Genomic DNA, 60,948 nt, shown 5'->3' on the forward strand with positions numbered 1-60,948 from the left:
CACAAAGCACCAAGCTGACCTCCCTGTGCGACGCAGCTTCTTCCCACTAGCTATTGATTTTACTTTTTTTTTTTTTAAATAAATTTATTAATTTTGGCTGTGTTGGGTCTTCGTTTCTGTGCGAGGGCTTTCTCTAGTTGCGGCGAGCAGGGGCCACTCTTCATCGCGGTGCGCGGGCCTCTCACTGTCACGGCCTTCTCTTGTTGCGGAGCACAGGCTCCAGACGCGCAGGCTCAGCAGTTGTGGCTCACGGGCCTAGTTGCTCCGTGGCATGTGGGATCTTCCCAGACCAGGGCTCGAACCCGTGTTCCCTGCATTGGCAGGCAGATTCTCAACCACTGCGCCACCAGGGAAGCCCTGATTTTACTTTTGTTAGTGTGCATATGTCAATGCTACTCTCTCACTTCCTCCCAGCTTACCCTTCCCCCTCCCCGTGTCCTCAAGTCCATTCTCTACCTCTGCATCTTTATTCTTGTCCTGCCCTTAGCTTCATCAGAACCATTTTTTTTTTTTTAGATTCCATACATATGTGTTAGCATACGGTCTTTGTTTTTTCTCTTTCTGATGGTAAGTCTGTGTGTAACTTTATAAGAAATTGCTAAACTGTCTCCCAAAGTGGCTACACCATTTTGCATTCCCACCAGCAAGTATGAGATCACCAGCATTTGGTACTGCCAATATTTTGGATCTTAACCATTCTAATAAATGTGTAGTAGCTCCTCACTGAGTAGCTCCTCATTATTTGTCATTAGGGAAGTAATTTTCACTTCCCTAATGACAAATAATGTTGAGTATCTTTTCACATGGTTATTTGGCATCCATAAATCTTCTTTGAAGTGTCTATTCAGATCTTTGTCCATTTTTTTAATCAGTTGGTTGTTTTCTTATTGTTGAGCTTTAAAAATTTGTTATATAGTCGGGATATATGTTCTTTATCAGATATGTGATTTGCAAACATTTTCTCCCAGGTATAACCTGGCTTTTCACTGTCTTAACAGTATCTCTTGTAGAGCAAAAGTTTTTAATTTTGGTAAAGTCCAATTTATCAATTTTATCTTTCATAGATTGTGAAAGGACCATCTCCAAGAAGGAAGTGAGTTCTTATAACCAAGTATAACACAGAAGCCAGGTAATTCTGAGAATATGATCAAAGTATCTTATTTTTTGTCAATAAGAAGGAAAAAAGTAATTCCAAACTCTGGCGGGGTGGGGTAGGGCTCTATAAGAAAATCATTATCCACTTATAAATAAAATTAAAATATTACATATTTTTTAAATATATGGAGTAAAAAACATATGGAGAAGAAAATATAACCCATTTGACTTTGGTCCTAAAAACCTATTGCTAAGGTTATGATTCTGGACCCCAAAATAAAGAAATATAATCACAATGTACTATTTGTTTCTGCACTGTGATCATAATAAGTTAAACAGTTAAATGTTGTTTATTAACTTTTAGAATAAATTCAAAGCATGGAAGAGTTAATTATGATTACAGAATAATTATGATAACACTAATAGCAATCATTCATATAGTACTTAGTATGTACCAGGCCTTGTTTTAAATCCTTTACATACAATAAGTCACTTAATTATGACAATAATCCTGTGAAATAAGTACCATTATTATCCCCATTTTACAGTTGAGGAAAGTGAGGCACAGAGAGATTAAATAACTTGCCAACTTCACAAAGTTAGCATGTGGTAGAGCTTGGATTTGAATCCAGTCAACCTGGCTCCAATGTCTACATTCTTAACCACAATGTTATATTGCCTTCTTTAAATAGAATATAAATATTATCAACTTTGATAATTTTAAAATAAATAAATATTTGACAGAAGTTAAAAGACAGGACTTCCCTGGTGGCACAGTGGTTAAGAATACACCTGCCAATGCGGGGGACACGGGTTCGAGCCCTGGTCCAGGAAGATCCCACATGCCGTGGAGCAACTAAGCCGTTGCACCACAACTACTGAGCCTATGCTCTAGAGCCCGGGAGCCACAACTACTGAGCCCGCGTGCCACAACTACTGAAGCCCGTGCACCTAGAGCCCGTGCTCTGCAACAGAAGAAGCCACTGCAATGAAGCCCACACACGACAACAAAGAATATCCCCCACTTGCCACAACTAGAGAAAGCCCGTGCGCAGCAACAAAGACCCAATGCAGCCAAAAATAAATAAATAAATAAAATTTTAAAAATAAATAAAATAAAAGACAAGAAAAAAGGTAAAAGAGTTGAAGTAAAGGATATGAGTCATAATATCCTCACTTTATAAAAAGGGAAATAAGAGATACTGCTCAAAATTAATGGAACATGAAATAGGGGCTTAGTTATACTGGAGTTGCAAAAATAGAGGAAATAACATCAACAATATATAACCATATAAAATCTGAAGGAGAGTAGAGTAGCACAAGAATAGTATAAATGAACTAAAGCCTCATCTTTCTTTTTTTTTTCCAGCTGTGCCGCACAGCTTCTGGAATCTAGTTCCCAGACCAGGGATCAAACCCAGGCCCCCTGAAGTGGAAGCAGGAGAATCCTAACCACTGGACCACCAGGGAATTCCATAAAGCCTCATCTTTAATGGCAGGTCATCAATGGTATTGCCTTAGATGATAAATCAAGAAATAGTGGTATATTATTTTAAATTATAGAGGCACCTATTAGAAGACAAAAAGAAATAATTAAAATTGGCTTGCAGTATTTCAGACAGGCTAGTATAGTACAGCAGTTAAAAATAAAAGCTCTGGATCAAAACTTCCTGGGATCAAACCCTATTCCTCCACTTAGTATTAATAGTGCTATTAAAGAAAGTTACTTGGTCTTCTTTTCCTCAAGTTCCTTATCTAAAAATGGCTATATGCTGAAAATAGCTAATTTACATGATGTTATGAAGATCAAGAGAGTTAATACAGGTACAGCATTAGAACTAACTGGCCCATAGTAGGTAAACTCTAAATAAATGTTAGCTATCAGCTATGAATTAGAGAGAACACACACGAGCGCGCACACACACACACGCACACACACACACACACACACAAAATAAGTTTACATTTAGTTCCTGACTTAGCCAAGGATCCAAATCCTTGTAGTATATCTCAGCATAGCTTCCACTGGCCTCTAAAGTCATGCACTACCAGTGAAAGGACAAGGTAGGGTCTTGCAATATTTGGCAAGATCAATTCTTATGGTTTCACTTCTCTTTTATGCTTAGGGCTTACATTACCATTTTGGTAAAAACAAGCTCTAAGAATTTATGCCCTTTAACGGGAAAAAATTATAAACATCTGGGCTCCTGCTGGTTCTTGAGCCAAACTCATTGCTAATAAGGCCACAACTTTTTATCTAATGGGAGAAGGCAGAATCAATGTCCAGATGTTCCTGAACAGCCTTGCTTCCTCCAGGTTTCCAGTGTTTGTAAAGACTGTTTCTCCACAAATATACCCTGAGGAGTAGAACTGGGGTTCTGATCACTGCAGAAGACATTAAAAATCATGGTCCCTGCCACAGATTTCATTACGTCATTAGGGAAAAAAAGGACACATATAAAAATATGTTGAACTTCACAATACAGACAAGGTAAGGGGGGAGTGGAATAAAGACGCAGACTTTTCACAAAATGAAAAAAGTGGTGTTTGAAAAAGAAATACATCATTCAGTGGTGATAAGATAAAGATGCTTGGGGCTTCCCTGGTGGCACAGTGGTTGAGAGTCCGCCTGCCGATGCAGGGGACACGGGTTCGTGCCCCGGTCCGGGAAGATCCCACATGCCACGGAGCGGCTGGGCCCGTGAGCCATGGCCGCTGAGCCTGTGCGTCCGGAGCCTGTGCTCCGCAACGGGAGAGGCCACAACAGTGAGAGGCCCGCATACCAAAAAAAAAAAAAAAAGATAAAGATGCTTGGAAAAAACTAGATTTCAGTTGGGTAGAAAGAAGAAAGCATTCTAAGGAAAAGGAAAAGGATGAGCAAAACTAGGAAGGCAGCAATGCAAAAGGAGAACTTAGGAAACATAAGTATCCAATGTGACTGACATTAAGAGATTTGTACAAGACTACACTGTGAAAGGCCATGGAGAACCTGGAGCCTTTCAAGGTATGTACTAAGCAGAGATATGGGGTAAGGTGTTTCAAATAGTTTAATCTTTTCTTTCTACATTCATTCTCCCGATGACTCAGTCTCATAGTTTTAGACACTATCTCAATACTGGTGACTCCCAGATCTCGTTCCTGAACTTCAGTCTAATATACCCACATGAACCTAGACAATCTTGCTCTGCTTGGATGTCAAGCAGGAATCACAAACTTAGCATGTCCAAAGCTTAACTCCTAACAAACCCACTACCAAACCTGCTCCTCTCAGAGGCACCTCTATCTCAGTTGGCAAACCCATTCTTCAGCTGTTCAGGCCAAAGACCTTCAGATAATCCATGACTCTTCATTTCCCCTCATGCTTCACATCCAACCCATCAGAAAATTCTGTTGGCTCTACTTCAACTACATCTCAAACCAGAATACCTCTCACTACTCCCAATGCTATCACTGAGGTCTGAGCCACTATTATCTCTGACCAAGATTTGTGTCAAAGCTCGTAACTGATCTTCCTGCTTCCTCTCTCTTCTCAATTATAGTTACCATAATGATTCCATTAACAAGAAGGATCATGTCACTTGTAAGTTCAAAATCCTCCCAAGGCTAAACATTTCATTCAGAGAAAAAAACCACACTCCTCATCGTGTCCTACAAGGCACTACTCAATCTGTATTTTCCCACTCTATACCTCTCCTCCTAATACACACCCTTGCTTCCTACTACCCATCTTTCAGCTCACTCTATTGCTCTCCAATACTCAAACATGCCAGGTACGCTTGCACTCGAGGTCCTTTGCACTTGCCGCTCCCTTTGCCTGGAACCTTATTTCCCCAGATATTTGCTGCCTTCCCCATTCACTTCCTTTAGTCTTTACTCAAGTGCCACCTTTGCAAAAGGGCCTTCCTGGCCACCTTATCCAAAATATCAATCTTTCACCCTCGATACTCCCTATCTCCCCCCTTCATTTATCTTTTTCTCCTTTTCAGTTATCATCATCTAAGACATTATGTATTTTCCTACTTTGTCATTGTTCTACCTCACTAGAATATAAGCTACCAGTCATAAGTTTTTGTTTGATTGTTGATTACTATATGATTACTATACCCTTAGCAGCTAAAAGTCCTTGGCACAAAATAATCACTCAATAAATATTTGTTAAATGAATGAAAGAACATAGCAATGCTGTACAAAATACATTAGAAGAAGAAGAAATTATAACTAGAATACCATATTCTCAAAAACATTTATTGAGTACCAACTATGATGTAAGGCTTCTGGGGAGTACAAAGATGAAAAAGACAATGGTGAGACATAGTTAACTATAATCCAAAATAGATATTCACAACTTTCACATGAGAGTTACAGAAAAAAGTGGTATAAGGGACTCAAGAGAAAAACTCTATTGGCACGGGACTACTGCAGTAACCTAGGCATCAGCTGATCAGGCCCTATACTGGATAGAGTGCAATAAGAATGCAAAGGGTCATATGTGACAATGATCATAATAACAGACAAAAATAGTTGGTAGGATCTAGTGACTAGCTGAATTCGGAGAGAAAGAGCAAACCACTGCTAAACGTCAAGCTTAGGTAATGACAAAAATAGTAGTGCTATTAAAAAAAAAGAGAAAAGAGGAGGAGGTTTAAAGTGGATGAAAAAATGTTAAGTCCAACATTAGACATGTTTGTTTGAAGTAACACCAGATCACATAAGAGAAAATTTCAGGACAGTTCTAGACTGAGAACTATGACTCAAGGTTAAGAATATAGTCGATCCTTGGACAACACGGGGTTAGAGGTGCCAATCCTCCACCCAATCAAAAACTCATGTATAACTTTATAGTCAGCCCTCTGTATCCACGGTTTTGCACCTGTGGATTCAACCAGCCACAAACTGTGTAGTACTATTTAAAAACCCACATATAAGTGGACCCACACAGTTTGAACACATATTGTTCAAGTGTCAACTATATAGACTTAGGAGTTATTTTCTCACAGAGAGATAACCGAACTGACAAAGGTGAGATTTCTAAGCAAAAAACTAAAGGCAAAAACCATGAGAAATAGATAACCTACAGGGCAGGGGAAGGAAGAGGTACAACTGAACATAACAAAGAAAAAGAAGTTAGAGAGGAAGAAATAAAACAATGACACCTCAAAAGATATATATATAGCTATTAAAAATTTCTCCAGGCTTTAAAAAAATAACCAAGCTACCATCCACTTTTATATTTAGTAATTTTGCAAATATGCTCATTTAGGTACTCAAAATATCTGATAAAATCAAAGCAATAATTCAGCTCAATCTGGACTTAGAATTGTCAGACTGGTGAAATTAGGCATTTTCGTGGTAATCTCTGAAACAAAAAGCAGCTTGTGTACTTTTGCACATTTAATGGATTGGAGTGTGGATGTAAGATAAAGAAAATGACACAACAAGACTCTGTCACCCAGGATACCACATAATGGCAAATTGCTCAGCCTTCTTTTTAAATGTAACTCAACCCTGGTCAGCATCTGGCCCAGTTCCACATATATAAGGAGTATTCAATATGTATTCATTTATAATGATAGCAAACAGAACAAGTAAGAAGACACAAAAATAGGTAAATTTAAAATAATTAGTTCAGGGCAGAGATGGGAAATGAGGAGTTATTTTTTAATGGGTATAAAATTTTAGTTTGAAAAAATGAAAAAGTTCTGGAGATGGATGGTGGTTAACAGTCGCACAATAATGTGAATATATTTAACGCCACTGAACTGTATGCTTAAAATGGTAAATTTTATGTTATGTATATTTTACTATAATAAAAAAAACTAGTTCAGCTCATATTTTGTTTTATAAGCTAAATGTTAATTCTTCAGGAGCAATGTTTACCTCAATATTCTTTTTAATCCCAGATCTCTAAATTAATGACTGTAATTCAGAAGGAAGAAAAGCTTTAATCTAAGATAAAACTGACAAAGGAAAATAGAGAACAAGATAAAAACAAGTTTTTTTAATTTAAAATAATTTTTATCAGATTGGATCTAGATCAAGATGGCAGACAGAATAGGAAGATCCCAAGCTCACCTCCTCCCATGGACATACATAGAACTACACATAGAACAACTATCTCTGAAAATGTCTAAAGACTAGCAGAACAGATTTTCTACAACTAAGGATATAAAGAAAAGGCCACATCAAGATGGGTAGCAGGGGCAGAGAACCCACACCCCAGTGCAGCGACCCACAACTAGGAGGGATATCACAACTGCAGGCATTCCCCCTGAGGAGTAAGGGGTCTGAGTCCCATGCCAGGCTCCCCAGCCTGGGGGACCAGAACTGGGAAGACAAGCCCCCATAACATGGATGGACCTACAGAGTATTATGCTAAGTGAAATAAGTCAGAGAAACACAAATACCACATGATTTCACTTATATATGGAATCTAAAAACAAACCAAATGAACAAAACAAAACAGAAACAGAGGCATAGATACAGAAAACAAACTGGAGGACACCAGAGGGGAAGTAGGTGGGGGTTAGGTAAAATAGGTGAAGGGGATTAAGAGGTACAGACCTCCATTTATAAAATAAATGAGTAACCAAGACGTAATGTTCAGCACAGGGAATATAGTCAATTATATTGTAATACATTTGCATGGTGACATTTGGTTAATAAACTTATAGTGGTGATCAATTCATAATGTATATAAATGTCAAATCAGTATGTTTACACTAAAAACTAAGATAATATTGTATTCAACAAAAAAATAAGTAAATATTTTAAAAGAACCAACCCAAATTACAAAAGTAGGAAAAGATAAAATGAAAAACAGTCAGTGTTAAAATTAGGGAATAAAGTCAAACACCTAACTGCAAACTTGGAGGAAATCATGAAATTCCTGACAAAGGAATTGTGTGGTAAAAGACAGAGGATCCTTTCATATCTCAATCTTGAGGAGCAAGAGCTGAAGGCAAAGTCAAAGTAGAACAGTAGAAAAAAATAGATGATTTTAATAGTTTGGCAAAACCGAAGCTACAGACAACTATGTGTAGGTAGCTATGAGCGAGTTCAGAATACATAGGGAAACAGACATACATAGTATGGAGAGCAGATTTTTTTAATTGATATTTTTTAATTGATATTTTCACCATTGTGTTTACTGTGTTCACTCAAAATTAGAGCTGGCAAGCAACTTCCATGACAGGAAGATCACCAACTGAATGGGATACTTCACTCCTCCAGTGTAGCAGAATTTTCAATGCATCTTCATGGTAGTCCTGAAATATAATGAGACCAGAGTCAAGTAAGATACTAAAGCTTCTCTTCAGATGCAGCAATTTCTACCAAAAGAATAAGTACAAATTCCCCTACCGAAGCTGTGAGTTCCAAACCCACCACCTTAGGATTCTGAGTGATTAAAACTATAAGAAAAACTAGCCTCAAATTCCCCCTTTTCATGGGCAGAACTGTTTCCCCCAAATTTCATATACTGAAATTCTAACCCCCAGTACCTCAGAATGTGACTATATATATTTGAAGACAGGAGACATTATATAGGTGATTATGGTTAAATGAGGTCATTAAGGTGGCCCCAATCCAGTATGACTGATGTCCCTATAAAAAAGAGGCAATCAGGACACAGCCACAGAGAGGAAAGACCATGTGAAGAAGGAGTGAGAAGAAGGACATCTACAATCCAAGGAGAGATGCTTCAGAAGGAATCAAGTCTGCAGACACCTTTATCTCAGACTTCTAGCTTCCAGAACTGTGAGAAAATAAATTTATATTGTTTAGGCTTTAAAAATAATTTAAAATTTAAATAATTTTTATCAATTATTCTTTTAGTTTATATTTTACTTATTTACTTATTCATATTAAATCTACAATAAATTCAGCAACAACTAAAGTATCAATAAGCCAACCATAAAGGCTAAATTAAAAAGAAATGTTTCAAACAGGCAAAATGTAAAATGTACTCACTACTACTAGTCCCATGGAAAATCAGCAACAGACATATGGGAATGAAAGGTCTTCATCATGCAGTAGCTCAAGCAGTTACCAAATAAATGCTCCAGTAACTGGTCAGCTCTCTGTGGACTTAATTTTTTTTTTTTTTTTTTTTTTTGGCTGCATTGGGTCTTCATTGCTGCGCGAGGGCTCTTCTCTAGTTGCGGCGAGTGGGGGCTACCCTTCGTTGCAGTGCGCGGGCTTCTCACTGCGGTGGCTTCTCTTGTTGTGGAGCACAGGCCCTAAGTGCATGGGCTTCAGTAGTTGTGGCATGCGGGCTCAGTAGTTGTGGCGCACGGGCTTAGTTGCTCCGCGGCTTGTGGGATCTTCCCGGACCAGGGCTCGAAGCCGTGTCCCCTGCATTGGCAGGCGGATTCTTAACCACTGCGCCACCAGGAAAGCCCTGTGGACTTAATTTTTAACTCTGCTAGGATTCTTTTCTCTCCAGATCATATTAGCACAACTCTCCTCCATTTATAATCCAAAACCCTGTTATCCCTACTGGAAATGCCACAGTGCTTTCCAACCATCCAAATCCTATGCACCCTTCAAGAAGAGCTCTCATCTCCTTTGTGAAATCCTCTTCTACTGGTCCAAAACATACTGATCTCTTCACTGCTAAATACTCATATGCTTTGTAGTCTAAATTAGTGCTTCTTGGAAATTCCCTGGTTGTCCAGTGGTTAGGACTCAGCACTGTCACTGCTGTGGCCTGGGTTCAATCCCTGGTTGGGGAACTAAGATCCCGCAAGCCACGAGGTACGGCTTAAATAAATAAATAAACAAACAAACAAGTGCTTCTTGAACTGTGGTGAGATGTCTTTTTTTTTTTAATTTTCTAATCCTTTGTAGACAGAGCCCTTTATAAAATGAAATTTAAATGAATTACCAGAATTTTTTTCAACATGTAAAATAGAAACCAAATTTTATTATAAATTTGACAGACATATAATTTCTTTGTCAAATTTCTATAAAAGTTTCTAAAGCTTATTCTCAATTTCCGTACTTATATTCCAGCATAGTGGTAACAGTTCATGCTCCAGTATCAGTCTGCAGACTGCACTTTGGTTTTTTTGTTTGTTTTTAAATTTTTATTTTATATTGGAGCATAGTTGATTAACAGTGTTGTGTTAGTTTCAGGTGTATGGCAAAGTGATTCCATTATTCTGCTCAATTTAGGTAATAACCTAAATGGGAAAAGAACAGACTGCACTTTGAATAGCACTGGTCTAAACGACTTAAAGCTTCAATCAATGAATATTTATTTAGGAAAAAAAGTGAAATTTGAATTCAGCATTTGTATCTAAGCAGGACTCAGATATGAAAGGGACAGTAACTCCAGAAAGTAGAGACTACATGTACAAAGGCACAGAGGTGAGAAATGACATGGCATGTTGATGACACAATGAACTGAACAGTTCTCACTTGAGGGGCATGTACTGTTAGAGAGGGAATTGAAAACCAGGGAGGGTTTACAGAGGGAAAGATGAGCAAGGAAAAAGCACCAAACATTTCTAAAGAAGTACCATGATAGAATCAGTTGTCTGAAAAAGTAAGCCGGTAGTAGAATCAAAGTTGGGACAGAGTGAGTGTGGACTCTACACTTACAGGGATTATCTATTATACCTTTTTACATGTCCTCCAGAGCCTGGAGAAAGTGCTCAGCACATGGTAGACAGTAAAGCATCTTCATTAAGCAGCAGGTATTAAAAAATAATTGAAATTCTGTTAGAGGTACTAACTGAAGATATTCTATATTTATTTCAACTGACTCCTAAAACTTAAACAAAAAACAATGTACAGATACTTAGGCCTGTATAACAGTGAAGAAAACTCAGCTTGGAAAGAGCTGATCATTGGCCAGCAAGAGATTTCAACAAATTTCTGAAAGACAAAAATAGAAGTGTATTGACAACTTAAACAGAACAGACTACACTAGGAGGAAGGTGCAATTGAGATGAAAGCTGATCTGCCCACTGGAACCCTAGAGGGATTCTAGGCTCAGGGATACCTGAGGAACTGTCTTAAAGGGGCATTAAGAAAGGAAGTAGCTAAGGACAGAGATGAACTGAAGATCTGAATATAGAAAAACTATACCAAGTCAAATATTCCATGTCTACCTTCCTCTTCCACCTCTGCTCACAAAGCACACAAGGAGCCTAATATTTACCCCCAGCCAAAAACAACAAGAGGGTAACTCTCCTTTGTGGCAAAAATGGCCAAATGTCGACCAAAATTCATACACTTCCTCCTATAACATAGAGTTGTCCCTAAGAAATAACTACTTAGCCAAAAACATCATTTCTTAGACCCCTCTTGTATCTAGGCACGACCATATGACTAGTTTTAGCCAATGGAATGTAAATAAAAGTAATGTGTCATTTCCCTGCCAAGGTAATTAAGAAGTGCCTTCTCTGCTCTCTTCCCCTTCCGCTAGGAGGAGACAGAGAATCACAAGGAATTTTAAGGATGGCAGAATCACAAGACAAGAAATTCAGTGCACTAAATCCCACGAAGGAAAGTTGCCTGCTGAGAGGAAGACCTTCATTGGACTAATAAAGAAGTAAAAAAAAAAATGCTATTTTGTTTAGCCATTGAAATTTTCAGGTTTACTGGTTTCAGCAAATAGCATCCTTATTAATTATAGCCCCTTTTTAAAAAGGAAATAAGAAAGAGAGGGAGGGGAAAACATCACCAGAAAAATTAACTTTAAGCTATGGTTTTAGTGACCCAGAGCCAGGCCTTCCTCTTTGTGGCATTTGGAAGACCAGCAGCCTGATAGTCGGCTATCCACCCACGCTAAAGGAAAGCCTGGCAGCTGGCATGTTCCATCACACATACATATGAAGATGAAGAACTACGTCATTGGAACAAAAGGGACATGAATGATTATCACCAAGAGATCAGATGTGGTAGATTGAATTATGCTTGTAGTACCTTATCCTATGCAGCTAACAGCAACTAGCTCATGCTTTCATCTTGAAAGTTCCTTGCCAAATACTGCAACTTAATTAAACTGTCTTCCATGTTACCACAGACAAGTTTTATCAAACATTTTGCTACTACATAACACAGCCATTTCTCCAGCCTCCTATAATAGTTTCCTTGCTAACCACCACCCAGTTCCAAAGCCAATGGACATGCATTTTTAGTTTTCATTATAGCAGCACCCCACTCCTAGGTACCCATTTTTAAATTGATCAACCTTTTCCTGCAAAACAAGCAAACACAAAAATCTCAGTAACATACGAAAAATAAGCATATATTTCTCACTTAGAAATAAGTTCTTTAGGTCAATTGGGGCATCTCTGTTTCAGGCTGTAGGTCAAGTTGACATCTTTTCTATGTTTCTCCATCTGGGGCTCTACAGTGGCCAGCAGATGCCTGGGACCTGTTTTATTATGCAAAGATTGGAAACTCCCGGAGTGCCAAGTAGAAACATTTAATACCGCTTAAGGCCTAGGCTCAAAACTGGTATACTGTCACTTCTGCCCAAGTTCTTCTGGCCAAAGCAAGTCGCAAGACCAAGGAGTAAACATCTGCTGAAAGTTACCTAATCTGTCATAATCCACTGTCTTGTACACAGAAGATTGTGACTGCTATGCAGTAAAAGCTGATTAATATAAGAACCAAGACATAAAAAAAGATTAAATTTTGCCATCTGGTACAACATGGATGGAACCTGAGGGTATTGTGCCAAGTGAACAGGTCAGTCAGAGAAAGACAAATACTGTATGATTCCACTCACATGTGGAATATTTTAAAAATAACAAACAAAACAAAAAGCACACACACATAGATACAGAGAACAGACTGGTGGTTACCAGAGGTAAGCGGTGGTGGGGAGACAAAATGGATAAAGAGGATCAAGTGTATGGTGATGGATAGAAACCAGACTTTCGGTGGTAAGCACTTTGTTGTGCATAAAGTCGACAAATTATAATGCTGCACACATGAGATTTATGTAATGTTATAAACCAATGTTACATCAATAAATACACACACACACCCCGCAAGAGAAAAACGTAAAATTACAATTAACTATCAAATATTGGTAGGAATTTGGGGGAAGGAAGGGGAAGTAACTGAATTAAATCTTCATCTTTTATAAAAGGAAGGAAATAGTGTTTAATCAATCAAGGAGTGTAGGTAAAAGCATATAATTTAAAGTTACCTAAAGAACAAACAACAAAATAGTTCAAATGTTTGTTTCTGGGGGCAGGCCTAACAATGGGAGGCAAGGAATGAAAAACTGTTGCTTTTCATCAAAAGTACTTTTGTACTACATTTTTTTGCTGCCATGTTCATGTAATACTCTAAGAAAAAAAAGTAATGAATTTCTACTAGATGCTTCTTGCTTAAAGGCTAGATTTTAGAGAGAATATTCCTGTATATAAACTGAATACCATGGGAAAAAAAACCCTGTATCCTTCAAGTGAAGGGAAATTTTGTTATATTTTCCTTGTGGGGCAAAAGCATATGAGTTCCCCCTTAATATTCAATATAAGTGAAGTAGTTCACATTCTTAGAGAATGCAGTCAGGAGCTGATAAATTTTAATATTTAGAAATTTACTTAACATCACTTTGGCTTTAAAAAATTCTTAATATGGAAAAACTTACTTATAAAACTTGAGTTATCTGCTGTTACTCACAATATAAGGAATTGATATGAATACTACCCATTGAAAAGTATATAGGTACAACAAAATGAAGGTAGAAAGCAAACACTAATATATTATTTAAACAATAATTACAGACTACAGATAGAAAATACAGGTCATTCAGGTCAACAATTCTTTCCAACCACAGCAGACATCACAAATCAAACATGGCACTCTTCCCAGCAGAACAAGAGAACAATCTCAAATTCCAAAATCCTTCCCAACACAGTACTACTTAGCCTCGAAAACTGTTTAGAGTTGGCATATCAAGTGAAACTTTCTTGCCCTAGAGCAAAGCAACACTCCAATTAATGTTTGCTGTATGAAAATATTCACTTCATTTCACCTTTTTGGCACTTAAAAGGCTTAAAAGATTTTTCCAAAGGATTAAATATTAAATTCTGCAATTAGAACATTGTGGTAATTGACCATGAAGAATATATCTCTTCATGACAGTCTCATGGCTATTCAACTAGGATAACCTGGAAGTCTGATGAGTACTCCAGGAGTAAGGGAAGCCAAACAGACTGCCTGAACACTATTCAACTATTTAAAAGATCAATTGACAGCTTAGGCCATTTTTGTTCTATACAGAGCTCTAGGCATCTCTGGATAAAAAGTTACTGAGCCATGGTATCTAGTAGATAGATTTCAGAGTGGTCGCTGGCTCACACCCTGTTCGGAACAAAGCTCCTTCCTCTCTTCATCCAAATCCCTACATCCATCTGTCCAAAGCATTCAGCACATTACTCCATTCTCCCAAATTCAGCTAATTGGACTAGGGCAGGACTCTTTACCTTAAAGCAGCCAATCAACAGGAATACCATCAACTTTTTTTGTTGCCTATCTCCCAAAAATAACCCAGTCAGATCCTCACAAGAATTTCAACAGGAGACAAAGAACAAATTTACAAATGATACTGGATACTTGAACTAGAAGACCATGTAGACTAGTAAGGGCCAGCAGTTGGGCCCTATGCAAAATGAAAAAGCAAAGGAAGCCTACTGAAAAGGAGAGACAGACTATGGAACAATTAGTTCCTGTTTTTAGTTCCCCATGTAGTCCCTGTGAGGATCAGGTATGCTCTAATGCATGTGTATGGATGTCCTCAAAACTCCCTAAAGTAACCAGGAAAAAAGAAAAAAAAATCCCCTCATTACTTAAGCTAGTTAAGAAACTAAAGGAATCCAGTTAAAGTGACTGCTTAGAGACAGTATCCTTGGAGTAACAGTCCTATGAGCCCCACTGTGGGATACTGCCTATATGTAATATAAGCTGTACAACTCAAACCAAGATCATTAAAATCAGCCAATTACTGATTTTGACCAGAAGTCAAGGAACACTATTGGCTGTATCAGCTGCATTAAAGATAGTGATATTCAGTTTTTAATAATAAAAGGTACCCCTAAAAATACCCATCCTCTTGAATAAAAGGCAAGAAAACAGTAATGCTATAAAATAGACATTCAAGTTAAACCTCTTTTTCTTTCTTTTTCTTTAAACTCTGAAAGGAATAAATGAAAAAAATAGCTCTGGGAGTGGACTTAAAACACAGGAATTAGCTAGCAGGCCTAGTTCTTGGAACACAAAGTGGCCCCAGCCCACATGTATGAGAGCTCTTTGGTTAAAAAGTTGTAACCAGGCATCCTGCAGACTAATCTAGTTTTGTTTGAATCTGGTTTTGTTTGCCCACGGAATATTTTTAATGTGAAAGCTAGCAATCAGGACATTTCATCTTTTAAAAAATTAGTATTTTAGTTTCTCTTGAAAAACTAGGAAATCTGGAAACAGAGCCCAGTTTCCCACTGGGAAAAGCATCCTCTGGTAAGCCGCAGTCCTCCCCACTACCTATCATATTGCTTAGGACCCAATTCTTCTCTTATTGCTCCTGTCTCCTTTAGGATATGAGCTATCAATCCCTGCTTTATTGATATAGATCCTCCAGTTCACAAATTTGCACAACCAACTTGTGAGTGGCTTGCTTAAGATCAGTTCTAACATCAACAACATGGTGCAACTAGGAAAAAAAAAACAACAGACTTGGTCCTTTGTCCTGCATCCAGCTCACCAGTGCAGACTTTCCCTACCCTAAAGACAAATGCCTTTCAATCCTTCATTTCTTTTTCCTGTAATATGACCTCACTAGGAACCATTCCAATCTGTCAGACAAGGGTGGAGAGAAAGAATCAAGTTCCCAGTTCTATTCTTCCAGGAGGCTCCTGTGCCTCTAAGTAACTTTATGGGTGCAGATAATAGATAATTGGAAGGACATCATCTCTACCTACCGAAAGCGTCTGAAACCCACACCCTGCTCAGAAAAAAAAAAACATTCTTTCAAAAAATGTTTGAATTTAGGCAGTTTGCATGTCTATTGGTAGCCTTGAACATCTTTTCATGATGTAGCTAAAATAAAATCTGTATCACAGGTTTTTTCTGTTATGAAATGTCAAGTGATTCAGCATAATGAAAGTTATATTTTTATAACTATTGTTTGGCAATGGAGAGAAAGCTACAGTAAAAATATATTTAATATCCTAATAACCAAACTGGAAAAAGCACTAAGCTTAGTATGTTAGCAAAGGAAGAACATAAGAATATTGAATGTTTAATTTCTCTCCAGAAAAATACATTAACAGGAATTAAGGTATCTCTATAAAAAAATCAATCATAATAAACATAACAAGAAAAACGGAACGGACACTTGACCATCAACAGGCACGCATATCAACCCACCAGGGTACATATCCGTCTTGATGTTATACTCTTATCCACCATTTGTTGCCTGGGTTTCAAATCCAAATAAGCATGGGTAGTTGCTATAGTGACAATATGCCACTTTTGGAACCAGAAGCTTAGTACTACTGAGTACTTATGGGCTTCATAACGTCAGTACTTCCTCCCACACTTTGAATCATAGCTCAGACATTATAACTTCACAAAATGTGATTTCATTCTGTCCTTTAAAGAAGTCAATTTTGTTACTTTATCAAAAAGTTTACCAAAAATAATTTATAATTTACATAGTATAATAAACGTCAAGAGAAATAACCTAACTCACTTAACATGCTAAGAATATACATACTCAATAAGTACTTAATGGAATAATATTAAAGATGTTGGCTTAATAAAACAAATTGTATGCCATCATTGAAATGTACTGTGTTTTAACTGTAACTGAGCAAGATCATAACTTATTAATTCATGTCTTAGCTCATTGTTATTAATAGCAGTATTCCTACCATCCTTCATTTAATATGAAAATTAAATGAAGTTTTAAAAATTCAAAAACAACACTGAGAAGCTTAATTTTATTTTATAGCAGATTGATATAGAGGTCCTTCCTGACTTATAATGAGGTTATGTTCCAGTAAATCCATCATAAATTGAAAATGTCAAAAATGCATTTAATACACCTAACCTACCAAACATCATAGCTTAGCCTAACCTACCTTAAACACACTCAGAACACATTAGTCTACAGTTGGCTAATCATCTAACACAAAGCCTCTTTTATAATAAAGTGTTGAATAGCTCATTTAATTTATTGTATACTGTTCTGAAGTGAAAAACAGAACAGTTTTTTAGTCTATTGGTTGTTTACCCTCAGTATCATGGGGACAACTGGGAGCTGTGGCTCACTGCCACTCCCCAGCATCATGAGAGAGTATCTTACCACGTATCACTAGCTCGGGAAAAGATCAAAATTCTAAGTATGGTTTCCACTGAATGCATATTGCTTTTGCACCACTGTAAAGTTGAAAAGTCATAAGTAGAACCATCTACTTTGGAGACTATCTGTATTTTTATTTCCTTTAGGAACTACTCCTAATACTTAAAGATTAATTATTAATGGTATCCAAGGAGAAGGTAGTTTGTTGCTAGTAAAACACTAAGAATAAGGAAAAATATCGGTCTCAAATCAATCAGAGAAAATCTCCAAATCATCAAAGAGTCAGAGACTAGGAACCTTCATACATTGCTGTTAGGACTGGAAAATAATACAATCACTTTAGAAAACAGTTTGGAAGTTTCTCCAAAAGTTACACATAGAACTATCAAGCAACCTATCATTTTCACTTCTAGGTATCTACCCAAGAGAAATGAAAACATATGTTCACAAAAGACTTGGACATGAATATTTACAGAAATTGTATTCATAATAGCCAAAAACTAGAAACCTAAATGTTAATCAGGGAATTCCCTGGTGGTCCAGTGGTTAGGACTTGCACTTTCATTGCCAGGGCCTCGGTTCAATCCCTGATCAGGGAACTAAGCACGGCCAAAAAAATAATAATAATAAATGTTAATCAACTGGTAAATAGACCAAAAATAAATAAATAAAATAAAATTCTATTCAGCAATAAAAAGGAATGAATTAATGACACATGCTACATCATGGATGAACCTCAAAAATATTATGCTAAGTGAAAAAAGCCAGACACAAGAGATCATATATTGTATGATTCCATTTATATCAAATGTTCAGAAAAGGCAAATTTATAGAGATGGAAAGTGCATTAGTGGCTGCCTGGAGGAAGAAGTGAGGATTAGCTGTAAATGGGTATGTGGAATCTTATTAAAGGGATGAAAATGTTCTAAAACCGATTTACAGTGTTGGTTGTATCATTTGATAAAATTACTAAATTGTTAAGGTGTATACTTGAAATGAATGAATTATATATCTCAGTAAAATAGGTTTTTTTTAAAAAGTCAGAGAATATCAGAGTTGCAGGGAACCTTGCCAAAACTCTCTACTTATACAGATGAAGAAAGTGAGGCCTCAAAGGGTTAAGCAACTTGTTTTAATGTCACCCAGCTAGATCACGACAAAAGTAAAAAAGAAAAAAGACCAAAATCCAGCCTCACGTTCCCACCCAGTCCAGTGTTACCTCTACTAAAAATGCTCAAGGAATTTTTTTAAAATTATAATAATAATTACATAGATTTCTTTGTGAAGAGTTCTAGAAGTATCAAAATCTGAGAACTGAAAAGAATGATTGATTAAAACATAACAAAAATGTTATGAGAATGTGATGTTCAGAAAAAATAAAAGCTAGAAAAACTCGTTTGTCAATCTTTGAAGCCATATAACTTACTTTCAAAACTGGTAATAAAAGAAAAAGAATTCAGCATTTTTTCTGCCTTTTCAATAGGAGCTGTATTTCAGGGTAACTAAATGTTGCCAGTTTGTGAAAGAAAGCTTCTCCTATACAGAAGAATGCAAATTAATAAATGTAAATGGAATGAAAGAATTAGAAATTATCGTTTTGGAACCCATAATACAATTAAGATTCAGGCAAGAATTATCAATTATTGTTAAGGCCATTAAGTGAATGGTTGATGGAGAAGTTGGACATTTGTAAAAAATAACATCTCATAGATTTTGTTTTAAGGTTTAACAAAACACAGAACTTTATATGGAGGAAGATCAAAATTAACCTAATCAAGCCTTTAGCATTAATGTCCCGGTTTATTAGAAATTCAGGTACTAGAATAGTAAGCTAAACACCAAGAGAAAGTAGTCAAACAATTACAAAAAGGGAGATATTCTACAGGACAATAAGCCTCCTCTCTTTAGCTAATCAGAGAGACAAAAAAAGAAAAAACTGTGTGTTGGGCGGTGACTATTCTAGATTAAAAGAGACTTGAAATACAAACAAAAACAAGTGTGGTCCTTAATCGGATCCTGGTTTGGACAAAACAGCTATAAAGAACATTTGGGAGATAACTAGATAAATTTGAAGATGGGTTATTAGATAACAGAAGTTATTTAAGTGTAATAATATTATTTTTGTTATATAGTAATATGCTTTTAGAGATGCATACTGAAGTACTTATAAGTGGGAGATCCAAATGTCCATGGTTCACTTCAAAATATTTCATGAGTTTAAAATATGAAAAATTTAAATCCAAGTCTCAACTTCCTAATTCACTGCTGTTTCTATTAGTGCTCATTCATAAAAATATAATAATAATTACATAGAAGAATCTCTTGCAGACAAGAGGTTCAGAGAAGTGAGCTACCATGAAGGCTAGCTTTTTTCTTTTTTTTTCTACTGGTACCAAAATGAAGATAACACATCACTGGCAACGTGGTATGTGCAAGACACCAAAAGTCATCAAAGCAACATGAATGGAGAGTTTTGCCTTCAAAGAGCTAAAAATATCTAGTAGAACAGCTTATTGGAGTTAATCACTAGAAAACTAGGCTGTTCCAAGATCATAGTTAAGGCTTTGAAGCGGCAGCCTCACTGAAGCAATCCTCAATTATTACATAAAATCACTTACTCCTTTTCTGACTTCCCTGACCCTTACAATCAGTTAACTACTTCCCAAGTTGCGATGAAGTTCAGATACACTCTTTCGAAAGTCCCTCTCTCAAATTAGGGGCGCCAAGCTAAAGAAAACCTTTACCCTAACAATCAGCTTCTTTACACGTAGGGCCTCAAAATCGGGAACTCGGAGCCTCCCTCAAACCGCGGAGAAGAGGCCCATTATCAACCAACAAACCTAACTCATTCGCCTTTTTTTCTCCTCTCCCTCTAAATCCAAAGGGTGGCGCTGTCCTCACTCCTTCCCCACACACCAGGTGTACGCGCAAGTCCACTTCGAGGTCCGAACAAGGAATGGGGGGTGTCCACTCACGACCTCCGTCCGGCCTCCAGCCGCCCCGCCCCGCGCTTCTCCTCTACGCGACCCAGCCCCTCCGGGGAAGCCCGCGACTGCCCCCGCCCCCCATCCTTAGCGGCTCTCTCTCAGAAACTCCCAACAATACTCCGGGCAGGTGGAACGGCTGAGAAAGACCCAAGCCACCACTCTGGCTCTTGAGTCCTCAGCCCAGCAACAGAGAAACGTATAATGAGAAGCGTCACGAGCCCTTGCACCAACGCGAGTTCCGCCACCTCCACCGCCTGAGCGCCCAAGTTAACCGACTTACAGACTTGACGGAACTCGGCGGCCTCTGTGAGACGGGAGGGGGCGCCCATCGCCGGCACCACCAGCGCTTCCCGCCCCGCCCCGCCCCGCCCCGCCCCGCCCCGCACCGCCGGTCTGCCTGCCTGCGTCAGGGATCACATGCTGCGTCTCCCTTCCCTACCGTCAATCTGGCGCTCCCTTCTTCCGGAAGTCGCGCCCAGTCACGCAGGGCTCCTCCCACCACCGGTGACGTCAAACTCAGCTCCTACCACTGCTCTGCCTCCGCCTCCAGGCGCGGGGAGGGCTGCCGTTTCCTTACAATAAATCCTGCCGCTTCCGGGCCCCTAACCAGTCCAAGCGAGGGTTTTGAAGTTCCTGAGTGTGCAGGCCTCGGATGCGCATGACTAGAGGTTGAGAGGCCAGAGCCTGGCTATCTGGAGGCCACCCCCGCAGAGGCCATTACCCCTCTCCGCAACTTGTGCTGCACTTGGTTCCGCCGAGACCCACGACGGTTCCGCCCCCTTCTTCCTTGTCATTGATGTTGTTGTTCTTGTCAGTGCCGCAGCCCCGACCACCGGGAGCCCGAACCCGAGCCGGGGCCGCCCGGGTGGCGCGGTGGCGGTGGCAGCGGCTGCGGCTGCAGCAGCTGCGACGGCTGCGGGGGCTGCTCCGGGGACTGCGGGGGCGGCCGAGGACCGGCAGCCTGCGGCGGGGCCGAATGGCTCTGTGCGGACAAGCGGCAGGCGCCGCGTCGCTGCCCAGCGAGCTAATCGTGCACATCTTCTCCTTCCTGTCCGCTTCCGACCGGCTACGGGCCTCGGCCTCCTGTTCTCACTGGCGCGAGTGCCTCTTCTACCCGGCTCTCTGGCCCCAGCTCCGCATCTGCCTCCGCGTCTCGCCCTCGGAGCAGCCACGGCTCGAATTCCTCATGCGCAAGTGCGGCTGGTTTGTGCGAGAGCTGCGCGTTGAATTCGCCGCGGAGAATTACCTGAGCGGCGGAGGCGGCCCGGGCGATGGAGGCCGCGTCGACACCAGGACTGGCGGGGAAGAAGTCGAAGCCCTGCAGCTCTCAACCCGTTGGCTGGAAGTGCTACGCACCTACTTAGAGCTGGTGCTGTGCGTGCTGGTCAGCATCCGGAACAACAGGTAGGCTCTTCGCGGTCCCTGCGTTCAACCTTCTCTCCCCGTTCCTCCTCTCCGGGGCGCAGGGTCGCCTCCTTCCTCACACCTCGAAACAGATTCAGTGCGGATACGTCCCGCCCGCTTCAGCGTTGCTTGTTGCTCTTTTCAGTGACTGGGGGTGTCAGTTCTAATCCGGCGATTCCTTTGAGGTGGGAGGGCGTAATGGGACTCATAATACTTTATAAACAGTGAAGGACTTAGTGTTTATCAGACAGCACTCCTGGCGCCTTCCAGGCACTGTCTCATCCATCCTTTCGGTAGCAGTAGGATGGAGTTGACAGGCGCCGTCATTCTTCTTTTTACAGATGGGAGAGCTGAAGCTTGGAGGGTGAGGCCCAGAGTGAGTCTTGGGAGAAACAAACCATAATCCGTTTTTTTTGTTTCTGAATCTATCCATTCAGAATAGTTTGTGGTGGAGGAAGGAGTAGGTATGCTACTGGTTTCTCATAGTTACAAGACTCTCCTTGCAAAAAATCTTTGACAGCCATTTTCTTACCGGGCATAGTTTTGATTAACTAGGCCAGGCACAAAGAGTAGGAGGAGTGTTTGTTAAAGGGATTGGGGAACAGCCTGATCATCAGGACTGGAAGTCCCTCCCCGTTTTACCTCCAGACTCAGCTTATCCCCAGTGATTCGCCTAAAAGTAGCACAGTACAGCTTGGTGTTTGTGTGTGTTGGGGGAACTGGCCGGTGTCTGCAAAGAGTAAGCCCTAACAGTAGTGGTTTTGCATCAAGACTTTACTGTAATTCTGGGGCTAACTTCCTATGTTCTGGCCCATTGTCCTAATCAGTATTTTCCATTATTTATCTACCGCCCTCTCCAAAATCCTATTAATGTAGATTTTCTGTATCTGGATATTCTAACCAACCTTGCAATTAAACTATGAGGTAGAGGAAAGCTCAGAAGTTCAAAAAAGGAGCAACTTAGCAATAATAGTTTAGCAGTTTGCAAGTACTTTCACATTCACTGTCTTATTTGATCCTTTCAATGACCCTGTGAGTTAGTCGGGACAGCTATTATTATCCCTATTTTATAGAAAGGAAACTGAAACAAGTGATGTGCACATTGTCATACAGCATTGTTTTTCTCTAAGAGCAGTGTTCTTCCTTTTGCAATAAATACATTATGTTGAACAGGGTGGAGTGAAGGTCCTGGTTTAATGCTAGGTGAGATAGATAGATAGATATTCTTAATTCTGTGTTTGAATCATAAGGGTGGGAGATAAGCATATAGCTCCAAGTTGTATCTGGAGCATGGCTCCATCATTCCAGTGGGCTGTGTATTTCCCCAGCTTTTCACACCAAGCCATTTCATTTTATTACTTTGATTTTATGTGGCAAAAGAGGCTGTTCAAGGCTGTAAATTGGTCTTGATCAGGTTGGAGACTCTTTGTCAGAGTTGAATGTATGGCTCGAGGCCCAACTGACCTAGAAGTTAGAAAGATTCAGTCAGGGAGCACTTACTACTGATGAGACCAATGTGGGGGTGGGGGGTGTGGTTTGAATTCAGCAAGTATCAATTAGATTTTTCTTGAGATCAGATAGCAGTTCTGAGCAGCCATCTAAAAATGCGTGTCTTTTGACCAAGTAAGAACAAGTCTTGCAAAGTGCCTGGTTCCTTTTAAGTGTTTTAATAACTGGATGGATAGGTTATATAGGCAAAATAGTGGTACACCACATCAACATTTGACATTGTTCTTTACATTTCCAAGTTAAATTTACAGTAGTTTTTCTTTATGATTTCTACCATTTTGTAGGTAGAAATGGGGGATATGAAACCTACCAAGTCACAAGCTTTATGTTTCCAGGCCTTGTGTTGAATTTCTTTAAACAATTCATACAATTCAGACTGTTACTTTGTTGTATTCAGTTATTTTCATGTCTTTAAAGAAAAGAACTAAAACCATAACCTTGAATTGTGGGAACTTTTCAAGGGTACTGTTCTGAGAGGATAATTGGCATTTTGTTTTGCTTGATTCCTGGGTTTCATATACACACGTACTCTCAAGAGTGACTATAGCCACCTTACCAATATCTTAGGTGTTGGGAACAACTGATGAGTATCAAAGAGGTACAAAAATACCTCGCAGAGGGTAAAATACAGTCCTCTACCTTCAGAGCTCACTTCTCTACAGGGGGCTAGGATACCTACCTTCTTGATCAACAACAGTAAGAGCAGAAATAAAATAAGTACTCATTCAACTGTATTAGAGGTTAAATCGGCTGAGTTTCTTCTATAATTGTTCTACAGGAAATTGTACTTAGAAGTTCAAAACAACAAATTTAAATATGCATTTTTAGGATTTAACCTGTCAAGTTGAGTACTGCCTATTAAAATGCTGTATTTCAGACTCCTTAGGAAAAATGAGACTTCATGGACAATAAGATTTATGATAATAATAGCTAATAGACTCAGTCACTAAAAATACTTATTCTTAAACAGTAGGCATAGGTACATTGTCATCATCTGATTTATGCTTTCCTGGACTATATAAATATTTTGCATGAACCTTTTTTGGATGAAATACTATTTGGGGGGCAGTACTTTTTTTAAAAGATGCAGGCTAGAGAGATTTTGTATAAGGGTGATTTTCTTGTTACAACTCTAACTACATGTATCTAGATTGACCAATTTTATGACTGCCTGCTATATCCCCTCTTAGTAGTAGAAGGTCTATTAATAATTCTTAGATTTGTTTTGCTGATTTGGCACCTGCAGTGACGGAGAGTCTTACCTTTGTATTGTTTTTTCAACATCAGTCTACTAAGACCCAACAGCTGATAAGGCAATTTAAAAATACATCTTAAAATAGATTAAAAATTGTTTGGACATTTCATATTACTACCTAAGAAGGTAGGAAATGTCTTGAAGGTATTATCTCCAGCAACCCTGAGCCTTATTTTTCTTGAAATACTTTTCCCCATCATGGGGTAATAAATAACATGTGATAATAACATTTCACTTTTGAGAGCTTACTTTTATTATTTGCTTTAAAAAACCCATTTACAGAATATGTATACTAAAACATTGGGATTCTGACCCGTCCTCGCACTCCGAGAAATGGTTGCCTTTAGAGAAGAGATACCATACCCAACAGACTCCTTACCTTAAAACTGACAAATTTAAAGTGGCTCCATGGGGACAGCTTCAAGGTCATTGAGAAGGAAGGAGACTAACCTGCTGAAGAAACTAATCTCCTCTGAGGGCTGCTGAGAGGAATTAGGGCTCTCTTTAGTCTATAGGTCCATTCTTACCATGACTGAGAACTGATAGAGGATAGGAAGATAAAACTCAATAAAAGATTGTCAAAGTAAAGTATTTTTTGTGTTAAAAGAAGCTGTTGAGCAGCTTTTGAATGAAGGGATTAAATTATTTCCATTTTAATGTGTTAGTTCTGAGGCAGCCTTGAAAGAGTTCACCCAGTTTGATCAATTTATGTATGACCTAAGATGATAGTTATAAAAAAGTCTGGTTTTTTTCCCTCCAAATATTGAGAGCTTACTATGTGCCAAAGCAGTGAAGACAAGCTCCCTGTTTCCATGGATTCAACATTCCAGAGGGAAAAGATAGGCAGAAACAAGTAAACAAAGATTATTTCGGTTGTGAAAGTAAAAGAAAATCTGAAAATAAAAGAGGACTATGTAATAGTGACTAGGTGGCAAAATGAGATAGAGTGGTGAGGGAAAAACCTCTTCTGAAAAGGACATTTGAGCTGCAGCCTGAATGACAAGAGTCACCTATCTGAAGATATGAGAAAATAGCATTCCAAGCAGAAAAAAACAGCACCAACGCCTTAGGCCAGACAAATTTTGGGCCTGTTGGAGCACTAGGAAAGAAAGTATGGCAGGACCATGTGAAGGGTGAAAAGTGGTGTCACAGTGAGCTCTAAGATGTAGCAGGAGGAAGGAATGGTGCTGTTTAGGTGGGCTTGTGGAATAAAGTTTGGACTATATCCTAAGAATAGAAGAAGTCATTGAAAAAATTTTAAGGACAAGCATAAGGTGATCTAATTTGCATTTTAAGACAATCACTCTGGTTGCTGTGTAATGAATGAATTTTAAGAATGAACAGAGAGGAAGCAGGGAGACTAAAGGGAAGCTGTTGCAATAATCTAGGCAAGAGATGATGGTAGCCTGGAGTATGGTGGAGGAAAAGAAGATTTTAAAAAGTGAATGGATTTAGAATATATTTTGGAAGTAGAGCCAAGAAGACTTGCTGCCGGGATGTAGATAGAGGAAGGGAAGAATCAAATATTTTTCATCATTTCTCTGTAAAACGCACTCAGTTTTGTTGTCCTTAGTACTGTTAAAATTATCTTTTAATAATATGTTAAATAACAATTTTAAATGTCAGTCTTATTTAAGTAAAACTTTTTTTAATAACATCTGGGATTTGAGGATGATGATAATTCTTAGATGGTAATTGAGTAAGTGAATTGGTAAAGCAAATTCTGGGAAATTACTTTTAATTAATGGATCTTAAGAAAGCTAATAAGGAATACTATTATAGGCCCGTGACTGATTTCTGGAATCTCTAAAGCTGTGCCACTAGCCACGTATAGCTATTTAAATTTTAATTACTTGAATAAAATTAAAGATTCAGTTATTTGTACTTGCCACATTTCAAGTGCTCCATAGCCATATGTGGCTAGTGGCTACCATTTTGGACAGCATAGAATAGAGCATTTCCAGTGTGGCAGAAAGTTCTGTTGGACAGCACTTCTCTAAAGTGTTTGTTTTCTTTGTTTGATTTGGCTGTGGTCATTCATTAACGTTTCTGAGAGGAGGAAATATGTTATCAAAAAGTGTTACGTGACTGTAAACACATTTGATATTGAACATAGACTAAGAAAATTAGAAGTGATCTGAAAGAATTTCATGCAATGATGTAGATTATTTTAGCTTTTTTCAGTTCAGAAAAGGAAAAAATTGCATTCTGTGAGCTCCTTTACATCATTGAGAAAGACTTCAACCGTTTTAAGTGCATCTTTTTAAAGTACCAATTTCTTATATATTCTCCTTTTCCGTAGTTAATTAAACTTAGCTGTATTAACTCTAAGGTGGCTGTGTTTCACATTTTTACACTGATACTACTTATTACATCAAATAAATAATTTTGGATCCTCTGAAATGAAAGGAAACATACTAGAGTTTCTGCCACGGATAAAGTTTGCCAATTCTGAACCACAGAAGAGAGAAAAGGTCTTCATGACCAAGACATCAGAAGCCTTTGGGTCTCAGTTGTACTAAACAGTCCAATAGAAATCCCAGAGAAAGATGAAGAGTGTTCAGCACTGTGCAGTTAGACCTTGAAGAATCTTTCTTAAGCTCATAGGATGTTAATATTGTTTTCAAAGAACAGTCCAATCTAACACATTGATTCTATATGTTGTAGGTTTTTGTAAAAGGCTGTCAGAAATTGTGTTGGTTGTTTGATTCACAGGGAAATTCTTACGCTAGAAAGAGAATAAGATATCTCTTTTCAGTGATTTTTTTAAAAATTTTTATTGGAGTTTAGTTGATTTACAATATTGTGTTAGTTTCAGGTATACAGCAAAGTGAATCAGTTATACATATACATATATCCACTCTTTTTTAGATTCTTTTTCCCATATAGGTCATTACAGAGTATTGAGTAGAGTTCCCTGTGCTATACAGTAGGTCCTTATTAGTTATCTATTTTACTGAATATATATAGTAGTGTGTATGTGACAATCCCAGTCTTCCAACTCATCCCTGCCCCCCCCCAATCCCCTGGTAACCATAAGTTTGTTTTCTACATCTGTAACTCTATATCTGTTTTGTAGATAAGTTCATTTGTACCCTTTTTTTTAGATTCCATTATATAAGCAATATCATATGAAATTTATATATATATATTGAAGTGGTGTGTGTTTTTTTATTTTTTAAATTTTTTTATTGAAGTATAGTTTGTTTATAATATTGTTAGTTTCAGGTGTGCAGCAAAGTGATTCACTTGTATATTTTTTCAGATTATTTTCCGTTATAGGTTTTTACAAGATATTGAATATAGTTCCCTGTGCTGTACAGTAAATCCTTGTTGCCTATCTATTTTATGTATAGTAGTTTGTATCTGTTAATCCCATACCCCTAATTTATCCCTCCCCGCCTCCTTTTCCCCTTTGGTAACCATAAGTTTGTTTTCTATGTCTGTGAGTCTGTTTCTGTTTTGTTTTGGGTTTTTTTTGCGGTACGCGGGCCTCTCACTGTTGTGGCCTCTCCCGTTGCGGAGCACAGGCTCCGGACGCGTAGGCTCAGCGGCCATGGCTCACGGGCCCAGCCACTACGCGGCATGTGGGATCTTCCCGGACCAGGGCACGAACCCGTGTCCCCTGCATTGGCAGGCGGACTCTCAACCACTGCGCCACCAGGGAAGCCCTGTTTCTGTTTTATATATAGATACATTTGTATTATTTTTTAGATTCTACATGTAAGTGATAACATATAATATTTGTCTTTCTCTGTCTGAATTACTTAGTATGATATTCTCCAGGTCCATCCATGTTGCTGCAAATGGCAATATTTCATTCTTTTCTATGGATGAGTAATATTCCATTGTGTATGTATGCCACATCTTCTTAAACCAATCATCTGTTGATGGGCACTTGGGTTGTTTCCATGTCTTGGCTTTTATAAATAGTGCTGCTATGAACATTGGGGTGCTTGTATCTTTTCAAATTGGAGTTTTCACTTTTCCAGACATATGCCTAAGAGTGAGATTGCTGGATCATATGGTAGATCTATTTTTAGTTGTTTTTTTTGTTTGTTTTTGTTTTTGTGGTACGTGGGCCTCTCACTGTTGTGGCCTCTCCCGTTGCGGAGCACAGGCTCCGGGCGCGCAGGCTCAGTGGCCATGGCTCACGGGCCTAGTCGCTCCGCGGCATGTGGGATCTTCCCGGACCAGGGCACAAACCCATGTCCCCTGCATCGGCAGGCAGAGTCTCAACCACTGCGCCACCAGGGAAGCCCCTATTTTTAGTTTTTTAAGGAACCTCCCATACTGTTCTCCATAGTGGCTGTACCAATTTACATTCCCACCAACAGGGCAGGAGGGTTCCCTTTTCTCCATACCCTCTCCAGCATTTATTGTTTGTAGACTTTTTGATGATGGCCATTCTGACTGGTGTGAGGTGATATCTCAATGTAGTTTTGATTTGCATTTCCCTAATAATTAGTGATGTTGAACATCTTTTCATGTGCCTCTTGGCCATCTGGATGTCTTCTTAGGTCTAAGAAGACCTCTACTGAACTGTCTGTTTAGGTCTTCTGCCCATTTTTTGATTGGGTTGTTTGTTTTTTTTGATATTGAGTTGTATGAGCTGTTTGTATACTTTGGAGATTAACCCCTTGTCAGTCACATCATTTACAAATATTTTCTCCCATTCTACAGGTTGTCTTTTGGTTTTGTTTATGGTTTCCTTTGCTGTGCAAACGCTTTTAAGTTTGATTAGGTCCCATTTGTTTATTTTCGCTTTTATTTCTTTGCCTTGGGAGACTGATCTGAGAAAATATTGCTACAGTTTATGTTCGAGAATATTTTGCCACAGTTTATGTCCGAGAATATTTTGCCTATGTTCTCTTCTAAGAGTTATATGGTGTCATGTCTTATACTTATGTCTTTAAACCATTTTGAGTTTATTTTTGTGTATGGTGTGAGGGAGTTTTCTAACTTCACTGATTTACATGTAGCTGTCCAGCTTTCCCAACACCACTTGTTGAAGAGTCTATCTTTTCTCCACTGTATATTCTTGCCTTCTTTGTCATAGATTAATTGACCATAGGTGCGTGGGTTTATTTCTGGGCTCTCTGTTCTGTTCCATTGATCTATATGTCTGTTTTTGTGTCACTACCATTGTGTTTTGATTACTGTAGCTTTGTGGTATTGTCTGAAGTCTGGAAGGGTTATCCCTCCAGCTTTGTTCTGTTTCCTCAGGATTGCTTTGGCAATTCTCGGTCTTCTGTAATTCCATAAAAATTTTAGGATTATTTGTTCTAGTTCTGTGGAAAATGTCATGGGTATTTTGATAGGAATCACATTAAATCTGTAGATTGCTTTGATAGTGTGGCCATTTTAACAATATTAAGTCTTCCAACCCAAGAGCATGAGATACCTTTCCATTTCTTTTAAGCAACTTCAGTTTCCTTTATCAGTGTTTTGTAGTTTTCAGTGTATAAGTCTTTCACCTCCTTGATTAGGCTTATTCCTAGATTTTTTTTTTTGTCACAATTTTAAATGGGATTTTTTTTACTTTCTCTTTCTGATATTTCATTGTGTAAAGGAATGCAACAGATTTCTGTAAATTAATCTTGTATCCTGCTACTTTGATGAATTCACTTATTCTAATAGTTCTTGTATGGAGACTTTAGGGTTCTCTATGTAGAGTATCTTATCACCTGCAAATAGTGACAGTTTTACCTCTTCTCTTCCAGTTTGGATACCTTTTGTTTCTTTTTCCTGTCTGACTTCTGTCACTAAGACTTCTAGTACAATATTAAATAGAAATGGTGAGAGTGGGCATCCTTGTCTTATTCTTGAATTTAGTGGAAAGGCTTTCAGCTTTTCACTGTCGAGTATTATGTTGGCTGTGGGTTTGTTGTAAATGGCATGTATTATGTTGAGATAAGTTCCCTGTATACCCATTTTGGTGAGAGTTTTTATCATGAATGTGTGTTGAATTTTGTCAAATGCTTTTTCTGCATCTATTGAGATGATCATGTAGTTTTTGTCTTTCCTTTTGCTAATGCGGTGTATCACGTTGATAGATGTGCATACATTGAACCATCCTTGTGACCCTGGAATGAATCCAGCTTGATCATGGTGTATGATCCTTTTTATGTGTTGTTGGATTTGGTTTGCTAATTTTTTTTTGAGAATTTTTGCATCTATATTCATCAAAGATACTGGCCTGTAATCTTTTTTAGTAGTGTCTTTGTTTGGTTTTGGTATCAGGGTGATGGTGGCTTCATAGAATGAACTTGGGAGTGTTCCCTCCTCTTCAATCTTGTGAAATAGTTTGAGAAGGACAGGTATAAGTTCTTATTTGTATGTTTGGTAGAATTCTCCAGTGAAGCTGTCTGGTCCTGGACTTTTGTTTGCAGGGAGTATTTTATTACAGGTTCTGTGTTCACTTTTAGTGATCAGTCTGTTCAAATTATGTTTCTTCTTGGCTCAATTTTGGTGGGCTCTGTGTTTCTAGAAACTTACCCATTTCTTCTAGGTTGTCCAATTTTTTAAGTTGTATGTTTTTCGTACAACTTAAGTATGTATATTAATATACTATGTGTATAAAAACTATGGTTGAAAAGATAAGTGCAAATCACAGGTCTTGAGAAGAGAATTTTCACTTTTCTGAGCAAATATGTTATTTTAGAGGTATTCCTAGTATATAATGTACCTGAAAACTGATCTACATTATAAATCCATGATGTGTGAGGTATAGATAAAAAGCCCCTAGTTTTTGTCATGAATTAAGGTAAATAAACTATTCAACATATTTGTTGAATGCCAGGCCTTGTTCTAGTGACTGGGGATACAGCATTAATTAAAAAGCTGTGCCATCATAGAGCTTATTCTAGTGGGAAAACAAGACAAATAAATAAAATATATAGTATTACAGTTGGCAATACATGCTATGACACAAAATGAACCAGTGAAGGGAGATGGGAATGGTGGAGGTGGGAAGGAGGGTTGCTGTGTAAAATGGGGAATTTAAGGAAGGTCTTAACTGCTGAAGTAGTATTTGAAGGAAGGGAGGGACTAAGCCATGTGTGTCTCTCTCTCTGGAAAGTGATTCCTGGGAGAAATAGCAGTAAGTGGAGGAGTGGCTCTGCAGTTGGACTATGACTGGCATGGTTAAGTAAAACAGCATAGAACCAATGTGATGTAGAAAAGGTCAGCCAAGTAAGAGGGAGAGGTGATATGGAAATCAGTAGGCCTTTATTGGGCTTCTATAAAGACTTTGACTCTAACTGACATGAGGAGCCATGAAAGGGTTTTGTGACAAGGAGTGACATGACCTAATAGTTCAAAAGGAATATTCTAGCTGCTGTTTTGGGAATAGTTTGTAGCAGGATAAGGGTAGAAGCAATGAGCTGGTTATGAGGCTATTGCAGTAACCCAGACAAGACATGATGGTGGCATGGACCAGGGTGGGAGCAGTGGAAGTGATAAGTAGTCTGATTATTTATTTTTATCTGGAGGCCTTCTAGAAGTAGAATGTAAGTATGAAAAATTAGATACAATTGTTCAGCTAACATTACAGTGCTCTTTTAATTGCTACTCCCTAAATATATCTATAAAGATATTTCCTTTGGCTGTTTTTATTCATTTTGTTTTCCTTTTGTGTTTAAAAAAAAAAGAAGAAAAGAAAAAAAAGGAAATACCTAGGCTTTGGACACAGTTTATTTTCTGAAAGCATGGCTTATCTTTGATATTTAGCTCCTTTACCACTGAATACTTTCAAGCAGGGCCCGGTTCATATAGGCCTTACGTAAATTAGAATCAGTTTGTTGAATTTCCTCAGAAACTTCTTGGCCTTCCTTACTGCAGTCATTTGGATTTTTTTTTTTTTCTCCTCTTCTCCTCCCTCACTTTCCTGCTTCATGTGAACCCATTACTCCTGGGAATTTGCCTAAGTCTGGCCCACATATGGGCTGTGGGTTCAAGATGGTAGGACTAAGTGGAAAAGAATAAGTAAGTGGTACTCTGCACAAGGCTTCTTCCCTTCCTTTGTCCCAAATCACTGGTCTTATCACTGTTAATGCTATGTCAGGTAAATCTGTTTTTCTATCGAGAAACTCATCATGTGTACTCTTCTATTACATCTCTTAAGTGGACAAGGAAAAAGCAGGAAACAGGGGCCACACTTGAGCTAACTTTTAACCTGGTTTGTTACTCAGATGTTGCTGGTAACTTCCAAAAAGAATCTCATTCTTAGAAACCTCAAAAAAGCAACTTTGGTTCAAGGCAAAGAAGAAAGGCTTCACCTGAGGCAAGAGACTTTGATCTTATGTATCTTAGATTCACCTTCTCAAGCCACACACCTTCTCCGTAACAAAGTCCTAGTAGAGTCACCACCATGTTCGTGGGGCAGGGCAAGGTCCAGTCATATTGCCAGCACTGCAGAGAGCTGAGTGGATGTGTTCTTGATGGTCCTTAAAATCCTAAACTAGTTCTCCCAGAGAAACAGCAGTACTGAACAACCGTATGAGGTAGGCAGCAGTATTATCTCTATTTTAAGGATGGTGAAACTGAGACACAGAGTAGTTAAGTGAGCTTGCCATTTACACAATTAGAGAAATGACTGCCTTTTTTTTCTAATTTTTTAGTGAAATTTTTGAACACACGCAAAAACTAGACAATGAACCTATCATCCAGATTCAGTATTTAAAGATTTTTGCCACGTTTGCTTTCTTTTATCTGTACTGAAGTATTTGAAAGGAAATCCAAGATATAGATGTCATTTTATACTGCACACTTCAATATAAAATTCTGAAAATTATGGACATTTTTATATATAACCACAGTGGCATTAATACACTTAACAAAATTGTTGATAATTCTTTAGTCTCACCTGATTTTTTTAATTAGTCTTTTTAAAACCTTTATTTCCACTCCAAGAGTCTAAACTCATAGACATTTGTAATTTAATCACAGTAACTTTTCATGTAATTGGCACACAATACATATTTTGACAACTGAATGAGCAAAGAGTAGGAGAGCAGTCTGTAGACTAAGTTTCTAAATTATAAGTACTTAACAATCTGACTTCACTCTGAATCTGAAACTGATGACTTTTAAAAATAGGATTAAAGAAGAATGCAATTAGGTTGAAGAAATTCATTCTCTTTTTGCAATAGTATTAGAAAGATTGATTATCAAACACTTTATGATTTTGTGCTCTTTCACAGCACATCTTAGGATTTGCAAAGGGACTATTAAGTAGGTTGTATCCTATTAATATTACCATAGGAACAGAGCTAAGTTGATTTGAAGAATTAAGATGAAAGAAAATATTTCTAACCAACTGAACTGTTTTCCCAGTATGTTTTTGTTACCTGCCTTTTGAGCAAAGGCATGTTGTGGACATTGTGCAGGAAAGAACTCAGTATTGTATACCTGGAACTAAAACAGAGATCTTCCAGACAGTCTCCTTATATTAACTTGTTAAATTTTACTAACATGCAGGGCATTAACTTTTTTTTTTAAGATTTTGATGTGAATTAAGCTTTTATGAAGGTGAAAGCTATGTAAAGCTAATCTAAAGTAAAAATTCACCAGAGGTAATTCTAGTAAAATGTGAAACATCCTTTTACAAAATTGGAATAATAATATATATGTGGTTTTGAATAAACCTTTAGCCAGACTCATCAAGAAAAATCTCAAACAACCTAAACTTATACCCAAAGAAACTAGAAAAAGAAGAAAAAACAAAACCTAAAGTTAGTAAAAGGAAATAAATAATAAAGGTCAGAGCAGAAATAAATGAAATAGAGACTGAAAAAACAATATAAAAGATCAATGAAACTAAGAGCTGGTTCTTTGAAAAGATAAATAAAATTGATAAACCTTTAGCCAGACTCAGCAAGAAAAAAGAGAGAGGGCCCAAATCAATAAAATCAGAAATGAAAAAGAAGTTACAGCCAAACACTACAGAAATACAAGGATCATAAGAGATTACTACAAACAACTATACACCAACAAAGTGGACAAGCTAGAAGAAAAGGACAAATTCCTATACACGTGCACTCTACCAAGACTGAACCAGGAAGATATAGAAGATATGAAAGGACCAATGACTAGTAGTGAAACTGAATTTCATTTTTTTAAAAAACAGCCAATAAACAAAAGTCCAGGACCAGATGGCTTCACAGGTGAATTCTACCAAATGTTTAGAAAAGAGTTAACACCTATGCTCTCAAACTGTTCCAGAAAGTTGCAGAGGAAGGAACACTTCCAAACCCATTCTATGAGGGCAGCAGCATCCTGATACCAAAGTCAGAAAAAGACACCACCCTGATACCAAAACCAGAAAATGACACCACAAGAAAAGAAAATTACAGGCCACAGTAATTTTCAAATTTCTGTGTTGATCACTGATCAACATAGATGCAAAAGTCCTCAACAAAATATTAGAAAACTGAATTCAGCAATACATTAAAAGGATCATACACCATGATCAAGTGGGATTTATCCTAGGGATGCAAGAATGGTTCATTATCCATATATCAATCATTGTGATACAACGCATTAACAAATTGAAGAATAAAAATCGTGTGATCATCTCAATAGATGCAGAAAATGCTTTTGACAAAATTTAACATCCATTTATGGTAAAGAAAAACTCTCCACAAAGTGGGTATAGAAGGAACAAAGTAAAGGCCATATATGACAAGCCCACAGCTTATCAGACAGTGAAAAGCTGAAAGCATTTCCTCTAAGATCAGGAATAAGACAAGGATGCCCACTTTCACCACTTTTATTCAGCATAATATTCAAAGTCCTAGCCACAGCAGTCAGACAAGAAAAAGAAATGAAAGGAATCCAAGCTGGAAAAGAAGAAGTAAAACTGGCACTGTTTGCAGATGACATGATACTATATATAGAAAATCCTAAAGACACCACCAAAACCTATTAGAACTCATCAATGAATTCAGTAAAGTTGCAGGATACAAAATTAATGTGTAGAAATATGTTACTTTTTTATATGCCAACAATGAACTACCAGAAAGTGAAATTAAGAGAACAATCCCATTTACCATCACATCAGAAAAAATGAAATAACTGGGAATAAATCTAACTAAGGAGGTGAAAGACCTGTATTCCAAAAACTATAAGACATTGATGAAAAACATTGAAAAATGACACAAAGAGAAAAATATACCATGCTCATAGATTGGAAGAATCAGTATTGTTACCATGCTACCCAAAGCAATTTACAGATTCAGTGCAATCATTATCAAAATACCAATTACATTTTTCACAGAACTAGAATAAATAGTTCTAAAATTTGTATGGAAACACAAAAGACACCGAATAGCCAAGGCATTCTTGAGAAAGAAGAACAAAGCTGGAAGTATCACACTCTTTGATTTCAAACTATACTACAAAGCTACAGTACTCAAACCAGTATGGTACTGGCACAAAAACAGACACATAGATCAATGGAACAAAACAGAAAGCTCAGAAATGAGCCCACACTTATATGATCAACTAACCCACAACAAAGAAGCTAAGAATATACAATGGGAAGACGTATAAAGGCAGCCTTTTCAGTGTTGGGAAAACGGGACAGCAACATGCAAAAGAATCAAACTGAACTATTTTTTCACACCATATACAAAAGTAAACTGAAAATGGATTAAAGACTTAACCGTAAGACCTGAAACCATAAAAAGTCTAGAAGAAAACATAGGCAGTATGCTCTTTGATATCAATCTTAGCAATATTTTTTTGCATATGTTTCCTCAGGCAAGGGAAACAAAAGCAGAAATAAACAAATGGGACTACATCAAACTAAAAAGCTTTTGCACAGTGAAGGAAACTATCAACAAAACAAAAAGGCTGCCAACTAAATAGGAGAAGATATTCACAAATGAGATATCCCATATAGGGTTAATACCCAAAATATACAAAGAATTCATAAAACTCAACATCAGAAAAACAAAAAACCCAATTATAAAATGGGCAGAGGAGCAGAACAGACATTTTTCCAAAGAAGACGTACAGATGACCAACAGGTACATGAAAAATGTTCAGCGTCACTAATCATCAGGTAAATGCAAATCAAAACCACAATGAGATATCACCTCACACTTGTCAGAATGGCTCTTATCAAAAAGGCAACAATAACAAGTACTGGCAAGGATATGGAGAAAAGAGAACCCTCCATGCACTGTTGGTGGGATTGTAAATTGATGGGGCCACTATGGAAAACAGTATGGAGGTTCCTCAAAAAATTAAAAATAGAACTATGATATGATCCAGCAATTTCATTCCTGGGTAACATGGTAAAGAAAAAAATTTTAAGGGTATCGTATATATGTTGTATACATACATATGTGTGTATATATGACAACTTATTTTAAAGTTTATAAGAAGAAGCAAAAGATCTAGAATAGCCAAGACAATATTGAAGAAGAAGAACAAAGTCAGAGGACTGAGACTACCTGACTTGAAGACTTACTGTAAACTATACTAATCAAGACTGTGGAATTGATGAAAGTCTAGATAAATAGGTGGAACAGAATAGAAAGCCCAGAAATAGACACACATAAAGTCAAGTCATCTTTGACAAAGGAGCAAAGGCAATATAATAGAGAAATATAGTCTTTTCAACAAATAGTGTTGGAACAACTGGACATCCACATTGGGGGGAAAAAAGAGAATCAAGACACAGACTTTATCTGTTTCATGATAATTAGCTCAACTTAGGATCACAGACCTAAGTGTAAAACATAAAACAACTCGTAGAAGATAATAGGAGAAAACTTAGATTATCTAGGGTTTGGTGATAACTTTTTTGATACAATATCAAAGGGATGATCCATGAAAAGAAGAATTGATAAGCTGGACTTCATTAAAATTAAAAATTTCAGTCTGTGAAAGACACTGTCAATGGAATGAAAACCCACAGACTGGGAGAAAATATTCATAAAAGACATCTGTTAAAGGCCTATTGTCCAAAATATACAAACAGCTCCTAAAGTTCAATAATAATAAAGCAAACAACCCTGTTAAAAAGTGGGCCAAAAAAAAAAAAAAAGTGGGCCAAAGACCTTAATAGACATCTCATCAAAGAAGATATATAATTGGCAAATAAGCATGTGAAAAGGTACTCCACATCATATGTCAAATTAAAACAGTGAGACGCCACTACACACTTATTAGAATGACCAAAATCCAGGACAGTGACAACACCAAATGTTGATGAGGATGTGGAGCAACAGGAACTCTCGTTCACTGTTTGTGGGAATGCAAAATGGTGCAGCCACTTTGAAAGACAGTTGGGCAGTTTCTTACACCACTAATTCTCCTCCTACCATATGATCCAAATATCATGTTCCTACCCAAAGGAGTTAAAAACTTTTTTTGTCCACACAAAACCCAGCACACAGGTGTTTATAGCAGCTTTGTTTCTAATTGCCAAAACTTGGAAACATCCAAGATGCCCTTAAGTAGGTGAATGGATAAATAATCTGGTATGTCCAGACAGTGAAATAATATTCAGCACTAGAAAAAAAAAAAAGACCTATCAAGCCGTGAAAAGACATGGAGGAAACTTAAATGCATATTAGCAAGTGAAAGAAGCCAGTCTAAAAAGGATATATACTGAATGGTTCCAACTATATAACATTCTGGAAAAGACAAAACTATGGAGACAGTAAAAATATCAGTAGTAGCCAAGGGCTAGAGGGAATAGAGGGAGGACTAGGTGGAGCACAGAGGAATTGTTAGGGTGGTGAAGCTTTTCTGAATGATACTGTATGTATACATGTCATTTTGCATTTGTCCAAACTCATAGAAGGTACAGCATGGAGAGTGAACTGTAATGTGAACTATGGGCTTTGGATAATATTGATGTTTAAATGTAAATTCATCAGTTGTAACAAATATACCACTTTGGTGGGGGATGTTGATAATGGGAGGTTATGTGTGTATGGAAGTAGGGGGTATAAACGTGAGAAATCTGTACTTTCTGATCAATTTTGCCGTGAATCTAAAATTACTTTAAAAATAAAAAAAGATGTGTATGTATGTTTAAAATTCTTCTCTAAAAGATGATTAGACCAATAAAGCATCTTCTGATAGTTTGTTTTCAGAGAATTAAACTTAGTATACCAAAGCATGATTAGCCTTGATATTGTTTATATCGCAGTCAACTTTGTGTATTAGTCCATGACATGAGAATTATCTTGGTTTTATCTGAAGAAACTACGGGATTTTAAAATACCAGGATTTAACTAGCCTGCGTTCTTAATAGACAAAAGAAATTTATAAATTCCATATGCTTTCCACCCACTTCCCCACTTGAATCTGAAACAAATTACCCTCTATTTCAGCAGTACTCCTTTGCATTTATAATTATTTTCATATGCGAAGGGCTTCTGACTCAGAAGCAAGAAGATTCTGCATTAAAAAGAAAATAGGGGGACTTCCCTGGCGGTCCAGTGGTTAGGACTTCACCTTCCAATTCAGGGGGTGAGGGTTCAATCCCTGGTCGGGGAGCTAAGATCCCACATGCCTCACGGCCAAAAAACCAAAACATAAAACAGAAGCAATATTGTAACAAATTCAATAAAGACTTTTAAAATGGTCCACTTCAAAAAAAATCTTTAAAAATAAAGAAAAGAAAATAGAAAACAATTAAGGCTTCCATTATTATATTTATCTTATACCAGGTTATCTGTGAAAGAATCCAACAAAGTAAATGAAATTTGCCCATTTGCTTAGAGTTTTACTTGGTATTTATGTAGGTTTTACAGGAAAATACAGCCTAGAAATATAAATTATCCTTAGAGAATCCTAAATTGAAATCACCCTGGGAGCTAGTGTGAACAGTACCAAAAAAAAAAGTGCCAAATATAAGAGGCCTTTTTATTTATTTATTTATTTTTTGGTCTTTGTTGCTGCTCATCGGCTTTCTCTAGTTGTGGTGAGCAGGGGCTACTCTTTGTTGTGGTACGTGGGCTTCTCATTGCAGTGGCTTCTTGTTGCAGAGCACAGGCTGTAGGTGCGTGGGCTTCAGTAGTTGTGGCATGCGGGCTCATTAGTTGTGGCTCGCAGCCTCTAGAGTGCAGGCTCAGTGGTTGTGGCGCACAGGCTTAGTTGCTCCGCAGTGTGTGGGATCTTTCTGGACCAGGGCTTGAACCCGTTTCCCCCTGCATTGGCAGGCAGACTCTTAACCACTGCGCCAGCAGGGAAGTAACTAAGAGATCTTATTTTCTTTGAGAGGTTAACTGAGCAGACAGTCTAGCACTTTTGTGAAGAAAAGGTTGGGCTAGAATTTTTTGAGGATGATTAAACACTATATATATGACAAAGTTCTTTAAGAATTTCCAAAGTAAAGCATTTTAACTTTCACCAGAAACGGGGAAACTCCATGTAATTTATGGGTTTTTGTTTTTGGTTTGGTTTCGGTTTTTGACAGCTTTGCCTTAGGTTGATTAAAAAGTAGCATTTCTGATTAAAAAAAGTCTTTTTCTTAGAATTTGAAGGCTTGCCAACAAAATTGACAAACACTCAACACTCTAGGCCCCAAACAAATTAGGTATTGGTCCTAACATAAATGTACTTAAATTTTGCTTCTCCTTTTACTACTTTTGTGTTAATCTTTATAGTAATCTCTGTCATTAGCCGATGGCTGCTTGTTCTTTCTTAACTTACAGAGAGAAGTAGCTCTTAGAACTTGGCAGTTGTGAGAAGGGGTATACATTCGTAAATGTGGTTAGTATTACATTTTAAATGTGGACGGGTCATGTATGTAAGTCTAGAGTTTTTGTTGTTTTTGTTGTTTTACTGTTGTGTTTTTTAACATCCCCATAGGACTCTAGGCCTAGGTCAATGGTTCCTGATCTTTTTTGGTTAATCTTTGAGGAGCTGATGAAAGCTAGTGATCCTTCTCCAGAAAGTGCACATAAACACAATGTTTTGTCAACAGTTTCTAGGATGGACTTCAGCTTAAGAGCCTATAAATCCTTTGTATCATTTGGATGTATTTATTTATGTAATATTGGGGGGGTATTTTTTTATATTTCTTAAAAATTTTTATCACAGTATAGTTGATTTACAATGTTGTGTTAATTTCAGGTGTACAGCAAAGTGATTCAGCTGTATATATACATATATTCATTTCAGATTCTTTACTTATATAGGTTATTACAGGATATTGAGTAAAGTCCCCTATACTATACAATAGGTCTTTATTGGTTATCTATTTTGTATATAATTGTGTATGTTAATCCCAAGCCCCTAATTTATCCTTCCACCTGATGTTTCCCCTTTGGTAAACGTAAGTTTGGTTTCAAGTCTGAGTCTGTTTCTGTTCTGTAAATAAGTTCTTTTGTATCATTTTTTAATTGGATTCCACATATGAGTGATATCATCGTACTTCATTTCATATAATAATCTTTAGGTCCATCCATGTTGCTGTAAATGGCATTATTTTGTTCTTTTTTATGCCTGAGTAATACTCCATTTTATATATGTACTACATCTTCTTTATCTATTTATCTGTCAATGGACATTTAGATTTCTCCCATGTCTTGACTATTGTAAATAGTGCTGCAGTGAACACTTGGGGTGCATGTATCTTTTCGAAGTAAGGTTTTTCTCCGGATATATGCCCAGGAGTGGGATTGTTGGATCATATGGTAGCTCTATTTTTAGTTTTTTAAAGTAATCTCCATACTATTCTCCATAGTGGTTGTACCTATTTACATTCCCACCAACAGTGTAGGAGGGTTCCTTTTTCTTGACACCCTCTCCAGCATTTATTATTTGTAGATTTTTTAATGATGGCCATTCTGGCCAGTGTGAGGTGGTACCTCATTGTAGTTTTGATTTGCATTTCTCTAACGATTAGCAATGTTGAGCATCTTTTCATGTGCCTCTTGGCCATCTGTATGTCTTCTTTGGAGAAATGTCTATTTAGGTCTTCTGCCCATTTTTTGATTGGATTGTTGCCTTTTTGATATTGAGCTGTTTGCATATTTTGGAAATTAAACCCACGTGGGTCGCATTATTTGCAAAAATTTTCTCCCATTCCATGGGTTGTCTTTTCATTTTATTTATAGTTTCCTTTGCTGTGCAAAAGCTTTTGAGTTTAATTAGGTCCCATTTGTTTATTTTTGTTTTTATTTCCATTATTCTAGGAGATGGATCCAAAAAATATTGCTGCAATTTATGTCAAAGAGTGTTCTGCCTATGTTCTCCTCTAAGAGTTTTATAGTATCCAATCTTACATGTAGGTCTTTAATCCATTTTGAGTTTATTTTTGTATAAGGTATTAGAGAATGATCTAATTTCATTCTTTTACATGTAGCTGTCCATTTTTCCCAGCACCACTTACTGAAAAGACTGTCTTTTCTCCATTGTATATTCTTGCCTACTTTGTCATCAATTAGGTGACCATAGGGGGGTGGGTTTATCTCTGGATTGTCTGTCATGTTCCACTGATCTATATTTCTGTTTTTGTGCCAGTACCATACTGTTTTGTTTACTGTAGCTTTGTAGTATAGTCTGAAGTCAGGGAGCCTGATTCCTCCAGCCCTGTTCTTCTTCCTCAAGATTGCTTTGGCTATTCAGGGTCTTTTGTGTTTCCATACAAATTTAAAATTTTTGTTCTAGTTCTGTGAAAAATGCCATGAGTAGTTTGACATGGATTGCATTGAATCTATAGATTGCCTTGCGTAGTATGATCATTTTAACCACGTTAATTCTTCCAATCCAGGGACACAGTATATCTTTCCATCTGTTTGTATCATCTTCAGTTTCTTTCAACAGCTCCTTATAGTTTTCGGAGTACAGGCCTTTTGACTCCTTAGGTAGGTTTATTCCTAAGTTTTTTTTTTTTTTTCATGTGATGGTAAATGGGATTGTTTCCTTAATTTCTCTTTCTGCTATTTCATTGTTAGTGTATAGAAATGCATCAGATTTCTGTATATTAATTTTGTATTGTACAACTTTACTGAATTCATTAATTATTAGAAAGGTACAATCTCCCAACTGAACCAGGAAGAAATAGAAAATATGAACAGACCAATTACCAGTATTGAAACTGATTCAGTAATTTAAAGACCCTCAACAAACAAAAGTCCAGGACCAGATGGCCTCAAAAGTGCATTCTACCAAACATTTAGAGAAGAGTTAACACCTATCCTCTGAAATTATTACAAAAAATTGCAGAGGAAGGAACTCTTCCAAACTCATTCTATGAGGCCACCATCACCATAATACCAAAATAAGACAGAGGTATCAGACAAGAAAAGAGAACTACAGGCCAATATCACTGATGAGCATAGATGCAAAAATCCTCAACAAAACACTAGCAAAATAACTCCAACAATACATTAAAAGTATCATACACCATGATCAAGTGGGATTTGTCCCAGGGATGCAAGGATTTTTCAATATTCACAAATCAATCGGTGTCATACACCACATTAACAAACTGAAGAATAAAAACCATATGATCGACTTCCGGGAAGATGGCAGAAGAGTAAGACGCGGAGATCACCTTCCTCTCCACAGATACACCAGAAATACATCTACGCGTGGAACAACTCCTACGGAGCACCTACTGAACGCTGGCAGAAGACCTCAGACCTCCCAAAAGGCAAGGAACCCCCCACGTACCTGGTTAGGGCAAAAGAAAAAACTAAACAGAGACAAAAGGATAGGGACGGGTCCTGCACCAGCGGGAGAGAGCTGTGAAGGAGGAAAAGTGTCCACACACTAGGAAGCCCCTTCGTGGGTGGAGACTTCGGGAGGCGGAGTGGGAGAGCTTGGGAGCCGCGGAGGAGAGCACAGCAACAGGGGTGCGGAGGGCAAAGCGGACAGATTCCAGCGCAGAGGATCGGGCCGACCGGCACTCACCAGCCGAGAGGCTTGTCTGCTCGCCCGCCGGGGCGGGCGGGACTGGGAGCTGAGGCTCCGGCTTTTGTCGGAGCGCCGGGAGAGGACTGAGGTTGGCGCGTGAACACAGCCTGCAGGGCGTTGGTGCGCCGCGGCTGGCCGGGAGAGAGTCCGGGGAGGGGTCTGGACCTGCCGAAGAGGCAAGAGACTTTTACGTCCCTCTTTGTTTCCTGGTGCGCGAGGAGGGGGATTAAGAACGCTGCTTGGGAGGGCTCCGGGGACGGGCGCGAGCCGCGGCTGGGAGGGCGGAGCCCAGAGACGGACATGGGACGCTGAGGCCGCTGCTGCCGCCGCCAGGAGGCCTGTGTGCGAGCACAGGTCACTAGCCACACGCCCTTCCGGGGAGCCTGTGCAGCCCGCCACTGCCGGGGTCCCGGGATCCAGGGACGGCTCCCCCGGGAGAGCGCACGGTGTGCCTCAGGCTGCAGCGTCACGCTGGCCTCTGCCGCTGCAGGCCCGCCCCCGCACTCCGTGACCCTCCCTACCCCCCCGGCCTGGGTGAGCCAGAGCCTCCGAATCAGCGGCTCCTTTAACCCCGTCCTGTCTGCGCAAAGAACAGACGCCCTCCGGCGACCTACACGCACAGGCGGGGCCAAATCCAAAGCTGAGCCCCTGGGAACTGTGAGAACAAACAAGAGAAAGGGAAATCTCTCCCAGCAGCCTCAGAAGCAGCGGATTAAAGCTCCACAATCAACTTGATATACCCTGCATCTGTGGAATACCTGAATAGACAACCAATCATCCCAAATTAAGGAGCCCTGTGGATGAAAGGCTCTTGGTGCTGCAGCCAGGAGTCAGTGCTGTGCCTCTGAGGTGGGAGAGCCAACTTCAGGACACTGGTCCACAAGAGGCCTCCCAGCTGCACATAATATCAAACAGCAAAAATCTCCGAGAGATCTCCATCTCAACGCCAGCACCCAGCTTCACTCAACGACCAGCAAGTGCTGGACATCCTATGCCAAACAACTAGCAAGACAGGAACACAACCCCACCCATTAGCAGAGAGGCTGCCCAAAATCATAATAAGTCTACAGACACCCCAAAACACACCACCAGACGTGGACCTGCCCACCAGAAAGACAAGATCCAGCCTCATCCACCAGAACACAGGCACTAGTACCCTCCACCAGGAAGCCTACACAACCCACTGAACCAACCTTAGCCACTGGGGACAGACACAAAAAACAACAGGAACTACGAACCTTCAGCCTGCAAAAAAGGAGACCCCAAACACAGTAAGATAAGCAAAATGAAAAGACAGAAAAACACACAGCAGATGAAGGAGCAAGATAAAAACCCACCAGACCTAACAAATGAAGAGGAAATAGGCAGTCTACCTGAAAAAGAATTCAGAATAATGATAGTAAGGTTGATCCGAAATCTTGGAGATACAATGGACAATAGAATGGACAAATTGCAAGAATCAGTTAACAAGGACCTAGAAGAACTAAAGATGAAACAAGCAACGATGAACAACACAATAAATGAAATTAAAAATACTCTAGATGGGATCAATAGCAGAATAACTGAGGCAGAAGAATGGATAAGTGACCTGGAAGATAAAATAGTGGAAATAACTACTGCAGAGCAGAATAAAGAAAAAAGAATGAAAAGAACTGAGGACAGTCTCAGAGACCTCTGGGACAACATTAAACGCACCAACATTCGAATTATAGGGGTTCCAGAAGAAGAAGAGAAAAAGAAAGGGACTGAGAAAATATTTGAAGAGATTATAGTTGAAAACTTCCCTAATATGGGAAAGGAAATAGTTAATCAAGTCCAGGAAGCACAGAGAGTCCCATACAGGATAAATCCAAGGAGAAATATGCCAAGACACATATTAATCAAACTGTCAAAAATTAAATACAAAGAAAGCATATTAAAAGCAGCAAGGGAAAAACAACAAATAACACACAAGGGAATCCCCATAAGGTTAACAGCTGATCTTTCAGCAGAAACTCTGCAAGCCAGAAGGGTCTGGCAGGACATATTTAAAGTGTTGAAGGAGAAAAACCTGCAACCAAGATTACTCTACCCAGCAAGGATCTCATTCAGATTTGATGGAGAAATTAAAACCTTTACAGACAAGCAAAAGCTGAGAGAGTTCAGCACCACCAAACCAGCTCTACAACAACTGCTAAAGGAAGTTCTCTAGGCAAGAAACACAAAAGAAGGAAAGGACCTACAATAACGAACCCAAAACAATTAAGAAAATGGGAATAGGAACACACATATCGATAATTACCTTAAATGTAAATGGACTAAATGGTCCCACCAAAAGACACAGATTGGCTGAATGGATACAAAAACAAGACCCATATATTTGCTGTCTACGAGAGACCCACTTCAGACCTAGAGACACATACAGACTGAAAGTAAGGGGATGGAAAAAGGTATTTCATGCAAATGGAAACCAAAAGAAAGCTGGAGTAGCAATTCTCGTGTCAGACAAAATAGACTTTAAAACAAAGACTATTAGAAGAGACAAAGAAGGACACTACATAATGATCAAGGGATCGATCCAAATGGAAGATATAACAATTGTAAATATTTATGCACCCAACATAGGTGCACCTCAATACATAAGGCAAATACTGACAACCATAAAAGGGGAAATCGACAGTAACACATTCATAGTAGGGGACTTTAACACCCCACTTTCACCAATGGACAGATCATCCAAAATGAAAATAAATAAGGAAACACAAGCTTTAAATGATACATTAAACGAGATGGAGTTAATTGATATTTATAGGACATTCCATCCAAAAACAACAGAATGCACATTTTTCTCAAGTGCTCATGGAACATTCTCCAGGATAGATCATATCTTGGGTCACAAATCAAGCCTTGGTAAATTTAAGAAAATTGAAATTGTATCAAGTATCTTTTCTGACCACAACGCCATGAGACTAGATATCAATTACAGGAAAAGATCTGTAAAAAATACAAACACATGGAGGCTAAACAATACACTACTTAATAATGAAGTGATCACTGAAGAAATCAAAGAGGAAATAAAAAAATACCTAGAAACAAATGACAATGGAGACACAACGACCCAAAACCTGTGGGATGCAGCAAAAGCAGTTCTAAGGGGGAAGTTTATAGCAATACAAGCCCACCTTAAGAAGCAGGAAACATCTCGAATAAACAACCTAACCTTGCACCTCAAGCAATTAGAGAAAGAAGAACAAAAAAACCCCAAAGCTAGCAGAAGGAAAGAAATCATAAAAATCAGATCAGAAATAAATGAAAAAGAAATGAAGGAAACAATAGCAAAGATCAATAAAACTAAAAGCTGGTTCTTTGAGAAGATAAACAAAATAGATAAACCACTAGCCAGACTCATCAAGAAAAAAAGGGAGAAGACTCAAATCAATAGAATTAGAAATGCAAAAGGAGAAGGAACAACTGACACTGCAGAAATAAAAGAGATCATGAGAGATTACTACAAGCAACTCTATGCCAATAAAATGGACAATCTGGAAGAAATGGACAAATTCTTAGAAATGCACAACCTGCCAAGACTGAATCAGGAAGAAATAGAAAATATGAACAGACCAATCACAAGCACTGAAATTGAAACTGTGATTAAAAATCTTCCAACAAACAAAAGCCCAGGACCAGATGGCTTCACAGGCGAATTCTATCAAACATTTAGAGAAGAGCTAACACCTATCCTTCTCAAACTCTTCCAAAATATAGCAGAGGGAGGGACACTCCCAAACTCCTTCTACGAGGCCACCATCACCTTGATACCAAAACCAGACAAGGATGTCACAAAGAAAGAAAACTACAGGCCAATATCACTGATGAACATAGATGCAAAAATCCTCAACAAAATACTAGCAAACAGAATCCAACAGCACATTAAAAGGTTCATACACCATGATCAAGTGGGGTTTATTCCAGGAATGCAAGGATTCTTCAATATATGCAAATCTATCAATGTGATAAACCATATTAACAAACTGAAGGAGAAAAACCATATGATCATCTCAATAGATGCAGAGAAAGCTTTTGACAAAATTCAACACCCATTTATGATAAAAACCCTGCAGAAAGTAGGCATAGAGGGAACTTTCCTCAACATAATAAAGGCCATATATGACATGCCCACAGCAAACATCATCCTCAATGGTGAAAAACTGAAAGCATTTCCACTAAGATCAGGAACAAGACAAGGTTGCCCACTCTCACCACTCTTATTCAACATAGTTTTGGAAGTTTTAGCCACAGCAATCAGAGAAGAAAAGGAAATAAAAGGAATCCAAATCGGAAAAGAAGAAGTAAAGCTGTCACTGTTTGCAGATGACATGATCCTATACATAGAGAACCCTAAAGATGCTACCAGAAAACTACTAGAGCTAATCAGTGAATTTGGTAAAGTGGCAGGATACAAAATTAATGCACAGAAATCTCTGGCATTCCTATATACTAATGATGAAAAATCTGAAAGTGAAATCAAGAAAACACTCCCATTTACCACTGCAACAAAAAGAATAAAATATCTAGGAATAAACCTACCTAAGGAGACAAAAGATCTGTATGCAGAAAATTATAAGACACTGATGAAAGAAATTAAAGATGATACAAATAGATGGAGAGATATACCATGTTCTTGGATTGGAAGAATCAACATTGTGAAAATGACTCTACTACCCAAAGCAATCTACAGATTCAATGCAATCCCTACCAAACTACCACTGGCATTTTTCACAGAACTAGAACAAAAAATTTCACAATTTGTATGGAGACACAAAAGACCCTGAATAGCCATAGCAATCTTGAGAACGAAAAATGGAGCTGGAGGAATCAGGCTCCCTGACTTCAGACTATACTACAAAGCTACAGTAATCAAGACAGTATGGTACTGGCACAAAAACAGAAAGATAGATCAATGGAACAGGATAGAAAGCCCAGAGATAAACCCACGCACATATGGTCACCTTATCTTTGACAAAGGAGGCAGAAATGTACAGTGGAGAAAGGACAGCCTAGTCAATAAGTGGTGCTGGGAAAACTGGACAGCTACATGTAAAAGTATGAAATTAGATCACTCCCTAACACCATACACAAAAATAAGCTCAAAATGGATTAAAGACCTAAATGTAAGGCCAGACACTATCAAACTCTTAGAGGAAAACATAGGCAGAACACTCTATGACATAAATCACAGCAAGGTCCTTTTTGACCCACCTCCTAGAGAAATGGAAATAAAAACAAAAGTAAACAAATGGGACCTAATGAAACTTAAAAGCTTTTGCGCAGCAAAGGAAACCATAAAGAAGACCAAAAGACAACCCTCAGAATGGGAGAAAATATTTGCAAATGAAGCAACTGACAAAGGATTAATCTCCAAAATTTATAAGCAGCTCATGCAGCTTAATAACAAAAAAACAAACAACCCAATCCAAAAATGGGCAGAAGACCTAAATAGACATTTCTCCAAAGAAGATATACAGAGTGCCAACAAACACATGAAAGAATGCTCAACATCACTAATCATGAGAGAAATGCAAATCAAAACTACAATGAGATATCATCTCACACCAGTCAGAATGGCCATCATCAAAAAATCTAGAAACAATAAATGCTGGAGAGGGTGTGGAGAAGAGGGAACCCTCTTACACTGTTGGTGGGAATGTAAATTGATACAGCCACTGTGGAGAACAGTATGGAGGTTCCTTAAAAAGCTACAAATAGAACTACCATATGACCCAGCAATCCCACTACTGGGCATATACCCTGAGAAAACCATAATTCAAAAAGAGTCATGTACCAAAATGTTCATTGCAGCTCTATTTACAATAGCCCAGAGATGGAAACAACCTAAGTGTCCATCATCAGATGAATGGATAAAGAAGATGTGGTACATATATACAATGGAATATTACTCAGCCATAAAAAGAGACGAAATTGAGCTATTTGTAATGAGGTGGATAGACCTAGAGTCTGTCATACAGAGTGAAGTAAGTCAGAAAGAGAGAGACAAATACCGTATGCTAACACATATATATGGAATTTAAAAAAAAATGTCATGAAAAACCTAGGGGTGAAACAGGAATAAAGACACAGACTTAGTAGAGAATGGACTTGAGGCTATGGGGAGGGGGAAGGGTAAATGGTGACAAAGCGATAAAGAGGCATGGACATATATACACTACCAAACGTAAGGTAGATAGCTAGTGGGAAGCAGCCGCATAGCACAGGGAGATCAGCTCGGTGCTTTGTGACCGCCTGGAGGGGTGGGATAGGGAGGGTGGGAGGGAGGGAGACGCAAGCGGGAAGAGATATGGGAATATATGTATATATATAACTGATTCATTTTGTTGTGAAGCTGAAACTAACATACCATTGTAAAGCAATTATACTCCAATAAAGATGTTAAAAAAAGAAAAAAAAAACCATATGATCGTCTCAATAGATGCAGGAAAAGGTTTTGATAAAATTCAACATTTCATTTATGGAAAAAAAAAAAACTCTCCAGAAAGTGGGCATAGAGGGAACATACCTCAACACAATAAAGGCCATATATGACAGAGCCACAGCAGCTTGGAAACCCTTTCCAGGCCATTATCTGAAGCAGTCATAGTGCTCATCTCATTTTATTCCATTCTTCAGTGATCACAGTCCTATATTGTTTATTGTCCAGTATGTGAAAACAGCTGTCTCACATATTTTGTCCACTTTTCTTGTTGTTTACAGTGGGAAGGCAGTTCTTGTAGCTGTTTAATCCTTTGTGGAAGAAAAGCTTCTCACACATGTGTTTTAATACCACAAAGGACAGTGTTACGGTTATACAGTGATAATTAATGGAAACTGGGTTGGAAGGAGAAAAATACTAAGATTGTGTGACTTGTTTAGGACGCTCTGAACATTATTAGAAATCGAATGTGATATCTTTATTTTCTACTTTATATAAAAACTTGTTCTCCAAAAATAAATATTCTTTTAGATACAAGGTCTTAAATTTTCCTTTCTAGAAGAGGCTATCAACATCTGCTCTGAGAAGCAAATCAACCTCTTTATAATTCATGGATGTGGTGGCAACTTCAGAATAAAGAAAGGGTAAAAGGGAAAATACTTTAAAAGCAGTCATAATTATATATATAGCAGTGTACTTTGGAGTCTGATATGGTAGCCATGCTCTCAGGAACAGTTTTATAACCTTTTTTTAAATGGGAAAAAAGATTTAAGTAGGTGTCTTCCTTTGAAATGTTTTTAAGAATACAGTTTCATTGGTAATCACATGGAAAGTTCATTAGGTTTTTTAGAGTAATTAAATCTTTTTTAAGTCAAGAAAATATTAGATTTTTTCCATTAGCAATCCTAATATATTCCTTGACATGTTCTACATTGGTTATTTTATAAGCTTTTACCATTTACCAGTATGATTCTTAATGCTTTTGTTCTTGATTTATGTGGAGTCCTCGTATATCTTAAATAATGACTGTAGCATTTGTTACAAATTTTTTTCTCATTATGTTGGTTTGCCATTTTTAGTATACTATTAAATATCAAGGTTTTTATTTATATATAGTCAAAATTTTACCTCTTCCTTTCTGATTTATTCTATTATTTCTAGGCTTAGAAAGCCTTATCTCAGAAATTAGATTAAAATTCATTACATTTTCATGTACTTTTCATGTACGGTTTTACCTTGACTTTTTAGTATGTAATAATATCTCTGCAAATTATTTTGGTCTATTGAGTCAGAATTGGCTCTAATTTGATTTTTCTCCAAAACTGCTAATCACTTATCCCAATGCCATTTATTAAATATGCCTTTCCCTATTGATTTGTAATACCTTCTTTATCATTTATTAAAATCTTTCATGTAACAGGGTCTACCTTTAGCTATCTGTTCTATTCCATTGACTTGTCTTCTTGTTTTTCTGCTAATACCAATACTGATTTTGATATTGTTGGCCACATAGTACGCTTCACTATCTGGTATGAAAGTCCTTCATCCTTCCTTATCTTGCTAATCAAGAGCCACATCCATTCTCCTCTACCTTTACCTCTCATCTGGAGGCTTTTATGTATTCTCTAGTCCCTTCTGTTACTCCTTTTCATAGCATATTTTTTAAAATATTTGTATCCACTATCTCTATTTCTAAACATCCAATCTGACCTCTTCTCATCACACTGTACAAAACAACTTCCATTCTGATCACCATGTTGCTAAGCCAAAGGGACATACATGTCTAGTCCTCATCTTATGAGACCTCATGACTCTGCTGTGGATCACTTTATTCTCTGTAAAATACTTATCCCTTGGTTTCTGTGACTTCCGTATTTCTGGCTTTTCTCCAATTTCTGACCTCTTCTTTTGAGCCTCATCCTTCTCTGATTATTGGAATTCCTCATAACTTAAATTTTTGCCTGCTTTTCTTCTCATTTATGCTCTTTTCCTAAGCCCCATTCCCCCCATCCATGACTTCAATTATCATCCAGATAACTGCTCAGCTCTAGAACTGGAATAGCCTACTTGACATCTTAATTTGACTATCTTAAAGGCACTCAAGCTCAACATGTGCAAAATAGAGCTCATAACCTAACTATTCTACCACCTCACCTCCACCCCGTAAGCCCCCCAAAACCCTAATTAATTTCTGATTAATTTCTATGAATCCTTGTCTGAATGAAAAGCTCTACCAGCTATGCAGTTCCACAACCTCAAAAATTTAGGAGTTATTCTTGACTTCTCTCTCCCTCACCCCTTTATAGCTAATCCAGGACCTTTTCCTGTCCATTTTAGTAACTAAATATAGTTTTCAGACTGTCTTTTTTCCTTCACCTCTACCACTAAAAATCCAGTTCAGGATACCATTTTTTAATCTCTATTACTAAAATACGCTCTTAACCAGTTTCCCCACTTAGACTCTGCCTCCTGCCAGGCTATACCAATGCTACAGCAATATTTTCCAGACACAAATTTAATCATTATTATTTCCTGCTTAAAATCATTTGGGGGCATCTCATTATTTTGAAGGCAAAACCCAGAAATTTTTATTTAGCATATAACTCAGTCTACCTCTACAACCTCATTTCACTTTATGTTCACACTCTCTGTATTCTAGATTCCTTTCCTTGAGTGTCTCAAGCTCACTTTGTTCCTTTCAACTTCAGGGGCTCTGCATATGCTTTTCCTTTTCCCTACAACAGCCTCTCCTCATGCTCCTTCTCCTGGTTAGCTCCCACATTTCCTTCAGGTCCCGTTTTTCATCAGTTTATTTAGGGAAGCCTTTTCTGACTTACACAGTGTCAGATACCCCCATTAAGATGTGACACCATGTGCTTGTCCTTCACAGCGCTTGATCCCTGTCATGTCTCTGATGGAGCACACAGTGCCTGGTATTTAGTAGGCCCTCAGAGAAAATTTGGTTGAATGAATAAATGAATTAATGATTTATTCTTCAAGCTAAGTTTTAGAATCATCAGGTTTTTTAGTGAAACTAAGGCTATTAATTTGGGAAAATGTGACATACTATCAAGAAGTGTTATCTTTCGTTTACTTAAATCTTCTTTTGTCACTCTTGTGATTATACATTTCTTATTAAAGTTATCCCAAACTTCTGTGTTACAGATGTAATCTCTAGTGCTTATGTTAAAAAGGAAACAGCAGACCCAAAATGGAGTCACTTATGCTAAACCCTGTGTCACCAAACTAAGACTTAATACCTAGCGCAATTGCAGTTTCAGTCTACCCCAGGAATGTAATCAGTCAACCTGGTCAGCATTAGTAAGGTAATCTGCCCTATAGGCCCTTCAGTTCCCTTTAGGAGGGTGACCATTGCCTGCAACAGTGCATTATTTGCTAATAATTTACTTTTTCTGCCCCCTTTCCACCTTTAAAAGCCTTTCCTTTTCTACAGCTCTGCAGAGCTCCTTTCTGTTTGCTACATAGGATGCTGCCCAATTCATGAATCTTTTTTTTTTTTTTTTTTTGCGGTACACGGGCCTCTTACTGTTGTGGCCTCTCCCGTTGCGGAGCACAGGCTCCGGACGCGCAGGCTCAGCGGCCATGGCTCACAGGCCCAGCCGCTCTGCGGCATGTGGGATCTTCCCAGACTGGGGCATGAACCCGTGTCCCCTGCATCGGCAGGCGGACTCTCAACCACTGCGCCACCAGGGAAGCCCCATGAATCTTTTAATAACCAAGTTGATCTTTAAATTTACTCAGTTGAATTTTTGTTGTTTAACCATTATTATTAGCATTTAGGAATTTTTAATCTTTATTCTGTAACCAACTTTCTCCTACTTTATTTAGAATTTTACTGTTAGAAAAATATGTTTTGTAGCTAAAGTTACTAAAATTGAAAGATTTTTACATATTTTTTTTGATAAGCTGTACATTTGGTCATAAAACTGGGGAAGGTTCTCTAGATTTTAGTTAAAGAATATTTCTTACTGAGACGATATCTCCGGGGCAGTGCCCCACCCTTGAGCATTTAACACACTAAGTTAACTGGTTTGGGGAAATTTTATATTACAGTTAACATATATATAAAACTTAGAGCTTAAATAGTTCTTTCATGTGTCATTTTGTTATTTATTCATCCCTAAACCTTTAAGGTAGCTAGTATTATTACTGATAAAGAATTGAGTTCCAGAGACTTTAAGAAGACTTTTTCCTGGTCACTAAAACATTGAGTTTCTGAACTAATTGTTATGCCTCATTCTTTAACGCTTATGCTATTTCTCTTGTATCACATTGCTTTTCATTGTATGTTAAAAGCAATCTGAAAGTACTTAATTGGATTCTAAATTATAAGATAGGAACATCTCTAGAATATTGGATTCTAAGTTATAAGATAGAAACATCTCTAGAATATCCCTTCTGCATATCTTTATTTTTAACATTTATATTTTTATGTTAATTATTTAGACAATTACTTTAAATTACTTCTCTTGTAGGAACCTCCAGAAGTTTAGCCTTTTTGGAGACATAAGCGTTCTACAGCAGCAAGGAAGTTTGTCAAATACATACCTCAGCAAGGTGGACCCTGATGGCAAAAAAATTAAACAGTAAGTTATATAGTTAGTGGAAAGGGACTCATATTAATAACAATTTCAGTTTTTTCTGAAAAATTAGAAGATACAATTAGAAGAGTAATGATACTTGTTTCTGAAAAGAACATCTACCCTGGAAATGTCTTAACTATGAAATACAGTGATCAATACATGCCATTCCATGTCATAAATCTTTCAGACATATCAAAGAATTTACTGGGTAATTATTGCTATTTAAGACTGTTATTACTCTACTTGTCTTTGCTATAACATAAATTGTAAATCATCAGTCTTTTCTGATGTACTGGTGTAAAATGCTCCTTTACTTGAAGAACATATTTCTATATGTTTAATACATCTATTTGTTTAGTACTTCTTATTCATTATATTTTATAACTTTTTTTTTTTTGTGGTACGCGGGCCTCCCACCGCTGCGGCCTCTCCCACCGCGGAGCACAGGCTCCAGACGCGCAGGCTCAGCGGCCACGGCTCACGGGCCCAGCCGCTCCGCGGCACGTGGGACCCTCCTGGACCGGGGCACGAACCCGTGTCCCCTCTGCATCGGCAGGCGGACTCGCAACCACTGCGTCACCAGGGAAGCCCCCCATTATATTTTTATGTGAATTTTAATGATAATATTACTTGTAGGTTGAACAGAAATTAACTAATGAGAGCAAATGGATCTCAACATTGTATGCCATTTAATTCCCTATTTTCAAATATCAGTGTTAAAAAAAAATCAGTGTTAAAGATTAGAGCTAAGTCTTAACAGGATCGTGTGGCATGTGTTTTCCTTACAGAATTCAGCAGCTGTTTGAAGAAATACTTAGTAATAGTAGGCAACTGAAGTGGTTGTCTTGTGGGTTTATGCTGGAAATAGTAACCCCAACATCACTGTCATCTCTCTCAAACTCTATTGCCAACACCATGGAGCACCTGAGTTTACTGGACAACAATATTCCTGGTAACAGCACCCTTATCACCGCAGTAGAACTGGAGCAATTTGTGAATCTACGCTCACTTGCCCTGGATTTCTGTGACTTTACAGCTGAGATGGCAAGAGTCTTAACCGATAACAACCATGTGCCTTTGCAGCGACTTTCTCTCCTGGTCCACAATGTTTCCGTGATGCACAAGTCTCTGGACAACATGCCAAATGATGAGCATTGGAAAGCCTTGTCAAGAAAGAGCACCAACCTCCGAGTCTATATAATGGCTTTTGATATCAAGAGTGAAGATATGTTAAAGATTCTGAAACCCAGTATACCACTAGAGAGGATTCATTTTGACAGCTACATCACTTGTGTTTCAGGAGCTATTGTTGATCTTATATCTAGGCAGTATGACAAGTTCCTCACTCATTTTATATTAATGAATGATGTGATTGACACATCTGGTTTTCCAGATCTTAGTGACAACCGAAATGAAGATCCGTTGGTTTTATTAGCATGGAGGTGCACAAAGCTCTCTCTTCTGGCAGTTCATGGTAGGTGATTTTTGTTCACTATAATTTGATATTGATATTACACCTAAAACATTTTATACCAGTAAAAAGAGAGCACTGGCATTTATACTGTCAAGAACTCTTACTAACAAGTTGATATACAGATTTTTATACTTTTTAACGTGTATAAGATATACCACTTTTACAAGTGGAAAGTCATATTTTACCCTAAGTGTAGTGTTTTGTTCCAGCTCTCATGTTACTTTTTTCTTTTACCATGTGATTGATGGTATTCACAAAAATGGCATTTGAAATTATCTAAGAAAATATACATACATATCCACCTGCAGTAGATATATTTCTTTCTCTAATCATAAGAGCTCTTAAAAATATAACACAGAAGGAAGAAGAAAGTATGATTTCTTTCATGCTCACTGCCTAATCTTCTAGATTCTAGGTATCAACATGTTAATTTGTACAGTATTTTTTAAATGATGGTTCTCTTGGCTGGGATATGTTCTTTTCTTACTGGCGGGCCTGTCATCTTGCTGTGAACTGTTTTCATTTGGAGAGCATTCCTCTTCTTACAAGTTTGAAGAACATAATACTTCCTTTCTGTAACTTATAAGACATTTAAAGAATACAAAATAGGAAGTCTCTATGAACATCTTAAACATACTTTATTATCTCTGTTTCATTATTTTTGAATTAATTTTTTAGCTGCATTTGAGCGGGAGTATATTTTGCTTTTCAAGTTTTGCTTTATGATTTGGCCAGTCATCAGAGGTAATAGCAAAGAATAGATCAGTATTGAAGGTAATAAATAAATAAGGATTTTTTTAATAGGATGAAGAAGTGGCAGGTTATTGAAAATTAATTTAAGCCAGTCTTTTTAAACCTTTTTTTTTGGGGGGGGGGGCTGTGCCACGAGGCTTACGGGATCTTAGTTCCCCAACCAGGGATTGAACCCGGACCCTGGCAGTGAAAGTGCCAAGTCCTAACCACTGCACCACCAGAGAATTCCCTAAAGCTTTTTCCTTTTCTTTTTTTTTTAAACAGGCTATTTTAATATTTTTATTAAGGGCTATAAAAATATCCAGAAAGATAAATAAATGTGATGCAATGATATATGTCCTAATATGAAGAACTTTCTTTCACTGCATTGTTTTCCTTCACAATGGCCTTCAAATCACAGGAGGCAGTGATTCCATGCCATTTCCTCTTCTTTCATTACACGCTGCAGAATTTCTGAATCGGTATCCCGCCCTCAGTCTTCTCATTTATAAATCAAATTCATTTTCAATCCATTGTTTAGAGGGAGCGTATTTTTTTCTGTTCCACAAAGAGGACTTTTTTTTTCACTAGTGGATCATAATGCAAGACAGTTTCTCCCGCAGTCGGCTTCTCTTAGTGTTGAAGGAAAAACCTCTTCCAGCTTGGCTCAACATTTTCACCAGAATTGTTTTTGACTTGGTCTTGACCAAGTGACCACGGACAGGAACATGGCGACAGCAGCCTCGGTAACAGGTCCAAATTCCTAAAGCTTTTTTCTTTTATTAAGAAGTAAAATGTAGCTACAGCTAAAGCTCCTCCATCTATTCAACTTTATTCCTTTCCAGAGGTAACCACTATTCTAAAGTTAGTACCTATCATTCCTATATCTGTTTTATACTTTACATATTTGCTACTGACAATTAACAGTTTATCTTTAAAGTATCACTTTATAACTTTGGACTGTGAAGCACCATAGGAGATGACTTTTACTAATGAAAAATACCAGTTTACTATGTATTGTTTTGTTTTTTAATTTTTATATATTTTATTTATTTATTTTTGGCTGCATTGGGTCTTCATTGCTGCGCACGGGCTTTCTCTAGTTGCAGTGAGCAGGGGCTACTCTTCGTTGCGGTGCACAGTCTTCTCATTGCAGTGGCTTCTCTTGTTGCTGAGCATGGACTCTAGGCACGCGAGCTCAGTAGATGTGGCTTGTGGGCTCAGTAGTTGTGGCTCACGGGCTCTAGAGCGCAGGCTCAGTAGTTGTGGCGCACGGGCTTAGTTGCTCTGCGGCATTTGGGATCCTCCTGGACCAGGGCTTCAACCCATGTCCCCAGCATTGGCAGGCGGATTCTCAACCACTACGCCACCAGTGAAGTCCCCTATGTATTGTTAATAGATACATACATATGAAATAAAACTCTTTTTTTTGATATGACACTGTCAGAAGCTATAAAATGATACTTTAAATGTCTTCAGTTTGACTAACTAAAATGATATCAGAATACGATTACAGCACCTATCTGTTCACCAGTCACAGTAATATTCTTGGAGACAGTATCAAGTTTCTAGTCTTTTTTTCCCTGAGCTAAGCAATCATACTTCCTTTCAAATTTCAGCATATTTTTAAAGGCAAAGGACCCCCAAAGTGCTAAGTGAGATACAAATTTGTGGAAAAGACTAACTTATAAAACAGACAAAATAAAATGCAAGGAAATGACTGCTTCTCTTTTGCTTATTTTTAAGGTTACACAGTGTGGGCACACAACCTCATTGCCATTGCTCGTCTTCGTGGCTCTGATCTAAAAGTACTTGAAGTCACTGAAGAAAGCATTGATTTTGACCAAGGTGAACTGGCCGACCAGGATGTGGATCCAGTACATAACCTTATTGAGCAGGTATCCCTGGGCCTAGGTCAACCTTGGCATGCGATCATGGACATCGAATCACTCAGTGTCTTCACTGAACCAAATCGTCATTTTTACAGAGAGATGCAAAGCTTCAGCGAAGACATTTAGCTTTTTTTAAATGTACAATTCCTGTGGTTACATATGCAAGTAGGGTCCTATTACGTTTTTTTTCTTTCAGTAGTGTGAATTAATCCCTTTGTGCTGTGTTTAATCAGTATTAGCTTTATAGAATTATATATGTATATTCTACTTCTTGATCAAAGAACGTAGTCAGGTATTGGTTTAGAAGTTCAAAGTGACAATGTATAGGGCTTTCACGGTTAATGGACTTGTTACCAAACCTTAAGAATATACAACCGAAGGTTGTCTGAGGTTGCTGGCTAACTTTATTTTTTCACTGAGTTACTCTGCCTTTTGATGTTTTTATTCTTTGTGTGTCAGAGCTCAGGAGCCAAAATATTTTTATACATATATAGATATATATCCATAGCCTGGTGGATTTGTATGCAATGCACTGCATTCATTCATTGTGTGATAGCATTTCATTAATTTTTCTTTGAAATGGAAGGAGGGAGGATAATACAATCCCAAATGAGTTATCTTTAACAGAAAAGCCAAGCCTTTAACTTTCATTACATATGTAATAGTTGATATCACCAATTACCATTCTCAATTTTGTATAGTACTAGGTTAGAACACTGCTGAATCCTTTTTTAAATGCATTTACATCAATACAAATACTCAAATTATTGGATTTTTTTAAACTATGTCTGACATAATTTAATTCATCAATTACATCATACATTCAAGTTAGCTTTTTAGCCAAGATTTCAAATAGTGGAGGAAGAAAGAAACAATATTCCAGGGTAAAACCTCCTAAATGAATATCAAAACACAGAGTTTGTAAACACACATGGCTTGCAAACAAACATTAGTTGTGAAATCCCTAGCAACAAGTCACTGGATTTTTCTCTGTCAGCGTGCGTGTCAGCTGCCAAAGAATAGATTTAACTGAAGAAGTGCCCACATGCTGGCAGGGGCTGGCCCACTCTGGCCAGCCAGATACTGCTAGATTGTAATATTTAAGGTCGAATTTCGACCTGTGGTACACAGCTGTGCTGTGGCTCAGTCAGCAACCTCAGAACTCTGAAAAACAAAAAAAAAAAAACAAAACAAAAAAAAAAGAAAAAAAAACCATGCACCTGTTTCACTGTGAATAGTGAATGTAAAGGAAAGAAAGGAAAAACTGAAAGCTTGTTCTATCACAGGTATGAGCTGCTATGTTACATGAAGAACATTCCATGAAGTATGTTTTAAAACCTTGTTATATCTGAGAGGCTTTAAAAGCCGACTTAACTGTTTCAGGGCAACCGCGGTACAGACGTGGTCTCTGTGAGACTTCCACCTGACCCCAGTTTTAAGTGGTACGAATGTTGTGCATTTAATGTTAAAGGACAGTCTGCAATAATAAAGTAAGTAGCCAACGTGGGTGCCCAGCAGTGCTGAGACCTGGCTGCTCTAGTGTAAGCTTTGGAAACACAATTTATGCAACAAATGTCCAGATATGATTCTATTTATGGAAAAAGTTTATATGTATTTTACAAATGGTTTTACCATCTTATATTAAAATGACCTTTTGACAGGTGTGCACTGTTTTGTCTCCAGTGAGCACATACCATGCGGATTTTATATGTACATCAGTAGTGTGAATCCACTGGCACAGTGTGTGTAAATGCCAGATGTGGTGAGATTTTATCTTATAAATGTGATCAGATAAAATAACTCCTGACAGAAACTGTAAGGAAACCAGCTGAATGTTTGACCTGATGACTGATGTTGTTGTATGGTTTATGTTAAATGTATATTCTTTTAATCAATGAATAAAGCATTAAAAAGTGATCACTGTAACATTTTATTGTTCATGAAGCATGAAAACCTTTAGTGTTAAATAAACTGCAGTAATCCTTATAATGTGTATAGTCATGTTAGCTCCTATTGTATTCTGATGCAGCAAAGCTTAAATTTGAGAATATATCATAAAACCTATAGGCAGAATAATTTGGAGGGTTTTAATTTTTTTTAACTCACTATGGCAAAACATAAGCTTAAAAGCAAACAACAGACTGTTTAGCACAAAATCCTAGTGTATTATGCATTTAGAGTACATTATTTATATTGTAAAACTTAATTTATAGACTATAGGAACTTCTTACTTTTAAAAATTCCTCTACTGGGTGAAGAAAGTACTTCAGTATGCCAGTACTGAATAGTTCTTAAACCCTTATACTGCTTTA

At 38.0% G+C, this 60,948-nt stretch overlaps 1 protein-coding gene and 1 non-coding gene across 3 annotated transcripts; both read left to right on the forward strand.

Moving 5' to 3' along the window:
• The first annotated feature begins 9,755 nt into the window (after positions 1-9,755).
• TRNAD-GUC (transfer RNA aspartic acid (anticodon GUC)) lies at positions 9,756-9,827 on the forward strand. Its single transcript has one exon. It is a non-coding gene; the product is annotated as a tRNA-Asp (tRNA).
• An 11,209-nt stretch (positions 9,828-21,036) lies between these two features.
• Positions 21,037-60,553, forward strand: FBXO33 (F-box protein 33). Of its 2 annotated transcripts, XM_060143041.1 has the most exons (4): positions 21,037-21,813; positions 54,431-54,541; positions 55,327-56,012; positions 58,491-60,553. In XM_060143041.1, exons 1-4 carry the CDS (start codon positions 21,206-21,208, stop codon positions 58,760-58,762), a joined length of 1,677 nt encoding a protein of 558 aa, XP_059999024.1. In that variant the 5' UTR covers positions 21,037-21,205; the 3' UTR covers positions 58,763-60,553. The 2 variants fall into 2 exon arrangements, with proteins under 2 accessions (XP_059999024.1, XP_059999033.1); XM_060143050.1 differs by lacking the exon at positions 54,431-54,541.
• Positions 60,554-60,948: the final 395 nt, after the last annotated feature.

This window comes from Lagenorhynchus albirostris, chromosome 1 (genome assembly GCF_949774975.1).
Source record: "Lagenorhynchus albirostris chromosome 1, mLagAlb1.1, whole genome shotgun sequence".
Classification (NCBI taxonomy): domain Eukaryota; kingdom Metazoa; phylum Chordata; class Mammalia; order Artiodactyla; family Delphinidae; genus Lagenorhynchus; species Lagenorhynchus albirostris.

Excerpts from the sequence above, each read along its gene's own strand:
- FBXO33 (XM_060143041.1), top strand. The coding sequence starts at position 21,206 with ATGTTGTTGTTCTTGTCAGTGCCGCAGCCCCGACCACCGGGAGCCCGA. Across the intron at positions 21,814-54,430 it reads GTCAGCATCCGGAACAACAG|GAACCTCCAGAAGTTTAGCC; the intron begins GTAGGCTCTTCG and ends CTTCTCTTGTAG. Across the intron at positions 54,542-55,326 it reads GATGGCAAAAAAATTAAACA|AATTCAGCAGCTGTTTGAAG; the intron begins GTAAGTTATATA and ends TTTTCCTTACAG.